A 62,767-nucleotide genomic window follows, 5' to 3' on the forward strand; every position below is an offset into this window, starting at 1 on the left:
AAGAGCATCTCGCGATTTTCCGTGGAAATGATCCTTTCCCATGCCTGCCGAGTCCAGCGTTCCCCCTCTCAGTCCCCCTTTCCTTCCGGGAGGGGCCGGCCGCGTTCGGGCCGTGCCGTGCCGTGCCGTGCCTCCCCCGTGCTCCGCATCCCTCCGCGCAGAACCCGCCCGGCCGCCGTCGCTGCCGGGCCAGGCCGCTCCCCCCGGTGCTCCCCGTTATTTCCGGCCGCTCCCGGGGCGATAACGGAGCGGCGGCGGGGGCGGCCCCGGGGGGGAGCCGCGCTCATCGCGTTGCGCCAGCGCCGAGCGCGCAGCGGCCGGGACAGGCTCCGGGCCCCGGCCATGGACCAGTCGGTGGCCATCCAGGAGAGCCTGGCGGCGGGGGCGACCTGCCGGATCGTATCCTTCCATCGGCGCCGCGGTGGCGGTGCCGCCGCGCTTACTGCTCCGGGCTGGCCCCATCGCTCCCAGCTCCGTCGGGTCCCCATGGCTTCCTCCCGTTTGCTGCCGCTGCTCCCTCCCGCTGTCCCCGTTACTCCCAGCTCCGGCCTGTCCTCCCCGTGGTTTCCTCCGGGCTGCCCCCATCGTTCCCAGCTCCGTCCGGTCCCCGTCCCCTCCCTCCCGTTTGCTGCCGCTGCTTCCTCCCGCTGTCCCCATCGCTCCCAGCTCCGGGCTGTCCCCATCGCTCCCTCCGGTTCGTCCCCGTCCCCTCCCTCCCGTTTGCTGCCGCTGCTCCCTCCCGCCGTTCCCGTTGCCCCCAGTTCCAGGCTGTCCCCGCGGCTCCCTCCGGGCTGTCTCCATCGCTCCCAGCTCCGGGCTGTCTCCATTCCCTCCCTTCTGTTTGCTGCCGCTGCTCCCTCCCGCAGTCCCCGTAGTTCCCCCCGCTCCCTCCCCGCTCCCTCCGTTCCCTCCCCGCTCCCTCCGGTCCGTCCCCGCTCCCTCCGGTCCGTCCCCGCTCCCTCCGGTCCATCCCCGTTCCCTCCCCGCTCCATCCCCGCTCCCTCCCGCCGATCCCCGCTTCTTCTGTTCCATCCCTGTTCCCCCCGCTCCATCCCCGCTCCCTCCGCTCCCTCCGCTCCCTCCGCTCCATCCCCGCTCCCTCCCGCCCGTCCCCGCCCCGATCTCCGCTCTCCCCGCCGCGTCCCCGCTCCCGTTGCTGCCCCACGGTTCCTTGACCCGCGGCCCAGGCGGTGCAGGCGCTGCTGCCCTCGGGGGACAGCGTGGAGAGCCGGCTGCTGGGCCTGGTGGAGTGCCGCGGGCACCACGCGTGGGTACCGGAGCGCGGGGCGGGCAGGGAAAGCACCCCGAGAGCTCAGGGGAGCCTCCTGAGATCCCCTTCCCTTCCCAAGGGCTGCAGTCCAGTTTGAGCATGGTGCCTTGATGCTATGGGTGCTCAGTGAGAAGCCCCATGAGCTGCTCTGCCCTGCCCGTTATGTGAACGCATCATTTAAGCCATGGGGGAGCGGATGGGTGGGAACTCGGTGTAGGAGTCGGTTTGGGATTCGCATGGGGCTGTGTGAGCCGGTGCTGCTGGGTGGGATGGGGTGTGGGTTTGTCTTTGCCAGACACGCAGAGCTGAGGAGGCTTTGCCCCCTGTGCCTGCAGGATCTATGTGTACACCCACCGGCGGATGGCCATCACAGCTGAGGACGTCTGGCTGGAGAGGGTGATCCCCATCACTGATGAGTTTGCCGTGGAAGAAGGTACTGATGCACTGTCAGTCCCAAAGACTGGGATGAAAGGGTTTGGTGTCCATATTCTGCTCTCCTGCTTCCTGAAATTTGCAATTTATTCTGCTCTCCTGCTGCCTGAAATTTGCAACCTATCCTGCCTTCACATTTTTCAAGTTTGTTATCTTTGGTGAAACTGGTGCACGACATGGCATTTCTGGCAGGGCCCTGTGAGGAGCAGAGTGCCTCTGTCCCACCAGGCCCCAGCCACAGCCCCTGCCCCCAGGTTTGTTCTGCCTGCCTCTGTTCCTGCAGGGAATATTTGGAGTTTGGAGGAGGATCAGTGTGGTTGGCAAATCTGTTGTTTTAGCTTTCAACTGAACTTTGTCTTACTTTTGCAGTTGTACTGGACAGTGACCTTCACGTCATTGGTGAGTTCTGTGGTTGCTTTGGTCTTGCGTTACAGGTGCTCTGGGGCCTGGGCCAGCACTGGGGCAGGACTGGGGGGTTCTTGGCCCCAGAGGAGCTGTCTGGGGAGGGGTTGTGCCCTGCTGGGGCAGTTTCCATGCTGTTGGCCATTCTTACCTGCTGCTAATGAGCATTGCCAGCCCCATTCAACAAAGGGAACTAATTTTCCATATGTCTTTAAACTGCTGCTGGAAGATTCATTATTATCCCTGAAAAAGCAGAATAAAAATTTTATAAATTAAATTTTTTATATTTTAAGCGGCATTCTCATGTAAAACTTTGAAAAGGAACATGGTAAGAAGGCATGGGGAGATGTTGCCAAGGGCTGTGTGCATGTGCACAGAGACTGTGGCAGAGCTCAGTTTGGGAAGGTTTGTCAGGAGAGACTCTCTGTGAAGGTTTGTCAGGAGACATGCTCAGTTTGTGAAGGTTTATCAGGAGACACGCTCAGTTTGGGAAGGTTTGTCAGGAGACAAGTTCAGTTTGTAAATGTTTATCAGGAGACACTCAGTTTGGGAAGGTCTGTCAGGAGACACTCTCAGTTTGGGAAGGTTTGTCAGGAGACACGCTCAGTTTGGGAAGGTTTGTCAGGAGACACGCTCAGGTTTGTCAGCACGACCCACCGGAGTTTTCTCTCCCGCTGTCCGCAGGCTCGGACGTGACGGTGCAGATCGGCTCCGCAGATGATCGGCTCACAGTGCAGCTGCCCTTCGGCTCCCACACGCGCACCTTCCTGCAGGAGCTCAGCAGGTGCAGTGCAGGTACGAGCTCTCTCCGTGTCCTTCGGGTGCAGCTGCGGCGTCTGTCCGTCCGTCCGTCCGTCCCTGCCGCGTGTGGAGGAGCGGCTCTGGCCTCTCCCTGCTGGAACTCGTTCAGCACTGCCGTGGCTCTCCATTCCCGGCCGTGAGCACCCCGGCAGCGACGCTCGGTGTTCCGGGGGCAGAGGCAGCGGCCGCTCCGCGGGCCCGAGCCCGGGCGGGCGCGGCTGCGGCTGCCGGGGGCGGATCGGGGCGGGCTGGGGCGGGCGCTGGGGCCGGGCCGGGGCACCGAGCTGCGGCGATGTCCGCGGGCGGGCGGCCCCGCCGAGGTGAGCGCGGGGGCCCGCCGGGGTGGGTCTGTCTGTCCGTCTGTCCGTCTGTCTGTCTGGGCGGGGAGGTGCGGCCGGGGCAGGGCTCAGTGCCCGCCCGGCGCTGCCGGAGCTCCGAGGCGCGGCCGGGGCCGGGAGGCGGCGGAGCAGCTCCGGGGCAGCGCCGGAGCCGCTCTGGGGCCGCTCCGGGACCGCTCCGAGGCAACTCCGCGGCAGCTCTGGGGCAGCTGCCGGGCCGCTCCGGGGTCGCTCCGGGGCCGCTCCGGGACCGCTCTGGAGCAGCTCCGGGGCAGCTCCGGGGCCGCTCCGGGGCAGCTCCGGGGCAGCTCCGCCGCGGGCAGCGGGCTCGGAGCTGCTGCCGGGCTCTGCCCCCCGGGGCTCCGCTGGTTTCGCCGCCCGGTGCCCGCCCCGTGCGCCCGGCTCGGCTCCGCCGGCTCTTCCGGCGCCTCCTCCGCTGGCCCCGCCGCTCCCCGGGCTCGGTGGTTTCCCGCTTTGCGAAGGTTCAGAGCTAAGGCAGTTCCTGGAAGTCAGTGTGGGGTTCAGAACCCGAATGTTGGCGTTTTGTTGTGCCCTGCTGCTCTGGTTGCATGAAAGGCTAATTTAATTCCCCCCTTTGGATGCTAAGCATGAATCCTGTTTATCCAGGAGATATGATACGTTTTCCTGCTGTTCTGTAATATCACTGCACATTTTTAGCATGAATGCCTTTATTACTGCTTGGATCTCGTTTAACTGCAAATCCTGTGCAATTGAGGCCTCCTGTAATCTCTGCATATTGCTCTGTATTTCTGTGCTCAGTTCAATTATTGAACAAGGTCATTCCACTTCAGAGTGCTAACATATAGATCCCTCTGGCTACAGAAATCTGTGGCTAGGTATAAACATACTTAAGGAAACAGCCTTTTTCCAAAGCTAATCTCTTTCTTAGGACAATCCTACCTAAAGCTGATTTCTGCCCATGAGGTTAGAATGTGAGGTGTGATCTTTGGATCAGGTAGGAGTTGTGACAGCAGCAGGGTCACACACCTTTCCATTCTGCAGTAATGCCTTCTGCACACTGGCTAGTGGCATGGACCCATGTAGGTAATAAAGTCTGGGAATCTGCTCTTTTCTTGGCACAAAAGTGACCACTGTCCATTGAGGTGAAGGTTCAGGTTGGCTCCTGTCACTGACTCTCAAGGGATGTTGCATGGCTGTTAGTGGGAGAGCCTGCAGAGGTCCAAAGAGCAGTAACTGAGCTCTCAACACCCATGGAGAAACTGCTGTGTCCCTGGGCCCACATTTCCAGTGCGTCTCTGTGTGTCCTGCTCAGTTCTGCTTGACTTGAGCTGTGTGATCTGCAGTGAGGTTTCAGTCACGTGCTCTGCTGCGTCCAGGCTCTGATAAATCCTCTTACACAGTCTATTCTCAGAAGGCTCCTGGGCAGAGGAGGTTATCCAGGCTGAGAATTTGGCCACTTCTTGTCATCTGGTTTGTGTCCCGAGGGCCTGGGTGAAGTACTGCAAGTTCTATTTCTGTTGTGTGCTCGTGTTCTGCAGAATGTTCTGTGACAGCAATAACATCTTAATTTTTCTGAGTTGTGTTCACTGGAGGAGAAGCTCAGCTGAATGCCTAGAACCCAACAGTCTTAACAATTTCTACATCAGCATTAGATTTGTATGCTGAGGAGCATGATTGTAAGATTGCTGGTTTTGCATCTCACAGAGACCTCCCCCAGAACCCTCTTTTTTAACTGTTATTTTGCAACTTGTAGGAGCAGAACATTGTAACTGAAACAAAGTGCTGAAAGACTGGTCAGATTTTGCTAAGGTAGTGTGATGTGTTTGGTGTCAAACTGCTGTGGTTAGTTCGATTTGTGTGGTAGCAGCCCTGTGACTGTTTTAGGAACGTGCAGTTTGCTTTGGGGCAGATGTTTCTGCTGAGGTTCAGTGGCTCCCTGGTGTGACTCTTTGTGGCCTTCGAGGTGTCTTGACACCTGTCCCTTGCTGGGTATTTGCAGATATACCCAGCAAGATAGGCAGAAACCCTTTAAATGGAACTCTGGGTTTGTTTTTTTCCCCTTTCCCCCCTTTCTTTGTACTTCCTGCCTTGCTTCAGAAAGGAAAAATCTGCTATTAACGTAAATTTTTCAGATTCCTGGGGGTAAAGCCCTGGATTTTGTGCTGCTAGTTCTGCTTCAGCTTAGCTGTAAAGGAGAGGCAGCAGCAAGTGCTCCCACAGAGGACAGTGCTGCTCTCTGTGGCTCCTGTAGCTCCTTCCTCTGCTGCATCATCACACAACACTTGGGTCAGAGTAAGCTAAATCTGTCAGATAGCTGAAAGAGAGACTGTGGGGTACTTTGTTTTTCCACACACAAATCTAAATTATTTTCTGCCCACAGATTTTTTGCCAGTGTTTACATAAGCATGTTGATAAATGGAAGAACACTTTGTGTTTAAAGTGAAACTTTTTGTTCGTTTGTTTTTTGTTCTTTTCTCCTCTAGAAGTGGTTGGCTCTGAAGGTGTCAAACAAAATGGGAAAAAAGCTGCAGGCAGTCAGAGCTGCAGCCATGACAGCACTGATAGAAGCTCTCCCAGGTCAGTGCACAGAGGTGGGGGACTCTATATAAGCTGTCAGCTTTTTAAAATGAGAATTTGCAGGTTTTAGTTAAAAGAGAAAAAAAAAATTCAGCATAAGCTTGCTGTCAAAACATTAGTGGAAATTTCATTCCACTCCCTCTCCCTACAATCCTCCCTGTTTGGGCCTATTTTGGTTGTTTAGTGGGACAGGACCTGCTAGCATTGTTTATTTTTAATTCAGAGAGCTTTGGCTTAGAGCCACTGTGTCTCATAGATACACTCTTAAAATGTTACAGTTTGATTTTCCAGTTCCCAGGACTTTGTGGACCCTGATGCAAATCATTCAGAGTCTGTCCGTGTGCTGTCCTTGGCACTGGTATGCTGCCCTTACATTTATACCATCCCATTGCTGCTGGGAATTCCCAGGCTGGGGCATTATTCCTTTGCAAAAGGAGTTTGCAGAGCCAGGAGACACAAAATAAAACCACCTCTGCCTCCACCCACTCTGGGCAGAGTTGGAATATTTCCAGCAGAAGGTTTTATAAACAAACACAGCTCTTCATTCCTGCCTGAGGCAGAGGGAGATGAGATTTGCCTCTCCTTGCTGCAGTAAGCAGGGAAGATGTTCAGTTTTTGTATCATTTTCCAGGTGTGAGTAAGGCCTGCTCTGCATCAGCAGGCTGCACCAGGATGGTGAAAACCATTTGTTATTTTACTTAATTAAACTGGTTTTGTCTGGAGATCTCAACCCTGCTAAGAAATGCTCTTTTCAGTCTTCTTGGCTTATCCCAAATGTTACCTGCCTTTAGTGAACAGACAGAAAAATGTGAGTTAAGGCCTCAGTGGCAGAAATATGCTGGTTAGGGTGTGGGGATAGCCTGGGCTTCACCTGTGGCTTTGCTTTCATTTGCAGGCAAAACAAAGCCAAGCCTGAAGTGAGAACGGAGCAGGTCCGGGCCTCGCGTGTCATGGCTTCGAACAAGGCCTCAATCTTATCAGAGCCAAAGTTTGGGCTCAGAGATACTATTGTTAAATCCCAGCTTTTACAAATGCAGGACTCCTACACACACATCCAGAACTACAGGTAATGAGCATTCCTGAGAAGAACTTATTTTGTGGGCTGTAACTGAGCACAGACTGTTGGAATAACTCATCTGCTGTTTCATCCTGTGTCCCCACAAACAGAAAATTCTGTAGAAAAGTATAATTCATGCTTTCCAGAACAGTTTTCTTTCCACCTTTAGGTGTGAGCAGAGCAGAATTTTATTCATGTCTCTGTCAAGACTTAACTTATGGTTCTTGGTGGAGGAAATGCCCTTTTTGAAATCACTTTATTTTGGTGCTTTTTTTAGACAGTGTCTGGAAATGCATCCAGCCTTTTCCCTCTCCATTTCTGTCCACTGCTTATCCATGTAGTTCTTCCAACAAGCTCATAAGAAACAGCTTGAATGAAATACATAATTAGGACCAAAACTTTACTGTGTTTGAAATCATTTTATGCATCTCATTCTGTGAATTTATCATTTCAAGCTGCTACTTCACAGAAATTTATCATTTTAAGCTGCACCCTCCTACAGCCTTATTTCTGTTTTTTTTTTCTTTAACACTTTGTGTATAACAACATGTCCTTCTGTTAAAAATGCATCTGTAAACGTGCAGCTGTAGTTAAATAATTTTAGGGATTTAAGCTTTGTCACCTTTCTTAATTTTCCCTGGCAACACATTAGTTATATAGAACTATATTAGTTATATAGTTATATATATATATATGGTTGTGTATATATATATATAAAACAATAAATATGGTTATTTATGGTTAAATATAATATGGTTATATTTATTAAACATAATATGGTTAATAAGCAAACTGGTTAAGAGCAGTGCTGTTTCCTGGGATAATAATTTTAGAGATTTAAACTTTGTCACCTTTCTTAATTTTCCCTGGCAACACATTGGTTATATAGAACATTATTTATGGTTAATAAACATAATATGGTGAATAAGTTATATATTAGTTATATATAACTATATTAGTTTTTTATATATATATATATATATATATATATAACCATAAATATGGTTATTTATGGTTAAATATAATATGGTTATATTTATTAAACATAATATGGTGAATAAACTAACTGGTTAACAGCAGTGCTGTTTGCTGGGCTCTGCAGGGAGTTTGCTGTCCAGTTTTCAGCTCTGGGGTGCTGTCACTGTCTTTGCAGGGTTTTTGTGGGCACATACAACGTGAATGGGCAGTCACCCACGGAGAGCCTGCAGCCCTGGCTGAGGTGTGATGCTGAGCCTCCAGACATTTACTGTGTGGGGTGAGTGTCTGTCCCTGGCCACCCTCGCTGACCTGGGCTGTGCAGGAGGGTCTGTCACCCACAGGAGCTCAGCCAGGACACCACAGGAATGTTTGCACTGGTGTGGTGCATGCACAGCTCCAGGGTGGATGTGTCACAGCCTGTGAGGGTTGTTGGTCTGGTAGGGTTTGGCTTCTCAGTGTTGCAAAACCCTTAATGCCATCTGATGTAATAATGACAGCAATTGAGCTTTACATTTGGCATACATCTACAATCAGCAAAACTAAATTTGAGTTTTCAGTTTTGAATTTAGTGAGTATAAGCTGATTTAGTTCTTTCCCAGAGAAGGGGTTGGAGAGCTATAAATGAGTGCATGCATCCATGGGTTCCTTCCTCTAACACAGTTTCCAGGAGCTTGATCTGACTAAAGAAGCCTTCTTTTTCAATGACACACCGAAGGAAGAAGAATGGTTTAAAGCTGTAACTGATAGTCTTCACCCAGATGCCAAATACGCAAAGGTAAATGTGGCTTTTGGGGAGGTTTGAGTGTGGAATCATTTCCCACTTTTCCCACTCTTTTCCCTTTGCTTTCTCTTGTTCCCAATGCTGTGTTTTCAGAGGCTGTGCAGGTTTCTTTAGGTGGTGAGGCAGGGGCAGGATGGGAAACAGAGCCAGGCTTCCCTACTTAAAGGGAGATCCTGCTGTCTTGGGGAAGGAGAATAGGGAGTTCTGTACCTTCTTCCATGTCTGCCTACAGTGTGTGGTGGAATGAATTGTGAAGTTATTTTGGTAGGAATACTGTTTTTGTTTTAGCTCCTGCTCCATAGGTCTGCTTCATCTCTTGTCTCTGTTGTTGACGGGAATTTCCTCCCATGAGCTTGTGTCTGTGCTGTAGCTCTTGCTTTGGGCTTCAACTTCCTTCACTGATGTTGCTCCCAGCTCCTTCCTGTTGCTCCCAGCTCCTTCCAAATGTGCTGTTGGGGGCCTGTGCCCTGGATGATCCTGAAACTTCCTCTTTGGTGACCCATGTTGTGGATGGATGTGCCTTCTCCCAGCACACCTCTTCCACTGCAGCATGGAATGGACTGGGTGTGTTTTTCAGGTGAAGCTTGTGAGGCTGGTGGGGATCATGCTCCTGCTGTATGTGAAGGCAGAACTGGCTCTGAACATCTCCGAGGTGGAAGTTGAGACTGTGGGGACTGGAATCATGGGGAGGATGGTAAGAACGGCAAATGAGAAGGGGTGAGATTTGGAAGAGCCCCTCTCCTTGGATGCATGGTTATTCCTCCAGATAAGGGCTGATTCTAGAAGCAGAGAGTCCTATCCCCATGCCAGCTCAGAGCACTGCCAGCTGTGCACCAATGATCAAAGCAATCACTAATTAGCATTTTCAGCCTATTCCTTCCTCTGGTATTAAACACTCTGTCTCAAAATCTTCTGGCTTGTTCACTGCTAGTAACTCATCTGCTGTGTAGAAGCTTCTGATTAATATCTTTATCTTTGTCTTTCAGGGTAACAAAGGTGGTGTTGCCATCAGGTTTAAATTCCACAACACCAGCGTGTGCATTGTGAACTCTCACCTGGCAGCTCACACAGAGGAATACGAGCGGAGGAACCAGGACTTCAAGGACATCTGCTCCAGGATGCAGTTCTGCCAGTCTGACCCAAACCTGCCCCCTCTCACTATTGGCAAGCACGAGTATGCTTCCCCTGTGGCTGTGGGAGTGATGGCATGTGCAAGGGAGCACTCTGAGAATGTGCTGGGGGGTGAGGAGGGGGCCCAGAGCCATAAATGTCAGCTGGAGGGGCATAAACCCAGCCCAGTGCCATAAATGTCAGCTGGAGGGGTCAGAAAAGCTTTACCTGGTTTGGACAGGTCACTTGTCACCGTGTGCTCTCCCAAACCTTGTTTTATTCTCAAGCCTGGAGTGGGGATGGGGCAGGAATAAGCACTGACTTCCCCAGCTGTGAGATTCAGTCCTGTGGAGCAATAACAGCACCAGTCATGAAGGGATATGACAAAATGCAGAACAGTGATAAATAATAGCAAAACCAGAAAAGATAGCTTTTCTCTTAAGTTTCCAGTGTTGTTATTCCTGATGAGAGCAGCTCAGCAGAGGGGTGTCACTTGTCACCTTGTGCTCTCCCAAGCATCGTTTTATTCTCAAGCCTGGAGTAGGAATAAGCACTGACTTCCCCAGCTGTGAAATTCAGTCACTGTGGGATAATAACAACACCAGTTATGAAGGGATAGTGACAAACATGCAGAACAGTGAATAATAACAGCAAAAATAGAAAAGGTAGCTTCTCTTTCTTTTAAATTTCCACTGTTATTATTCCTGATGAGAGCAGCTCAGCAGAGGGGTGTCACTTGTCACCTTATGCTCTCCCAAGCCTTGTTTCATTCTCAAACTGGAGTGGGGATGGGGCAGGAATAAGCACTGACTTCCCCAGCTGTGGGATTCAGTCACTGTGGAGCAATAACAGCACCACAGTGATTAATAATGGCAAAAATAGAAAAGGTAGCTTCTCTTTTAAATTTCCACTATTGTTATTCTTCATGAGAGGAGCTCAGCAGAGGGGTTGTGATGGGGAGAGCTGCAGAGTGGAGCTGCTGTCCGTGGTTGAGCTCTGGGGCAGCTTCAGGCCTCTGCACATTGTGGTTTATGTTCTCTTTCAGTGTCATCCTGTGGCTGGGGGACCTCAACTACCGTCTGGAGGAGCTGGATGTGGCAAAAGTGAAGCAGCTTGTAGAGGAGAAAGCATTTCCAGAGCTTTGCCAGTATGACCAGGTACTGCTGTCCCACCTGCACATGGTGCTGAGGGTGCTCAGTACAAACCACACAACTCCTTGGCCTTTTCTGGGCTCATTGTCTCCCTTTTACTCTATATGGAAATTGTGCTTGAAATTATCTAAAATTAAAATTTTCATCTTTTCTTCTTTTGTAGCTGAAGAGGCAAATGAAGGCAAATGCAGCCTTTGAAGGCTTCACAGAAGGAGAGATCTCTTTCCAGCCAACATACAAGTATGATGCTGGCTGTGATGACTGGGACACAAGGTACAGTGATTGTCTCAGATGTGATGCTACAAATGGCTGATGTTATCATTGAGGGAAATAAAAACAAGGCTAAAAAATATTGCAGGTCTAATGGCTGTAAATAGGAACAGTTGTGAGATTATTTCTGGTTCTCTCCCTTCACTCCAAAATTCATCTCCTGTTTACATCTATTTACCCTGTTTTTCTCCCACAGCTATTTGTCAGATACTCCTAATATTTTTTCCCAGTAAAAATCCTGTTTGGTTTCCTCTTAGAGGTGATATATTAACAAAGTTAATGAATCCTTTTAGCTAGTTTAATTCTTTTTTAGTTTGTTGGGTTTTTCCTCAAGCAAAATATTTAGGATCTCATTTTTTGCTGCTCTCTGCTGTACCTGCTCAGGTGAGACCAGCCAGGGCTGATGTGAAATCAACTGTGCTGCTCTTCAAAAGCCTGTGAGAACCATCATTCCTGTAATGCTCTATACACAGAGCAGCTCCTAAGCAAACCAGGAACTTCAGCTGCAAGTGCAGAAATTAAATCTGTGCAGCTGTCAGTGAAAACAATAAATGCAAACTTTAAATGCAGAGCCTGAGTTCTTATTTTTCATGGCTCTCATGGTCAAAAATACCTGGGTATTGCTTTGTATGTTAATTGTATCTTGCAGATTTGAAGAAGTGGGAAGTAAAGCATGAGCTAGAGATACCTTAGTAGACACTCAGAGGTAGAGTGTCTACTTATACTGTACACTCAAAACTTTTTCTGTCTATGTGAAGAAATGGTTAAAAATGCCACTTTGATAGAGAGTGAGCTCCAGCCATGGGAGGAAAGCTCTGGGTGAGCAGAGTTCTGCCCAGTGTTGTTACTGTGCCTGAAAATGGTGATTTTCCCCCTGTTTTAGTGAGAAGTGTCGTGTTCCAGCCTGGTGTGACCGGATCCTCTGGAAAGGGCAGAACATTGCCCAGCTGAGCTATCGCAGCCACATGGCTCTGAAGCTCAGTGACCACAAGCCAGTGAGCTCAGTGTTTGACATTGGGGTAAGTTTGTCAGTGCTGGATGAGGTAACTCTGCTGGCCTCATTCCCTGCGTGCTGATTTCGCTCTCCTGCTTTTGTGGCATCCGCAGGGAACAATGGCTTGAAAGGTGGGCTGGATCAGATATGGAGATGGGATTGTTGACCACACTGAGCAAGGGTTGTGTAAATGATACTGCAGTTAAGCCTGAATATTTGCCAGTGTTCTTTGGGAACACAGTAGTGTCTTATCAAACTTCTTATTTTTTCTGAGGAAAAAAAAAGGTTGATCTAGTAGTGACTGAGTGACTCTTGTTAGTTATGGCAAGATTCTTTACTGTTGGATCATGAGAAGATCTTGGAGATTAGTGCTCCAAACAGCTCTGCCCATTCCCTGTGTCTTACACCCCAGAGTGCTGCTAAAATCAAATGATTTCCCATGTTTGCAGCTGTGTTCCAGCTGTCCTGCAGAGGCACAGTCAGTGCTGGCTGGTGCAGTGTGTGTCCTTTGCAGGTGAAGGTTGTGAACGAGGAGCTGTACAGAAAAGCCTTTGAGGAAATCGTGCGCTCCCTGGACAAGCTGGAGAATGCCAACATTCCCTCGGTGACACTGTCCCGCAGAGAGGTAGGGCATGGCCATGTGCCAGCACTCCCTGAGGGAACTGAGCAACCCCAGACCCCAGCAGATCCTAAACCCCTGGGTCTGGCTCCAAAAAGTGGATTATTTTGACTTCCAGCTGCTCTCTGTTTGCAAGCCCTAGGAATCTTTGCTCCTGTTTAGATGCTGGTGAATTCCATTCACAGTCCAGGGGCTGAAACACAAGGTGTGTCATTCCCTGAGGTGGGAAGAGAGAAAGTAAAAAGGTGGTTTGTGACCCTTGCTCTGACTTGTGCTTTCAAACATAAAATGTAAAATTGTAAGGGTCTGGAGAAGGTCACAAACCAGCATTTGCTTTGTGTGTTGGGACTATAAAGATAAGCCCAGGAGACTTTTGAGGCCACAGCTATCTCATTCTCAATTTTATTGTAGTTATTTGAGGGCAGCATTTGTTTCAAAGGGCCCCCTGATGGAGAGGACTTTGGCATTCAGAGTATGCACGTGTGATCCTTTGCAGTCCTGGAGGAGATGGGGTGGGAGCAAGGGGTTAATCTGCTTGTTTCACTGCTTAATAATTAAACCACAGAACAGGAATTGCTGCTCCAGCAAGGTAGAATTGGCTGATGATGCTGACTGACATTTGTTTCTAGATCCATTTTAAGGATGTTAAATACATGAAGCTGCAGGTAGAGAGGTTTACAATCCGCAATGGCCAAGTGCCCTGCCAGTTTGAATTTATCAGCAAACCAGATGAGAACACCTACTGCAAGGAGTGGCTGACTGCTAATCCCTGCAAGGGCTTCTTGCTCTCAGGTGAGCTGCTCCTTTTGTCTCATGTTCATGAGCTGATGTTGTCCTCTTCTGGCTTAATTCCCTCCACACTTCTGAGAGTGCTGTGCCTCTTTGCAGGCTGTTGGTTTCATGCTGCTTGTAACTGAGTCTGGGCTTTTTATCATCTGGCAGATGCTGAGATCACAGTTGAGCTGGAGGTGTTTGTTAATAAATCAACAGCTACTCGCTTGAACTCTGGAGAGGAAAAACTTGAAGATATCTTAGTCTTGCATCTTGTCAGAGGGAAGGATTATTTTCTATCCGTAACAGGCAACTATTTGCCAAGTTGCTTTGGCTCTCCCATCCATACACTGTGTTACATGAGGGAACCAATCCAGGACATGTCAGCAGAATCCATTCGGAGACTTGTGAGTTAAAGACAAGATTCCCTTCCAAACACACCAGAGCATTAAAACTAGATGCTAAGGCCTGTCTGTTTTTATTAAGAAGTCTCAATTCTCAGGTGTAAGCTTTGTGAAGTATTTTTGCCGAGTTGAATCAGAGCTTGGCTAGCTACCTTTTGTTTGTCTCCCTCCTGCCCACACTGCCCTCCCTCAGACCCTGATGCCAGTAGACATGAGTGATGATCCTGTCGAGGATGAAAGGCCCATGGACATCCCAAAAGAGCTGTGGATGATGGTGGATCACTTGAACCGCAACGCTTCCCAGCAGGTTGGCACTGGAAACACAAAATGAGATGTTTGCATTGGGTTAAGCTTTGAAGAAGATACTGGTCATAGCAATCACCACGAGCTGGGTGTGTTTGGCCAAAGGCCGTGGGAGATAAGGGGTCCTGATGCCCCAGGTTGTAATGTTTGGTGCTAGTGACCATGTCTGTGTGTTCAGGTATCAGTGAATTGGGGGTAACCACCAATTTAGAGAGTCTTTCCAGGCAGATTATAAGATATTGTTTTATATACCCACAATTCTTCTATTTTCCTTGGACTGACACAGGGTTGTCTTTGCAGGAGGACCTGTTTCAGCAGCCAGGCCTCAGATCTGAATTTGAGCAAATCCGAGACTGTTTGGACACGGGAATGTATGATACTTTCTGTATCCTTTTACACTCATGTCCAGGAGGGCTCACCGTGCCAGAATGCCAAAACTGAGAGAGATTTTTAAGCTGCTGTCTCTCCTCCTGGGGTCCCTGAGCTCTGCATTTCCTCAGGGCGCTGTGTCATCTTCTGCTGAGTGCTGGCAATGTCAATAAGTGACACAAGTGCCCAACTGCCAACAGCAACAACTTATGTGGAAGCCAGGGGGTCAACCCAAAGCTGTGAGCTGTGGGCAGAGTTCTAGGACACCTAACCCAAAGTTCATTCATGTTTCAGCAGAAATAGGACCAGCCCAGGTCGTGCTGTGCTCTTCCTTAACCACTGGGTCAGTGGGCAGCAACCACTCGGTGGCAGAGGCCCTGCTGCTGTTCCTGGAGAGCCTCCCTGAGCCTGTCATCTGCTGCAGGTTCTACAGCTCCTGCCTCGAGAGCGCCAGCAACTACAGCCAGAGCTGCCAGGTACTGCTGGCTGCCCCAGGGACCTGCTCCAGTGCAGAGGGAGGGCAGCAAAGTGGGCTCTGATGACACCAATTCCATGGGGAGGGCAGCAAAGTGGCCTCAGTGACACCAGTCCCAAAGGGAGGGCAGCAAAGTAGCCTTTGGTGACACCAATTCCATGGGGATGGCAGCAAAGTGGCCTCAGTGACACCAGTTCAATCGGGAGGGCAGCAAAGTGGCCTCTGGTGACACCAGTCCCTGAGGGAGGGCAGCAAACTGGCCTTTGGTGACACCAATTCCATGGGGAGGGCAGCAATGTGGCCTCTGGTGACACCAGCCACCCATTTTTACTTTCAGTAACTTAATCCTCTCTTAATAAAAATGATCTGGAATTGGTGATTTTAGTTTATAAAGAGCTGTTGGTGCCTGCAGCCAAGGGGGTTTTGGGGGCTGGTGCAGCTGGAAGGCATTGCTGTGCCTGCAATATAAATGTTGGAGTTTTTCCCTCCTCAGATTATCTCTGACCTACCAGTGTCCCATAAAAATGTGGAGTTTTTTTTCCCCTCCTCAGATTATCGCTGACCTGCCAGTGTTCCACAGAAATGTGTTTGAGTATCTGATGGCGTTTCTACGAGAGCTACTGAAGAACTCAGGGAAAAACCATTTGGATGTGAATATTCTTGGTAAGGCCTGCAAAATAACCCTCTGTTCAGAGGGGCTGCACAAAACACTTCATTTCTGGGTGCAGTGGTGGCTTGTAGTGCTTTGAACCTTTTATTATAACAAATAGTTCACAGAAAAGCAGGAATCTAGGGAAGCAACCCAGAGATGTGAGGTGTGAAAAATGCCAATCGCTTGTTTTTAAAATTTTAAAAGTTTAATAGTAATAAAATGGTTATAAAAATAGTAATACAATTAGAGTAATAATAATTTGGACAATTAGGATTTAGGACAATATGAGACAATAGAAACAAAGAGTTATGGATGTCCAGATACATTTTCTGGGCAGCATAAGCCCAAAAAAGGACCCACGTTAACAGAGGATTAACCCTTAAAAACAATAACCTGTTGCATATTCATACACCTCATACATGATGCATAAATTCCATTCATACACAGGATTCTGTCTGGTCAATGTCAACTTCTTCCTCTGAATCCTGACTGGGTCTTCAGGGCTGATCAGGGCGGGAAGAAGTTAGTTTGTGCTGATAATGGAGCAATAAATTCTTTTTCTCTGACAGATTTAGGTGTCCTGTGGCTGCTATCTTGCTGCCAGTCCTTTCTTTAGAAAAAAAGTATCCCACATACATAGTTTCTATTGTAACATTTTGTTATAACCTAAAACTATATTTAACACACTACTTAAGAGAATTAATCCAGCATAACTTTCTAACACAACACATATAATATTCATTTGGATATTTGCAAAAGCCAATCATAAAATACGTATTTTTCACATTTAAAACTATATTTAACATGCTACTTAAGAGAATAAATACAGCATTACTTTCTAACACAACACATATAATATTCATTTGGATATTTGCAAAAAGCCAATCATAAAATACAAATTTTTCACACTGGGAAGAGAGCCTGGCTTGGGAGCAAGGCAGGATAAAGCTGATAATCCCCATGTGAAAAGTGCATGTTAAATAGCTCTACACAGATATTTTCTATATGTGTTGTGTTGTATGGATTAGTAGTGCTGTATTAACATTTTAATAGGATGGTAAATGTAGTTTTGTAGTTAAAAGGTAACTTTTGTAGTTAAAATAGGAACTATGTAAAGGGGAAGCCTCGCGGACACACAGTGAGAGCAGGACATCCAGGGATCCTGGTGTGAAAAACACCAATCAATCACTTGTTTTTAAAATTTTAAAAGTTTAATAGTAATAAAATGGTTATAAAAATAGTAATACAGTTAGAGTAATAATAATCTGGACAATTAGGATTTAGGACAGTATGAGACAATAGAAACAAAGAGTTACGGACGTCTGTAACATGCTATTTAAGAGAATTAACACAGCATAACTTTCTAACACAACACATACAATATTCACTTGAATATTTGCCAAAAGCCAATGACAAAATATGCATTTTTTTTTCACATTTCTGTGCTCTCCCCACAGCCAGCGTGTTCGGGGGGTTGTTACTGCGGCCTCCTCCCGGCCACCCCACGCCCGACATCGCCGAGAAGAGGAAAGCTCAGCAATTTATCCAACAATTCCTCGTCAGGGAAGAGGATTTGCCATGACACAGTTATATCTGACTTGTAGACACTGAATTACTGTAAAAAAAAATATTTTTTTGTACATTATACCGGCACTTTTTTTTTTTTTTATATCACGGTGTTTTATACAATCTGTTGCTTTCAAAGATCAGGCAGTTTGACACCTGATTACACTGTAAAGTACATAAAGCTTCCCAATAAGCTGTATGTAGACGAGATAAAAAAAAAAAAAAACCACGAGAGGCGATATTTACACTGTATTTTATTTAACTTGTTAAAACGACGAGAGTTTTTAAATCATTGTATTTAAATAAAAAGATCTTTGCGCGGTGCTCGGTGTCGCTGAGGGCCGTGAGGGGGCGCCGCGCTGCCCGGCCCTCCGCGTTCCCGTCAGCCCCCGCGGCGGGCGCGGCGCTCCCGGCGTGCGGCGGGGCCGGAAGCGGAAGCGGGGTCGCGGCGATCATGGTGCCGCTGGGGCGGGGAAGGAGCCGCCGCCGGCACCCGGTGAGCGGCCGGGAGGGAGCGGGACGGGGGAGCGGAGCGGGGACGGGCTGAGCCCAGCGCAGCGCTGCGGTTTGCACAGGCACCGGCAGTGCGCCGCGTGAGGGAGCGCCGCGCTCAGGGCGGCACCGCCGCGCTCGGCCCGGCCCGGCCCCGCCGCCACCGGCCGCGCTGGGGCCGTGCGTGAGGGCGGAACGGGGCTCGGGCCGGGCCGGCAGAGCCGCCTGACCCGCTCTCTGCCCATGGTTGTGTTGTAGATGAGCCGTTGCGGCCGGAGCTCGCGGTGAGAGGCGCGGAGCCATGGGCGAGAACAGCCCCGAGGGCAACGCCGTCTACTATGAAGGGGAGGAAGACGATTTAGCCCAGGATGAAAATATGATGAGGTTCGCTGACAAAAACGGGCTGGTGTCCTCCTCGTCCGGGACGGTGTATGACAGGACAACCGTGCTCATCGAGCAGGACCACAGCGTGCTGGAGGATGAGGAGGATGAAGGACAGTGCGGTGACCACTTGCCTTTTTTACCCGAGGGTCACGAAGAAGGATTTCATTTAATAGCAGATCATGAAGGGATGTCACAGGGTTACGTGCAACACATTATTTCTCCAGATCAGATCCACTTGACAATAAATCCTGGTTCAACTCCCATGCCGAGGAACATCGAAGGAGCAACTCTCACTTTGCAGTCTGAGTGCCCAGAAACCAAGAGGAAGGAAGTGAGTACCTGAATGTGACTCTGGGCTTTGTACACCTTAAAGGCTTTGAAATGGGCTGGTTTTCAGGAGAGGGGCAGCAGTTTTGCTGTTTTTCATGAGAGGAGCAGTAGTTTTGCTGTTTTTTCATGAGAGGAGCAGTAGTTTTGCTGTTTTTCATGAGAGGGGCAGAAGTTTTGCTGTTTTTTCATGAGAGGAGCAGCGGTTTTGCTGTTTTTCAGAGGTTTTGTGTAAATCTGCTCTGGTTGTGATCCCCAGCTTTGCAGGGTGTGTGTCCCAGCACAGCTGCCAGGGCCATCCCTGTTCCCTCTGACACCAGCTGCTGCCCCAGGAACCTGCCAGAAGGCACTTGGTGGCACTGGATGGCAGGAGGGTGTGGCTCTGGCACACCTTTGTGTCAGTGGTGTGTGATATTTTAGTGATCCTCAGGTTTTCTTCTGCTCTGGCCTTTTTTTGTGAGTTCAGAGGCAGCTGAAACAGCCTGAGCTGTTACTCTGGGCTTGGCCACATTCTCACATTCAGGTCACACTTAAGGGCCAGGCCATTGCTGGGAGCTGGAGTACCACGTGTGAGAGGCCAAATTTTAAATTATTTGTAGTTTTATTGTGTCACAGGGATGCTGTGAGAAGAAGAAGAAGAAGGAAGCTTTAAGCTGATGTGTTTTGAAAGCTCAGGCCAGGCTGCTTGGTTAAAATGGAGTTTGCTCTTAATTCTGTTTCCCTAATGAATTCTTTATGGATGCACAGTGGGGATTGTCCTGGGACTCTTTTTGAGTTTGCCCTTAGAATTCAGTAGGGAAACTGAATTTTCTGGATGCACAGTGGGGAGGGCTTGTCCTGGGACTCTTCTTTTTGAGTTTGCTCTTAATTCTGTTTCCCTAATGATTTCTACCTGGATGCACAGTGGGGATTGTCCTGGGACTCAAAAAGAAGAGTTTGCTCTTAGAATTCACTGGGGAAACAGAATTATTTGGATGCACAGTGAGGAGGGCTTGTCCTGGGACTGTTTTCTTTTGAGTTTGCTCTTAATTCTGTTTCTCTAATGAGTTCTACCTGGATGCACAGTGGAGATTGTCCTGGGGCTCTTCTTTTTGAGTTTCCTCTTAGAATTCAGTAGGGAAACAGAATTATTTGGATGGACAGTGAGGAGGGCTTGTCCTGGGACTGTTTTTTTTGAGTTTGCTCTTAGAATTCAGTAGGGAAACAGAATTATCTGGATGCACAGTGGGGAGGGCTTGACCTGGGGCTCTTCTTTTTGAGTTTGCTCTTAATTCTGTTTCCCTAATGAATTCTATCTGGATGCACAGTGGGGATTGTCCTGGGGCTCTTCTTTTTGAGTTTCCTCTTAGAATTCAGTAGGGAAACAGAATTATCTGGATGCACAGTGGGGAGGGCTTGTCTTGGGACTCTTCTTTTTGGGTGCAAGAGCAAATGGAATTTGGCTGTGACACAAGCTCAGGGATGGTTTAGTGCTCCTTCTGTGGCCTGCCTGAGTTGCGTGAGGGGTGATGAGTGCAGGTGGCACAGTGACACTCAGCACAGAGCTGTCACTGTGGGGCTGAGAGCTGGGAAATGGGGCTGGGGGGCTCAGATCTGCAGCTGGGGAGTCTCAGTCCCCTTCTGGGCTGAGATGTGTTCAGTGAGCCTGTTTGAGTCTCCTGCTGTCAGTTATTCACCTTAGCAGCTGCTGAAATAATTCACTTTTTCTCCTCTTTGTGGGATCCTGAGCTGCTCCCAGAGCAGGGGGTGGGAGCTAAACAGGGTCAGTGGCTGCATGTGCAATTTAACTGACTGCATTTTTCACCTTTACTTTTTAGAAAATGCATGTAGGATGTGAAATTTCCTAGTGAAATGCTTTGTATGAATTTATTTTCCATTTCTGGAATTAATTTCCCAAAGCAGATACCATAATGATTTCCCACTGATACCACCATGTGAAAGCAGTGGCCCTGAGCACGTGTGAAAGGCTTTTTTGGCTGCTGTTTCAAAGGTCTGATAAGTTGTCTGGAGGTGAGGAAAGGAAAGCTCTAAAGGTCCCAAATATCTTGAGTCATCTCTGAAAATCAACAGCTCTGTTCTTTGGTACTTGCGAAATGTCTGCAACAGTTTTAACACTTGAAATAATTGTTTTAAAGTCTTAGATTTTCAGGTCAGCCTTAGACATTTATGAAGCTAAAAAGGGATTTTGTACTTTAGTACCTTTGGCTTTTTAAATTCTGTTATACATCTCACTGTAATTGTGTCGGTAAGAACAAACACGATTACAGTTTCTTATTTCAAACCCAGTTACTTGCTCACTGAAAATGTAGCCATTTGTGGGGAACGTGGTAACCTCAGGAAGAGTTAAAGGCAAACAGAGCAGTTAGTGTAGACTTTGAACCAGGGTGTGAGGCTCTGCTTTCTCCAGCCCTGTTGCCTATTGCACAACGAGTTTTCTGAGGTGAATGCTGGATCGTGTCTCTGCCAGCAGCACCTCACTGTCCCTGGCCTAAAGCCACAGCCTCAGAGTCCCTGGGCCCTGTGCTGCCTGCCCAGGGCTTGGCCTCTGCTGCTTTGTTTGTTTTGTGTTGTGCCCTGGTGCTGGGGCAGCCTGGAGCTCCTGCTGCTCTCCCTGTGAGGCTTTCAGATCATCTCTGATGGTTCTGTGTGTATGAGCAGTGAGCAGTGTTGATGTGCTGATGTGGAAAGAGAATTAAATGCTCTGGAGCTCCACAGAAAGGTTTGTTTTGCTCACAAGGTGAGGGTGATGTTGCTGCTTGGAAGGATTTGTGAAATAAAGATTTGGCCTTTAAACTGATACTGCCACCTTCCCTTACACATGGGCAGGGACAGCTGGGAACCAACCAGCTTAATCTGTAATTAATACTGTCCTTTTTCTTCTAAACCTAAAGGTAAACACCTGGAAAGCTTAACAGAACCCTCCCTTGATTTTCAGGTAGTTCTGCCTGTGTCAGATCCTTGTGTACCGTGGGAAATGTTGTGTAAAGTGTTAATTTCCAGCTGAAATGTTGTGTAAAGTGTTAATTTCCAGCTGCCTTAACAAGGAACATTTATTTCAGCACTGATACACAAATTGTACTGGATCTGGTGATCCTGGGGGAGGATCATGCACCCTCCTCATGCAATAAAATGTGTTTTCTGTGCTGGTGTGTTACTGCTCTGTGCTCTCATGTTGTGGCTGCCTCAGCACAGCCAGGCTTCCTAACTGCACTGGAACCATGCTGCAGTTCTGGGGTGTTTAGTGGTAATAAATGGCCAAGGATTTCTGCCTGATTTGAACTGTAAATTAAGGGCAGATTGTTTAGAGTGAAATTACTGTTTGATTTGAACTGTAAATTACAGGCAGATTGCTTAGGGTGAAATTACTGTTCCCTTCTCTGAGAATGCTGAGTGAGCAGTTGAAAATGTGAAGGATGAATTCCTTGTTTCCCCTGGCAGGTGGAAGCTCAGCCTAACACACACACACCTAACAGAGACTGGGGACCACAAAATGTTTCCCCTTCCTCCTCCTTGCCCAACTTTCTCTACTGAACATGACATCCCCTGGTCTGGGGTGTCCCTGGTCACTCAGGGTCAGCTGTCCTGGCTGTGTCCCCTCCCCACTCCCATTCTGGTGGGGCAGAATGAGAAACACTAAAAAAATCCATCTCTGTATTATCCAGCTCTGTGTTGAGCACAAATCCAGAACATTCTCTATACAGGTGAAGAAAATGAGCTCTATCCCAGCCAAACCCAGCACATTATGGTATTTCTGTGCCCTGTGTGTCTCACAGGAGGGTTTAGCATTTTCCAAACAGGAAAATGAATAGGAATAAATGAATAGGAAAAAAAAGTGTTTTACTGAGGCAAGGTGAAGGTGAATGCCATCCTGTTGTGGGAGCAACAAGAAATCATGGATTGAGATACACAAAAGATCACTCAGCTTTATAGAATTTTCCTAAAGGAGTCCTGCTGGCAGTTTTGTCCCCTATAAAACAGCTTGGAAGTGACCAAGAAGCTATTTCTGTTTTGTTATGGAGAACTGTCCAGAGCTTGATTTATAGCTGGTGTGACTTGCCAAGTCCTCTCTTGGGCTCCTCAATCACTATGAGGTGTTGAGGTTTCTGAACTTTGACAGTCAAATGAAAGCCATCAGTCTGGTAATTAATGGTGGAGGAATAACTTTATCCAGGGTTGTATTCCTTGTGCTTCACAAGAGAGGATGAGATTTCCTGAGGTGTCACCACTTGCACAAATGATCCCTTGTGCCTGTACCAAATGGAGTTCCTTGAGAAGCTGTCCTGGGGATCTCAGTGGCTTACTGAGAAATCTGTGACAGCTGTATGTGGGTGTCCCTGTGACCTGGTGTGATCCATTACACTTCAGGCACTGCCTGTTTCAGTAGCCACAGAAGGCAAGAACAAGGCTCACTGAATTTGGGATAGAGTGAAGTAATGAATGGACTGGTGGTTAGACCATGGGAGATGGGAAAACTGTTTTGCTCAAGGTGTTGATGAGAATTCAGCACACAGGGCAGTGGGTTTGAGCATTGCCACAGTGCATTTTCCTTTGTCTCCCTGCTCCACCAATGAGTAGCTCTGCAGGAAGCACCAAATTAAAATTCAGGTGCTACACATGTGGGTAGTGGGCAGGTGTGATGGCTCCTCCATGCTCTTTCCAACTGTTTTATCAGATTTTTGGCTAGAAAAATTTTGTGATTTTCCTTTTTTTCCCCTTATTTTGGATTCCTGTTCTGCAAGCCCAGCTGCTTCCCCCTGTGCCACTCCTTCCTCGCAGAGCACAGCAGAAATGTTCTTGTCAGAGAATTAAGCAGCAATAAGTTTTTTGAGGGGGCCTTGGGGTCAAAATCTGTTATCTGACTGCATCAAAGGACTCCATCCATGTGTGGATTCCAGAAATTATTAAAAATGATTGATCATGCAGCATTTTGTCCTGCAGGTGAAGCGCTACCAGTGCACCTTTGAGGGCTGTCCCCGCACCTACAGCACCGCTGGCAACCTGCGCACGCACCAGAAAACGCACCGGGGGGAGTACACCTTTGTGTGCAACCAGGAGGGCTGTGGCAAGGCCTTCCTCACCTCCTACAGCCTCAAAATCCACGTCAGGGTGCACACCAAGGAGAAACCCTTCGAGTGTGACGTGCAGGGCTGTGAGAAGGCGTTCAACACACTGTACAGGTGAGCTGGTGTTCAGCACTGTACAGGTGAGAGGGTGTTCAACACACTGTACAGGTGAGGGGGTGTTCAACACACTGTACAGGTGAGAGGGTGTTCAGTGCTGTGCAGGTGAGGGGGTGTTCAACACACTGTGCAGGTGAGAGGGTGTTCAACACTGTACAGGTGAGGGGGTGTTCAACACCCTGTACAGGTGAGGGGGTGTTTAACACACTGTACAGGTGAGGGGGTGTTCAACACTGTACAGATGAGGGGGTGTTCAGTGCTGTGCAGGTGAGAGGGTGTTCAACATTGTGCAGGTGAGAGGGTGTTTATCACACTGTACAGGTGAGGGGGTGTTCAACACTGTACAGGTGAGAGGGTGTTTAACACACTATGCAGGTGAGAGGGTGTTCAACACACTGTGCAGGTGAGGAGGAGTTCAGTGCTGTGCAGGTGAGAGGGTGTTCAACACACTGTACAGGTGAGGGGGTGTTCAGCACTGTGCAGGTGAGAGGGTGTTCAATATTGTACAGTGAGAGGGTGTTCAACACACTGTACAGGTGAGGGAGTGTTTATCACACTGTGCAGGTGAGAGGGTGTTCAACACTGTACAGTGAGAGGGTGTTCAACACTGTACAGTGAGAGGGTGTTTATCACACTGTACAGGTGAGAGGGTGTTCAACATTGTACAGGTGAGCTGGTGTTCAACATTGTACAGGTGAGCTGGTGTTCAGCACACTGTACAGGTGAGGGGGTGTTCAACACACTCTGCTGTCCAGCACTGTGTAGGTGAGGGAGTGTTCAGCACTACAGGTGCGAAAGTGTTCCAACACTGTACAGGTGAGGGGTTTTTTATCACACTACAGGTGAGAGGGTGTTCAGTGCTGTACGGGTGAGAGGGTGTTTATCACACTGTACAGGTGAGAAAGTGTTCCAGCACTGTGCAGATGAGCTGCTGTTCAGCACTGTGCAGGTGAGTGTGGTGTTTATCACACTGTGCAGGTGAGCTGGTGTTCAGCACTGTGCAGGTGAGAGGGTGTTCAGCACTGTGCAGATGTTCAACACTGTGCAGGTGAGAGGGTTTTTATCACACGGTACAGGTAGAAAGTATTGCAACACTGTGCAGGTGAGCTGCTGTTCAGCACTGTGCAGGTGAGTGTGGTGTTTATCACACTGTACAGGTGAGCTGCTGTTCAGCGCTGTACAGGTGAGTGTGGTGTTTATCACACTGTACAGGTGAGCTGCTGTTCAGCGCTGTACAGGTGAGTGTGGTGTTTATCACACCGTACAGGTGAGCTGCTGTTCAGCACTCCAGGTGAGAAGGCTCTGGTGAATTTTCTTGTAGGTGTGGCTGTTGCTGTTCTGCAGGTTCCATTTGCTTTGTGTTGATGTTTGAATACAATTGTTTTGCCTCTTCCACGTACAGGTACAAATAAACACCTCATATAAACCCCTCAAGTGTGGCATTGCTGTCCAAAAGGTAGAATGACATAATTGTGGTGTCTTCTTTATATTCCAATAGCATTAAAGGTGGTGGATGAACACAAGGGTGTCTCAGCTTTGTTGGAGGACCTTGGAACTGATAGCAGTCACTGCCGTGGGCTCATTACCTCCTGTCAGAATATTCTGTCTTTGATCCTGTCCTACACATCTGAAAGAATGCCCTGCTTGCCTCAGGCCAAGTCTGTCTTATCCTACCAGCCCTAAGATGGATTTTTTTGACATGTTTTTTAGGTTGAAAGCACATCAAAGGCTTCACACAGGGAAAACATTTAACTGTGAATCAGAAGGCTGCAGCAAATACTTCACAACGCACAGTGACCTGAGGAAGCACATCAGAACACACACAGGAGAAAAGCCATTTCGGTGAGTTCCTGACTGCTGTGCTGGCTCCTGTGGCTCAGGTAATGAGGCACCTGTGCCAAAAAGCAGCTGGTACTGCTCTGAACGGAGTGGTGATCTCCTGAGAAATAAGTGAAGGTGCCTGGCTGGCACTGGAGCCTCGAGCTCCCCCAGTTTCCTTTAGCAGTGGGTGCAGTGATTGTCCTAAAAGGCAAGAACAGTTAAGGTAATTTTTTAAACAAACCTATGCCATGGTGAGCATCTTTTAAAACACATTGCTGCTCTCTGCTGGGATGTATTCCATGTATATTCCATGGAGGAGACACCCCAAATGCTGCCTTTGTGCTTGGATTTTAAAGTCCTGCTCAGAGCCCTGCTATGATGTGTGCAGCATGCACAGCAGCTGCTGTTAGCTAACAGAGCTTAGCTTTGGGCTTGCTTTTTAGAGTCTGGGACTGTTGCAAAGCATGATTTAATGTTGTAGCTAAAGCATTGAAGGGGCTGATGCTGACTCTCCTGTGATGCCTCATTCAGGTGTGAGCATGATGGCTGTGGGAAGGCTTTTGCTGCAAGCCACCACCTCAAAACACACGTTAGAACACATACTGGTAAGTTCTATGAGGTTTTTTTCATTTTCTTTAATTAAGCTTATTAAGTTTATATTAACTCTCAGAATCCTAATATGAATTTATAGTTGAGAGTGACCCTGAGTTGAGTGGCTCAGGTGACAGGTGTGAGGGAGGGGGTAGCATCCAGAGAGACCTTTGCAGGCTGGAGGAGTGTGCCCATGTGAACCTCATGAGTTTAAAAAAGGCCAAATGCAAACTCCTGCACCAGGCCAATCCAAGTTTTCCAGTTATATTTATGCTTGACAGGTCTTGAATTCAATGAACATGTTATCACAAAGGTACGAGTAATGATGCATAACAATTAAATATTGTGTTGTGTGTCAGTTCCCATGGTGAGATGGAAAGCACTCACCTGCAGGACTCCCAGGAATGCTGAATGTGTGAAGGGACATTAAACATCTTGTTTGTATGAAATACTGCTCTGAAAGGTGCTTTAAAAGTGTGTAGGATGTTTTTAAGTTTGTTATACGTGTTCTGTGCTGCCTCTAGGAGAGAAACCCTTCTTCTGTCCCAGCAATGGTTGTGAGAAGACTTTCAGCACCCAGTACAGTCTCAAGAGTCACATGAAAGGTCATGAGAAGGGACAAACCTATAATGCACTTCCCAATAACAATGTGTCTGAGGTTAGTAGCACTTCTGCTTCATGTTTCTGTGTTTGGATATAAACTATACCTTGGGGAGGAAATAATTTGATCTGCAGCTTGTTCTTAAGGTGTAACATTTAAGACTGGGATTTTCAAATACTAACTGGGAAGTTTTAATTTTTTTTATTTTCTAAAAGTTGATTTGTTCCTATGCTAATTTAAAATTCTGGGTTATATGGCTTTTTGACAGAGATATTAAGAATCCTTGATAGCTGCTAAATATCCTTTGCTTAAAAATCTTTTTCCTTTGATTTTAGAACTGAGACTTAGGTCTCATATAAGCAAAGCATGGACTCTCAAAAGTAATTTAAAACATTTCTGACATTATTCTTTTAATATATAATTCAAATTATTGTTCTTTTTTCACAGGATACAAGTCACTCACTGTGTCTGAGCGATTTAAGCCTCATATCAACAGATTCAGAATTGCGGGAGAACTCTAATCCAGTAAGTCCTGAAATTGCCTCATCCTCATTTGAATTTTGGTTTTGTCCTCCAAAATGTGCTGGGCTTAATTCAACCTGCTATAGGAAGCTCTGCATCTGATTTTACCATAACAGTGTTCTTGCTTCTTGATAAGTCTTGACTGAGTTGGATTTTACATAGAGGAAAATGAGATGCTGAGGAGGCTGTGTTGTTCTTTGTGCTGTGGGAGCAGGGTGCAGCTCCTGTGTGCATTCTGCTCCTGTGGATGGCCAGAATTGCATAGTCCAGGATATAAAATGGAGCTATTTATCCTGCTCCAGAAAAGGTTCTGCAAGCAGCCAATTAATGTCTGTTTCTGATGGAGTACTGCAAGAAATAAGGGTTAAACAAAGAGTGGATGCAGAGGAATATATTTTACTTTTGAAGAAGTTACTTATTTTTGTAGGGGTTGCTGATTATGTTGGTAAATTTGATTACAGGTAGTAAGAACTAGGTGTAAATTTACAGCATGTAAGTAATAGGTGTTGCCATTGCTGAGGGTGACTGATTCTTTGAAGGAGTGTTACTGACATGCTCACACTGCTTGACTGGGGTTTGTGGAGACCTGAGATACAACATTGTGTGATGTTTTCCTCTTTGTTTTTGTTTGTCAGACACATGGACAGGACCTCAGCACAATCTCACCAGCAAGCATCTTTGAGTCTATGTTTCAGAGCCCAGACCACACTGCAAATCAGGATGACTCTCAGCAGACAGGTACCTGTTGTATCACTGCTGTCAAAGGGAACTTTTTGCCAGCTCTGCATGCATGTGCTGAATTCAGCATTTCAGACTGAAGCTTAATGCTCAGCATAACTCTAAGAAGGAAAAATAACTTTAACTGCAGGGTTGAAATTCAGGGTGTTGGGATGAATGGTGTGCAGAGGCTGTGGGACACTCAGTGATGGGGAGGTGATGGAGAACACTGTCCTGCAGTACTGGCACAGGAGCTCTCAAGCTGTCCATGTCATCCTGTTTTCAGGGTTCCCTCTTGAAGTTGCTGCTGATAAAAGGCTTATTAGGGAGAGCTGATCGGGCTCAGTGTAGAGCCCAGTGTTACCAACTTCCTGAATTTGCAGCTACTTTAAGATTTCACTGCTAGGGTTATTTTTGAGCACTTAATGAAGTTAGGAACGTGCTAATGCTTTACTTGGCAAAAATCCATCAGCTAGCTGCTGAGTTCATTAAAAAATCAGTTCATTCAGACTTGATGAGAGCAGATGCATTTATATTTTTTCTGTTTCTCTTCCAGCAGCTCCGTTGATTGAAGGGTTTAACGGCGACGCCGACTCGGTGGCTGCGGTCCCGCCCCCAGCAGCAGACGCGGCCTCCTTGTCCCTCCCCCTGGTGCTGCAGCTCGGCCTCCCCGAGCCGGCTCAGGCGGCGCTGCAGGGCTCGGCAAACCCTGCTGCTCCCTCCTCCATCGCCCCCAGCTCACAGCCAGCTGCGTTTGGGAATCCTGCTACTGTTTTACAATCCCCAGAAGTGCCTGTTCCTCACAGCACACCGTTTGCAGCCAGTCACCAAGACTTCCTGCAGCACAGCCAGCCTCCACCACAGCCCATCGTTCAGGGACTGTCAGTGGTTGCTGGGGCTCCTGCCCCCACAGCCCCCAGTGGCACTGAGCCCCTGCCAGCTGTAGTTCAGACTGTGCCTGTTGGTGCAAACCCTGTTCTGACCAGTAACCCCACTATAACCATTACTCCTTCTCCAAGCACCGCCATTCTGCAGCCCAGCATTGTCATGGGAGAGCAGAACTTACAATGGATCTTAAATGGTGCCACTGGTTCCCCACAAAGCCAAGAACAAATGGTCAGTACATCCAGCAGGGCTTTGGAACCTTTGCTTTTGAAAGGGGAGGGGGTCAAACCTGTAAGATAATCCCCAGGATGCATATGGTGTAATGTTTGTCATGTTAATGTGTATACACATCACCAATGCAGCCCCTGGAATAGGCAGGGAAATAATTAGAGCACAGAAAAATCCAGGGTGCAGAAAGATCTTTTTTTTCTTCTTTCCTTTCTTTCCTTTTTATCCTTTCTCTCCGTTCTCTCCGTTCTCTCTGTTCTCTCTGTTCTCTCCGTTCTCTCCGTTCTCTCCTTTCTCTCCTTTCTCTCCTTTCTCTCCTTTCTCTCCTTTTTTTTCTTCTTTCCTTCTGCCAGCAGGTGTCAGTGTGTTTATCTAGGACAGGGATACACATGGGCCTTAATGTATTGCTTTTAATGCAAAGAAGCACAAAAGACTCTGTAAAGGTTGTGTTTAGGCATTTTGTAATCTCTGTCTCTGCCTAATTTTGACTGATAATGAAAAGAGATTTTCTGGAAAGAGAATGTTTGTGGTTTTCCAGTAAATCTGGGTAGCTGAAACTTCAGGAGTTTTCTCTTTGACAATATTGGTGCCACTTTAGGCTCTCAGCTGTAGGTGGACTGGAGTGAGTGGTTGCAGGTACAGGCAGTGGGAGCACACAGGGCAGTGTTTAAGAATTCAGTCATTGAATTGTCAAAATCCACAGCCTGAATTTGCCAGCAGATAATGCAGGGGATGTTATGCCAAATCTTTAGGGTCGTTGAAACGATTCTTCGAGTTGTTTTCCTGCATGTGTCTTTGGAATATGTATATTGCTGTTAAAAATTTGAACAACAGAAATTTAATTTGAGTCAATTCACACTTTTTTCTTGTTTGTTTTTTTCTTTAAAGCCACAAGTTCCAAAAGTAGTAGAAAAGGTGTTTTTTACCACTGCATTACCAGTAGCTGGTAACACAGGTAAGCGTGACACTGAACTAATTGATTGAACAAAGCTGATTTCTCTCTCCCTGCTGTGAAATGATGTGGTTCCATTGTGTTTTTTCTGTTTCACCTTCAGGAAACCCTGTTCAGCAGATTGGTCTCAGCGTTCCTGTTATCATTATCAAGCAGGAGGAGGCCTGCCAGTGCCAGTGTGCCTGCCGAGACTCTGCCAAGGACAAAGCCACCTCCACCGTGAAGAAGGAATGTTCCTCACCTGATTCAAAAGCTTTGGAGCAGCCAGCTTCCCAGCTGCAGCCTCAGACCTTTCCTTCCTCCTCTGCTCCTGCTTCTTGTGGGCAGAGCAGTCAGATAGTTAACCCTTCAGACTCCCAGACTGAAACATTAAGTGCCATGGATGTATCGGACTTCCTGTCCCTCCAAAGCCCTGAAACCCCGTCTAATATAATTCCAATTGAAGCACTACTGCAGGGTGAGGAAGAAATTGGTTTGAATAGCAACTTCTCTAAGTGAAGATGTTCCAGATTTTCCTTTGCACCTGGAGGGTAAAACCCTTCTCCTTTAGAAGCAGAAACTGAAGGATCCATTCTTATTCCTTCCTCTTTGGAAGTTTTGTGGCTTATTTCTGCTTCACGGATGTCATCTTAGTCACGTCCCAGGTACATCCACCTTTGAGATTCTATCTAAAAAAAGAAAAGGTAAAAAAATGAAAAAAAAAAAAAGAAATAGCTAAGTTATATATGAACTGTTTTGGCTGCACTGTCTGTCACTTTTGCTTGTCATATGTGAACACAGAAGTTAAGGTTACTCGTGTGCAAAAAGATTTTTAAAAGGAAATGGGGGGTTACTTTGTCTCCAATTGCACATCACTTATGTTTGGGATTAAGGTACTGGCAGCAAGTGGGTCTTTGTTACAACTTCTTGGGTCTCTAATCTTCTCCTGTCTCTCATGTCTCTACTAACCATGCACTAAGGGGAGCCCAGGAAAGGAGGCTGTGGGGGAGGAAATGCCACAGCTGGGGAGAGGATTTATCTGCAGTGTGATTGGAATGTGATGGTCACATACCTGGTGGGGAGCTGGTGCCTGGTTTTGCTGTGTACTGCTGCTCTTACTGAAGCCTTCAGGAGCTTTGAGGGAGTTTATTCAGAATAGATCTGTTCATTTAATTCCACTAGGACTCAAGTATGTTGCAGACACTGTGTCACAACGTGGAAGCAGCTGGAGCTGCTGCTGGCTCTGGCTCCAGAGTCTTTTCTTGGCCTCTCTAAAGGGTGCAGTGAGTGCCAGGTGTGGTCAGGTTGGTGCCTGCTGCTCTTTTGATTTCTTAGGCTCTGTTCAGCAACAAGTCATCATCCTAACCCTGGGACTGTTGAATCAGGAGCACGGTGCCTTTGCTGGTTACTCTCATCTTTTGTGAAGAACAACCCTTAAGAAAATTTTGAGAAAGATTCAACATAAATTCAGTTGGAATTCAGTGAGTCTGTCCTTCAGTTGTCCATACATGCTTCTTTTTTTTTTTCCAGTGAGCTATATAATTTCTGCCTGACTCTGCCTCCAGCCTGCTGCAATGCCAGCTTTTTGTGCACGGGGCTATTTCTTGACTAAAAGATGTTACTCAACAGAATAGTTTTTCATATCAAACTGAGAGTCTATATTCTAACCTACTCAGGGTAAATCAAATCCAAACCCCCCCTTCCACCAAAAAGCCTGTAATGTTGCAATAAATGCAGTCTCATTCTAAATGGTTTATTTATGCTGCATTATTTTAAAATATGTAATTTTATAGTTTTTATCCATCTTTCTGGCTTTGGCTGTCAGTTTTCTTGTGTTAAAAGAAAAGAATATTAAATAGTCTTTATTCAGTTTACAGTGTTGTCGTTAGTGAGATACAAAGATAATGACTGTAAGCCAATTAGCAGGGAGTGCCCCTGCACTCAATTTAGGAATACAAATAGTGGATAGAGATCTTTCACTCTTTGTGTTTGATCAGAGCTGCTCTCTGTACCTCTGGGGAGGGAGAACCCTGGTGTTTGATCCTCCTGTGACATGCTCAGTGTAGCCTGGCCAGCATGACAGTGGCATCAGCCACTCTTGTGCTGTTCCCTGAGAATGCACTGCCCAGGCAGGCTGAAAGGGCTGAAGGGAGCTGGCATTTCCCTCCTGCACAGCTTCTGTGAGGTGCAGAGGGGAAAGAGCTGCGTCCTGTGTGTGCCAGGAACATTCCATGCCTGGGGCATGCCAGGGCACAGAGCTCAGGGCTGGCAGGGATGAACTCAAGGGCATCACCCATGCTGGTGGTGTTTCCTCTGGGTGTGTGTGTGCAGCAACATCCACACAACAGGTGAACAAAGCATTTCTTGTTTTGTTCCTGTCGTGGCAATCCTTGTGGTGGCTCCTTTGCTTTTCTCCTCCAGCTTCATTTTGTGCTGCAGTTGAGCTGCATGGCAGCAAGAGCTGATTTGAGCACAAAGTACAAATCCTTTGTAGAGGAGTCTCTGCCAGCTGCTCTGCCCAGAGCTCAGCCTGGGAGTGCACTGAGCACTGCCTGGGGCTCCCTCTGGTGCCTCTCACCGTGGCCTCAGGCATTTCCTTTGGCCAAGTGCAGCTGTGGTGTTTGAGGGTGGTGTGGGTGTGTGCCTGATGCAGGAGTGTGTAGATCCCCCAGGAGTTGTGGGGTTACCTCTGATGGGTCCCAGATGTGGCCTGCACTGTGACAGCTGGGCAATTTAGCAACCCCTTGTGAGCCTTCACAGCCTTCAGGGAGGCTTTTTTACTTTTGCTACTTAGGAATTAGTCAACCTAAAACCCTCTTCTGGTTGGACCAGAGAGCATCTTCAGAAACTCTTTTGTGGCTGAAATGAGTAGAAGAAACTACCAAAGTCTCTGAACTGGGAAGCTCAATGTGAAGCTGCAGTGATGGGCACCAGTGCCCAGGGTCAATCAATCTCTGCTGTTTCTCTTCACAGCTGCTGGGTTTTTTTTTTTTGTTGTTGTGTTCCAGGAAAAGCACTATGTCCTGCTGATTCTTTGGTGCATTGGGTTTGCCATTTCCCTCTTATCCATGCATCAGGCAGGCTGCAATTCAGGTGGAAGTGGTTAGAGCTTGTACTGAGGCAGGAGCAAGTGATGCTGTGAGCACACAGGCTGTGCATCCACTGTATTTTACAGGTGTGTGTGCTTTTGTTGTTTGTTGTCCCTCTGCTTTCCAGAGTGTTTGTGCTGCGTGTGTCTGAGGTGTTTCCACATTTGCATCATCCCCAGTTCTGTGTGAGATCAGACTGTGCTCCAGGGCAGTCTGTGCCATGCTGGGATGGAGGGAGATGCAAGGGCAGCTGCAGCAAAGCCCTGAGATTCTGCAAGGCCAGAGATTTTCCTGTCCTCTCCTTGCTGCCCCAGCATTTAGCATATTCACTATTCATGGTTAATCAAAGGGGGAATTTCTGCCCTGGGTTCCCAGAAAAGGGTTAATGTGCTGGAGTCTCTGGGAACAGCATGCCTGCCTCTGTAAAGTCTGCATGAACCCCTTTAATTATCAGTCAGAGAGCAAAAGTCACCTGTTTTGTGCTAGTGGGGTTTACTTGGTCACTCATAATTTCTAGATGGGTGTAGAAGCTCAAATATGTAGAGAGGGTCGAGTTACTGACTTTGGTAGCTTTGGTCACCAAGCAAGGACCCAAATGAGCAGGCTGAAGGTTGGAGAAATTGCTTTTTATGTTTCTAGGTGGGGGGTGGGAGGGTGGGGTAGAAAATCAGCACTGATTGAATGCTGGTACTGAATTACAATGGAACAAAGTACGAGTTGGACACTTGTGTGATGCTGAGTGTCCCCAGGAAGACAAGTTTGCAGAACCTCATACTGGTATCTAAAAATGCACTTTAGGTTATTTTATCTTTAACCCAATTGCTGCAATTTCTTTTGTATATACTTTCACAAAGTTTATTTTTGCTCTGAGTAAAAGTTGACAGGGGTGTGCAAAGATGAGCACTTAACTTGGTGCAATACCTGTAGCTAAAGATCCTTGTGCTGTGTGGTCTGTGTGTCTGTCTGACAGAACAGCTGTGCTGGGTGCTGTGCTGCCCTTCCCCATGCCCCAGACAAATTATGCATCGTTAGCAAACGTCCAATCTATGCAAATAACCCTCTGAGAGCACTGTGCTTCTGCAGCCTTTTCTCTCAATGCTTTCTGGGGGCTGCTTGTCACTCCTGTCGGACATGCTGTGTCCCCTGGTGTGTGTCCTCCTTCCCCTGTCCTTCTGTCACCCACGTGGGAACACAAGTGACAAGCTGCTTTCAAACAGGCAATGTTGCACCTTTGAAATTTGTCCTCAAGATGGTTTCTGCTGTCCTGTTACTGCCTTATTTCTTGGGGGGGTGGCGTGGCTGGAGCCATGCACGTTGTCCTTGATCTGCAGCTGTTTCCAGCTCGGAGATAAGCTGGGCTCCTGGCATGGAGCTGTCCTTGGGGTGGTTGGAGATGAGCAGCAGCTGCTGGGCTGTGCTGAGGTGAGGAGCTGGGTCAGTGGGGCAGAGCAGGGGAGCTCTGGTGTCACAAAATCACTTCCACACCAGGCAGGGCTCAGAGCCTCAGATCCTCCCCACAGAACCAGGCCAGGGAGTTGTCTCCATGAAATTATTTGAGATCTGTGGGTGAAAAGTTCTGGGCAGGAGTTACCTGAGCTAGCTGGGCAGAACTGATGGAGTCAGTTTGGACTGTAAGGCAAAAAAGAAGAGCATGTCTTTAATGAACCCTATGAATTTCTGACTGCAGAGTTTTTAATTGTATACTATTTTTTCCGTAACATATTTTGGAAGCAATGTCGAGTTTTTATAAATGTTATCTGTAGTCAATTCTCATGGACAGGGCTGAACTTTTAACTTTTTTGTGTCTTGTCTTGATATCTATCACATGTTCTAGAAGTTGGATTCTGTGTCTGCACTGAGAAATGCAAATTAAACTGGATATTTATGTAGTAGTGTACATAGTCTAAGTGTGTGTTTTTGGAACTAGGTGAAACCCCACACCATGCTGCAGTGGTGTGCAAGCTGGCCAAAATTTGGTTCATTATGCAGTGTACACTTTCTCAAATAAATGCAGTTTCTACTTTTTTCTTAAAGAAAGATTTTTTTTCACATGACCTTTTCCAGCAGACTCGAGGGTGTGTTTGCAGTGCTGTAGTTGCAGTGGCTGGTGTTCCTGGTTTGTGACTCTCCTGTCCCCCTGCTGCTCGGGCTGACCCTGCTCTGTTCTGCCTCACCCAGCCTGGCCCCACACCGGGGGCAGCTCCAGCTCTTGGGGCTGGGGGGCTGCACTGCCTGGGGCTTTGGAGACAGCTGAACTAAACCCCAGCTTCTCGAGATTGTGTGTGTGGTGATAAAGGAATTTATTTAACTCTGAAACATGGGAACAAATGTGCTTACATTGAGCAATGTGAAGATGTTAGTTACAGGTACAGTACTTCCAAAGGAAGAGCATCTCCAAAACCCAAAAGAGTAAATATGAATTTGTATTTTTTGAAGAATGTGAAATAATGGTGTTTGCTTAATTGCTCATTTTGTATGAAGTTAATATTGTACTTTGAAATATCTGCAAAGAAGTGGAAATTAACCTTTTTGGAATTGAAAGCAATATTAATACTAATGGAATCCTAATTAAATGCTTATTTAAACATTGTGTTATAATAGTTTTTCCTGAGAGTATTCTGTGGGAGAGGAGTGTGAGCATCCCGCCCTGTCCCATTAGGAATTCCAACTCTGAAAGAGGCAGCGTTTGCCTTTTCCCAGCACTGGCCCAGCTTGGCCGCTCAGGTGCGGGAGGGAGTTGAAACCCAGAGCTGGGGATTCTCCCATCGCAGCCCTTCTTCTATCCCCGGTTCTTGCTCGGCTCTCTCGGCTTCTCTGCCTGCGGGCCGGGCTCGGCAGGGGCAGAGCGGGGGCCCTGAACAGCGCAGGGTTCGTGCCGAGCTCCGCGGGGTCTGTGCCGAGCTCCGCACGGTTTGTGCCGAGCTCCGTGCGGTTTGTGCCGAGCTCCGTGCGGTTTGTGCCGAGCTCCGTGCCGGGCTCCGCGGGGTTCGTACAGAGCTCCGCACGGTTTGTGCCGAGCTCCGTGCGGTTTGTGCCGGGCTCCGCACCGAGCTCCGCGGGGTTCACATCGAGCTCCACAGGGTTCGTACCGAGCTCCGCAGCTCTCCGAATGACCAGTCAAGAACCGTCCCTGGGGACAAACGGGCGCTTGGGGCTGTGCCTCCTCCTCAGGAGCACACGGGGTGTGGGAAGATACAGACCGAGTCCGTCTCGCTTTATTGTGAAATGTAAATAAATTTATTGCGATAAGGCACGAGCGCGGCGGCACCGAGCGAGCTCCAAGGCCACCACCGCTCCCTGCGCTCCCCCGCACCGCCCGGGCGTTCCCGGAGCCCCAAAGCCCTCGGTCCCACCGGGGCTCCTCAGGGCCCCGCGCCGCTGGCCGGGCCGGCTCCCACGGTCGCCTGCACCGCGGCCAGCTCCGCCAGCAGCTCCTCGCAGACGGCGATGCGGGAGCGCAGCCGCTGCTGGAAGATCTGCAGGAGGTCCAGCAGCGCCCGCACCATCCTCAGGCAGTCCAGGATCTGCGGGGAGACGGCGGGGACAGCGCTCACTCCCGGAGCCCCGGGACCCTCCCGTTCCCTCCCCTGCCCCTCCGAGGCCCCTGGCCGCTCCCGTTCCTTCCTTTCCCCCTCTGTCCCGCCGTCCCCTCTCCGGAACCCGGAGCCCCTGGCCGCTCCCGTTCCTTCCTTTCCCCCGGTCTCCCTGGCCGCTACCGTTCCCTCTGTTCGCCCCGCGTCCTCTCTCCGATGCCCCTGGCCGGACCCCCCAACCTCCCTGGCCGCTCCCGTTCCCTCCGTTCCCACCGTGTCCCCTCGTCCCCTCTCCTGATCCCTCGATCTCCCCGTCCGCTCCCGTTCCCTCCGTTCCCCCGTCCCCTCTCCGGACCCCCCGATCTCCCCGTCCGCTCCCGTTCCCTCCGTGTTCCCCCGATCCCCCTGGCCGCTCCCGTTCCCTCCCCGTACCCCCGCTCCCCCTGCCCACCCCCGTGTCCCCGTTCCCGCCCGTTCCCTCTCCTCACTTTCCGCTTTCCCTCCGCCTCGCTCGGCTCCCGCGCGCTCCCGGTCCCCATGGCGACAGCGGCCCCGCCCCGCCGGCGCCGTCAGTGCCGCGCGCCGGAAGTGCCGCCGCATGGCGCGGGCGGCGCGGCTGCTGGCGCTGGCGGCGGAGCGAGCGGCGGGGCCGGGCCTGGCCCCGGTACCGGGCCCGGGCCGTGCCCGCCTGGTGCTGCTGCCGCCCGCCCCTCATGGTGCGCAGGGGGAGCCAGCGGAGGGTGCAGGCCGCGGGCGGTGGCGGCAGGAGCCGGGCCCCGCGGAGTGGAGCGAGGCGGTGGCGGCCGCGGCCGGTGCCCTGCAGGCGGGCGGGCTGGTGGCCGTGCCCACGGACACGGTGTACGGCGTGGCCTGCCTGGCCCAGGACTCGGCCGCCGTGCGCAGCATCTACAGCCTGAAGGGGCGGAACGGAGCCAAGCCGCTCGCCATCTGCCTCGGGGACGTGGAGCGGCTCTACCGGTGTGTGGAGACCCCGCGGGACGGGTGGTGAACTAAATACGGCAGGAGATCTCTCTCCTTTTTAATACTTTGTTAAAAATCTGCTCGGCTGGGGAGAACCGACGGGTCGCGCTCACGCTGCTGCTGCTTCCAGGAGTGGCACGGAGGAGGAGGAGGAAAAATGCAGCTTTGTCTGCTGGTCTGCGGGCACAGCTGGGAGTTCCGTCCTCACGAGAGCATCAGGAGATTCCCCCTTTTTTGGTTTGACATTCGAGGTCTTTTTTCCAGCCGACATCTTTTAGGTTAGGGTGAGGGGTAAAAAGAGTCTTAGCGGACACTGGATTCTGTTCCTCACGTCTAGACATCACTTTGATCTCTTAATTCCGTGTTGGCTCATTGTTGTTAGGGGTTTTTGCTAGGTTTGGTGAGGGGTTTCTCCCTTTGCATGCCAGCCCTGGTGTCCCCTCCTCTTCCCCGTCCTCCAGGAAGCAGCAAGGTGTTGTTACTCAACAAAATGGGGAATTCCCAACCATCAACAACAGGTAGTTTCTCGGGTTTTTGGTTGTGAATTGTTGCCCCCAGATGTGCAGGATGTCTCTGCTTCCGCCCATGCAACTGAAGAACGAGTCTGGACTCTTCACTTTTCGGTCTTGAGGTTGTTTATTAATTCTTATCTATAAAATTTTCTTTCTGCCCAGCCAAGGTCAGCTCAGCAGGGCAGCCACAGGCACTCTGTGTTGTCCTTTTATACTACAAACTACGTATAACATATTTACACTTAATTCCCAATACCCATCACCTATGTTAGACAGTGCACTTCTGCTCTAAACCAATCCCAAAGTGCCAACATCACTGCAGAAAATGGAGAACAAGAAGAAGAAAGGCTGGACACGCCCAAGTTCCTCCATCTTGTCCCCATAACCTCCATACCAAAAATCCTAAAATCTTTATTTTCACCTTGTGATCATTTTGTTATTACACTATTCAAACCTGTGTGACTTTCAGGTCCTCATACAAAGCTGGTAACTTGCTCCAATGGTCAAAATCAAATTCCAGGTGTTCTGGGCTGTGTGCCAGGATCTCTGAGCCCCCAGTGGGGTCCTTGGCAACTCTGGACACCGAGAGGGATGTGCTGAGTTCTGACAACAGTTAATGAAAACGACAAGTGATTACAACAACAGAGAGTCAGAACTTCACCCTGGCAGCAACTAGCTCAACCTGTGAACCCTGAAACCTTTTTTAAAAAAATGGGCAGCTTTTCTACTTATAACTAGGAGCTGCCCCAGTGACCTGGCTGCTCCCTGTGCCCCCCTGATCCTGTTTTCTCTATCCCTGCAGGTATTGCCATGTCAATGTCCCCGAGGAGCTGCTGCGGGACCTGCTGCCAGGACCGGTGACCCTGGTGTTGGAGCGTTCAGAGGAGCTCAATAAGGACCTGAACCCCTTCACATCGGTGGGTCCTGGCTGCAGGGTTGGAGCAGGGGGCTGGTTTGGTGCTGCTGCTGCTGTAAATTTTGTGCTTAGCTGTAGGGGGATAGAATATAACAAAATAAAGATGGTGTAGAAAGTAATGTTACCCCTAAGGAGCTGCAGCTGGGGCAATTAGCAAGGATTAGGAACAGGCCTGACTTTAACAGGACACAGCTGTAAGAAATGAGAAAAGGTGCTGGGATGGATGGATGGATGGATGGATGGATGGATGGATGGATGGATGGATGGATGGAAGGAAGGAAGGAAGGAAGGAAATAAATGAAATAGAGATTTTTGGAGTTCACTTGAGTTAGCAATATGAATTAAGCCTTTAAAGTTTAGCCTGTAGAACTGTGTGTTGAATTTTAACCTTTTTACTTAAGAAATCTCTGCCATGGTACAAAGGGTATAGGAAAATGCAAATTTCTGATGTTTCTTGCATAAAGAACAATACCAGAGAAGACCAAGTGATACAAAAAGCCTGGATGGATGTGGGGCAGGGATGGATGGATGGATAGATGGATGTGGGACAGGAATGGATGGTGGGACAGGGATTGATGGTGGAACAGGGATGGATGGAGATGGGACAGGGATCTACAGTGGGACAGGGATGGATGGATGGATGGATGGTGGGGCAGGGATGGACCTGGGATGGAGATGGCTGGTGGGGCAGGGATTGATGGATTGATGATGGAGCAGGGATGGATGGAGGTGGGACATTGACCTGTGGTGGGACAGGGATGGATGGATGGATGGATGGATGGATGGATGGAGGTGGAGCAGGGATTCCTGGTAGGTTGAGAAGAGAACTGGAGTCAGTTCGTCACTTTGTGAAGAAGAGTCAGCGCTCTGAGGAGCTGCCCACAAGAAAACACCAAGAAGGTGTGAAACTTTTGTGATAAGGAGACAACAGTATGGACCCCCTGCAATAAGATGACAACACTCAGCTGTCCCCAGAGGTCCCTGTGTTGTCCTGCCCCTGGGACTGACCTGGACGTGGGGCCTGACTTGAGTCTTGTGTTACCCCAGGTCCAGCAGATGCAGATCTGCCAATTCTCCAGAGTTTCAGCTTCAAGCCAAGAGAGCTTTAGGCAATATTAAAGCTGGTTTCTGTGTGTGTGACTCTCTCCTGTCCCTCCCTCAGCTGGTTGGTGTCCGCATTCCAGACCACCCCTTCATGAGGGACCTGGCACGAGCCTGCCCGGGCCCGCTGGCCCTGACCAGCGCCAACATCAGCTCCCAGGGCAGCACCCTGACTGTGCTGGTGAGGCTCCTTCCCCTCCCTGGCATCTCCCTGGGTCTGGCAGAGCTTTAGCAATAATCCGAGGGCTGCTCTGCTGCTGTGTTTTTATTTTATTTAAATATACAAGCTGCTGTCAGGACTGTTACCCACGGCTCTCCTGCAGGAATTCCAGGACTTGTGGCCTCAGCTGTCCCTGGTCGTTGATGGAGGCCCCATAGGAGACATCCAGAGCCCAGAGTGTCGCCTGGGCTCAACTGTGGTTGACTTGTCTGTGTCAGGGAAATTCTCCATCATCAGGCCTGGCTGGTGAGTGTAGCTGGGGCTGCTCCTTTGCTTTAAACAGAGCAAAGCTTTTGGATAAGGGTGGGGCGTGCATTACCTTGCTTTGTTTGCTTTGCTTTGCTTCACTTCCCACAGCAGCTCCACCTTCCCATTACTGTTAACCTAATTATGAGCACACACAAATCCTCAGGAGCTCTCAAATTCCCCTTTCTCACCGGCTCTGTCAAGCTGTGGTTCCTGTAGTTTGTGCTCTCCTTGGCTTTAAGTACAATCCTTGCTGATTGCTCTTCCCCAGAAAATGCACTTTTAATGCTCCAAACCCTTTGTTCTCATGGTTCTGTTTCTCCCTACAGTGCACTGACACCCACAGTTGAGATCCTGAAGAAGAAGTATGGCTTGGAACCAGAATCCTCCTAACCCTTGGGCCTGGGAGCTGGTGGAGCTGGGCACTGTGTGCCTGTGACTCAGGACTGGGTGATCATGACCTTGTTTAATAAGGTCGATGGGTTATGTCAAGGTAAATTAAAAAAATATTAAAGAAGAAAGACTGGAAAACACTTTTGGACCTTTTTGTGCTGCTGTACTGTTCCCAAATGTCTGTTCTGTTACCCTGGTCAGGCTTTGTGAATACAGTGAAAAGTTAAATTGTTGTCAGGGTGGTGTCCTTGTGCCCCAGAGCTCACCCTGTGCCATCTGCACTGGAAGGAAAGCAGGTATGGAGGGGTTTGGAGCTCTGAGTGTGCTGTTCTTGTTCTAAATGTGATCAAAACCTTCTGGTAAAGCTTTTTCAAATTAAGCAAGTACAGTAACAAAAAGATTAAGGAATTCTGGGTTCAAGAAATGGTATGAGAAAGCATTAGTCATTAAAGGAATAAGTATTTCTCAGGATATGCAAACCTTGAAAAAGCTAAATGCTGGAAGGTCAGCTTTAGGTCAATGTATACTCACTGTCACTTTTAGAAAACTACAAATGTTAGAGTCAGAAAATAAACTCCCCTTTTCTTCACCTTGAGAGCAGCAGTGTGAGCTTGTGTTGTTTTGTGTCCTGTAGTGACAGTGGAGAGGGCAGAGTGGGGCCCTGGGAGTGTCCCTGGGAGTGTCCCTGTGGGCCCTGGGGCTGTCCCAGGGTCCTGGCGGTCAGTGGCTCTGGGCAGGTGCCTCTCCTCATCCCCCAGCTCACAGCAGAGCCAGAGCTGCTGCCCAGAGGTGCCTGCAGGGGTGTCAGGGCTGGTTTTGGGGCTGGCTGTAACCTCACAGTGAGCAATTTCCCTGCTGGATTTGCACGTGAGCAACCCCTGCCTCTTTCCTCAGCTCATCAGGTATTCACTGATCCTTGCTGGGCTCATCCATCACTCTCACCCACATCCACTCTCCAAAGGTTTCCTGTTTTCCCAGGGATGCATTTCCCTGCTCAGACAAGCTGCTCTTGCACCACTGGGTGCAGCTGTGGCCCTGCCCTGCACCAGAGGAGCCGTGGTGACCCACAGAACAGCTCAGGGACCTCCAGGAGCTGCTTCCCTGGCTCTGGGGGCTCTGCTGCAGCAGCTCCTCCTCCTGGGGACTCAAACATGCAGGAGGAGCTGAGCCAGGAGGGGCTCCTGTCCCACACTGGGTGGGGGGTGATGCTCCCCAGGTGAGGCACAGCCCTAAGGCAGAGCTGCCCTGCCTGGATGGGACTGGCTCTGGTGGCTGCTCTGGGGTGCCCAGAGCCTCACCTGGCACAACCTGCAGTGACATTTGTGGGCAGAGAACTGAGGAAACGTGTCACCATCTCAGCTGGTGCCTCTGCTCATGTCCCTGCTGCCAGTGCTCAGTGTCCCTGCACGTGACAGCTTTATTTGTACCAGCACAAGAGGATGAGCCATGCATCAGGCAGGGTGAAAGGGCCAGTGCTGTCACTCCCTTGCAGAAACTTTATTGTTTTATATATTTTCTATTCCCTTGCAGAGGCTTTATTTGTACCAGCAGCACAAGAGGATGAGCCATGCATCAGGCAGGGGTGAAAGGGCCAGTGCTGTCGTTGCCTTGCAGAAACTGCAGGCACAATAAATTCCCTCTTTCCTCTGGCTGGCTGTGGGGCACTGTGCTGTCAGCTTGGCACCAGCTGAGGTGACAAGCCTGTGTGTCAGCACCTCTGGACTGTGCCAGCACAGAGCAAACCCAAGATTTGCTGCTTGTTCAGGTGTCCTTGGTACTTCCCAAATGGGGACCCTGCTGCTGCATCAAGTGACTGTGGTGTGCTGGGAGCAGGGATGTGGTGCTGGGACCTGTGGTGACACCAGGACACAGTGACCTGTGTGGGGACACAGTGAAAATACAGCCCAGCCCAGCTGGGACAGGGGGATCAGACACAGCTGCTGCTGGAATGGGGAGGTACCTCTGGAAATATGCCAGGCAGGACTAAAACACCTTCAGAAACACTCACAGACCAGGGTGACCCTTGTGCTCGCAGCCCTTGAGGAAATCACATTGTTGTGGGCACTCAGAGCAGGAGATACATGGTTTGCATTTTAATTAGCAAACAGAAATGCATCTGAAGGATCTCACTGGCAGGGCCACTTCAAACCCATGGAGCAAACCAGCAGCACCAGGCCTGGCTGCCTGGGCCAGGGCTGGTGTTGGAGGTGGAGCTGCTTGGTGTCTGCCCCTTTCCAGCCCTGCTGGAGCTGCTGGGAATGCTGCTGGCAGTTTTCATTTTGGAGAATGTTCCAGATTGCAAAGCAAGATGTATTTATTACCATCTGTATAACAGTTGTCTTTTGTCAAGAGGGCAGTTTGCCTTATCTCTCTCTGAGTGCTCACACCCACTCCTCCCTCAGGGGAAACACCTGCTGATAACAGCTATTGAATGTCCCTGCATGGCTGATAAGAACTACAGCATCCCATTGGGAGATGGGAGCCCAGAGGGAGGAGCCAAGCATTCCTACCCGGATAGAATCTGGAGATTCTGGAACACCAGCACGGCTTCTGCACTGGATTGCCCAGAGGAACAGCAGCTGCCTCTGCCCCTGGATCTTCAGAGGAAGAGACTGCACCTTTCTCCAGGATCCCTGCTCCAGCAGAAGCAGCCCTGACACTGCAGGAGGGCTGAGCCACAATTCCAATGGGACTGCTGCCAACAGCCTGACCCACAGGGTGTCAGGTTGGGTTCTGACTCTGGCACTGTTGGTTTAGTTCACTGCAGTGTTTATTTTATAATTTTATTTTCTTCCCTATTAACTGTTATTTCCTGCTCCCATATTTTTGCCTGAGAGCCCCTTAATTTAAAATTTATAGCAATTCAGAGGGGTAGGGAGGGTTTACATTCTTCATATCAGGGGAGGCTCCTGCCTTCCTTAGCAGGCACCTGGTTTTCCAAACCAAGAGAGGGAAATCCAGCAAAGTTTGCCAATTTCTAGCTTGGCACCACAAGGTCTGCCACTGTGAGTGGCTGCAAATGGAGGCCATTTTCCATGGGAAAAAGAAGTCATTTCCCAGGGTCTGGGTATCAGATTAAAGGTGGTGTTTGGGGCTCTAAGCACTTGCAGGGTCCTCGTTGCTGGCAGCTTTAGTTTTGGAGAAATGCAGCACAATTTGCTATTTACAAGCTTTGCACCACACAATCTGCCAGGGCAAGTGGCTGCAAATGGAGGCCATTTTCCATGGGAAAAAGAATTAATTTCCTTAGGGTCTGGATATCAGATTAAAGGTGGCCTTTGGGGCTCTAAGAACTTCCTGTCTCATGGTTGCTGGCAGCTTTAATTTTGGAAAAATCCAGCAAATGTCTGAGGCATCCAAGAACCATAAGCAGGGAGAGGTTTTCCTCCCTCACTGCAAACACAGATCTGTGGTGCTGCTGCTGCTACCCCCATTCTGCTTCCCACTACAATGAAAACCAGACTCGTGCTAATTAAGCTGGAAAAACAAAATTGCAATTTGCAGCTGATTAAGTCTTTCAAACAATATTCATGTTAATCTTCTTCTGGTTTATTTTCTTGTAATGCCTTGACTAGGAAATAGCCCACCGCCTGGGGAGATGCTTCCAGATGAGGCCCAGCCTGCTCTGCTGGTTTAAGGAATTAATTAATTAATTATTAATACTGATTTAAGGAATTAATCTGTAAAAGTGTAGATAATACAGGCAGAAGGGAACTTGAGGTCATCTGGAGACTCTGTTTCCTCAGACAGCACTCCCTCTTCCAGGTCACCCCAGGTACATTTGTCAGATTTGCTCTCAGCTCCCTTTTCTGGAGGATGTTCTGCCTGGCTGCTCTTCTTCCTATTTTCCAGCTCCTTAAAAAAATATTTATTTGTGCTGGAATTTTTCAGGGGATTAAAGCTAACATGGTCTGTGTTCATCCACCTCTTCTCTATTTTTCCCTATTTTAGGACAGCTGTGGTTCACCCACCCTGGGGATGGCTGCAGGGAGTCCCTGGGGAGGGAACAGGAGGGAAATGCTGGGGTGCCATGGGATGCCACCACTGCAGGAGCCATAGAAGGGAGAGGAGGAGTGCAGAGGTCAAGGGCTTTTCACTGTGGAATTGTTAAATTAACTATTAATTTAATTTTGATTAAATTAGAGCTTCTTTTTTTTTCTTTTTTTTTTCCTTACCAGCAAATTATTCTCTGCATAATTAATGCTGGCTGAGGCTGCTGATTCCCTTGCTGTTGTGGGACAGAGCATTCCAGAGCATTCCATTGCAGCCCAAGGTGTGCTGGGCTCCAGGGGCACAGCAGGAAAGCCATAGGGAGCACTTTGGTCCCCAGGACAGGGAAACCACTGGATCAGATCCCCCCAGGTAATTAAACCATTCATTTTTACTGATGAGCCCACTCTCCCTAGTTCCTGGGGCGATGCTCCCCATTAATTCTGCTCACAGGGGCTAGGGCTGGGTTGGCTGCAGCTCTGTCAGGTGCAAGTTGTCATCAGCCACCGTTTGGTTGGAAGAGATTTTGGGATTTCTGGGGAATGAGGAGTCCTAAGCTTGTGGCAGTTACCTGCCCAATGTGGGCAGAGGGGGATTTTCAGGTTTTCCTCCTTGCTGTGTAGTTGTGTCCTCTGAACACCCTTCAAATGCTTCCCCAGGTGTGCAGAGAGCCCTTCCCTGCCTCCAGGTGTCAGAAAGCAAAATAAATGGTGAGTTCACAGAGATTTGGGGTTTTAGTTATGAAACATCATATTTTAAAACCTGCAGCGAGCAGGACAGTTGGTTTTATTATTCTGAGCATGTTTGGGCAAAATCCTCTGCTGGTTCCCAGACATCCATTGCCCTCTGCAGCTGTGGGGAGATGGGACAGGGATGGATGGATGGATGGACGGATGGATGGATGGACGGATGGACGGATGGATGGATGTGGGACAGGAATGGATGGTGGGGTAGGGATTGATGATGGAGCAGGGATGGATGGAGATGGGACAGGGATCTACAGTGGGGCAGAGATGGAGGTGGGATAGGGATGGATGGAGGTGGGACAGGGATGGATGGTGGGGCAGGGATTGATGATGGAGCAGGGATGGATGGAGGTGGGACAGGGATGGAGGTGGAGCAGGGATGGAGCTGGGATAGAGATAGATGGTGGGGCAGGGATTGATGGATTGATGATGGAGCAGGGATGGATGGAGGTGGGACATTGACCAATGGTGGGGCAGGGACTGATGGAGGTGGGAGATGGATGGATGGATGGATGGATGGATGGATGTGGGACAGGGATGGATGGATGTGGGACAGGGATTCCTGGCAGGGCAGGAACCACCACATCTGGCTGATGTGGGAGCCCCAGGGCTGGCAGAGGGAGTGACCAGTGGGGCTCCGTGGTGCCTGGCTGAGGACTGCAGTAAAACTAAATTGAGCATCCAGGATGTTCCTGAGAGACAGCACCAGGCTGCTCCTGCAGCCAGCTGGGAGTGCTGCTGAGATGAGCATTTGGTGTAGACCATGTTTGCTCTCCTTGTGCCCTCTGTGGTTAACACTCTGCAAATATCTTCTTGGCAATGACTCCAATTAGGCCAGGACATCTCCCTGTAATCTGGATCCCTGTTGTGCTGTCAGACTCAATTCAAATTTAATTTGCTAAAGGTGTGTATCAGGCAGCTTTTTTCCTCCAAACAAAACTGAGGGGAAGATATTGTTGATGGGAAAAATAATACAAGTTCATATTCCTCTTAACTTAAGGAAGGAAAAGAGATGCCAGAAAATAGGGCTAAATTTACATTTTAATGGGAAAGGTTTTGACTGCTCTGAGAAACACAAATTGCTTTCTGGATGGGACCCTCGCTTTGTACTGAAGTGCAGGGAATTAAATCCAGCAGCCCATGATGAGATGAAAGGGAAATCTGGAGCCACAATCCTCACTGCCAGCCAGGGACAAGGACAAGCCAGGTCAAGGGACACAGGGACACAGCTCTTGGCCCAGCAGCTGGAGATGCCATCCAGTGAGCAGAGCTTTGCTGTGTGTTTCAAACCCTGGGTGAGCACAGCCCTGCCCCTTCTGCTGTCCCCCAGTGTAGGAGCATCAGGGGTGGGATGGTGGGGATGGACAGAGAGCAGAGATCTCTGCAGCCAGGGCTGGGAACTTGGGGTTTATTGCAAAGGGCCTGGGTGCAGGGCCCTGCTGGGAGCTGCCAAACACAGCTCAGAGCAGGCTGAGAGAAGAGAGAGAGTAGTAAAGAGGATGAGAGGGTAAAAAAGAGCGTAAGGGAGTAAAAAAGGTAAGAGCGTAAAAGAGTAAGAGAGCAAGGTTCCCCTTACAATACCATAAATCTTCTTCTGTGCTGAATATTCTCATTCTCACCAACCAATCTAGTACAAGATACAAATCCTACAGCATTTCCATACAGCCTGTAAGAATCATTACATTACCACACTGGGTTACATTTTAAACCCTAAAAACTCCTCTTTGGGCCCCTGCTGCCAAGCTGGCAGGGTCTGCTCTGAGCCTTGGGCCTGTCTGCAAGCAGAGGGGATTGTTTGATCCAAAGGGGATCACCTTCAGCTGGCCATGCCATTGTTTTCCAGTTGTTCAGTAACTGAGGGATCTCAAAGCTTGCTTTCATTTCAATCTCCCTTAGAGTTTCCATATTCTCAAAATCTTTTGCCAGGCAATCATATATTTATAAGGCTTTCCTGCTCCATCTTCCCCAACAACACCCCAGCCCATTTTGGAGGTGCTGGCAGAGGCAGGGCTGGCTCAGAGGGGTCTGCCCTCCTTTCTGTGTGACTCAGAGGGGTCTGAGTAGCAGAACTGCTCTGGCACAAATCCCTCTTCAGCCAATCCCACCGGCAGCTGCAGTGGGAGCCTCCCAAGAGCCCAAGGCAGCTCTGCCCTCTGGGCTCTCTCTCTGCCCTCTGGGCTCTCTCTGCTCCTCCTCAGAGCAGCCCAAGCCTGCACACAGCTCCAGCAGCCTCTCTGTGCTGTCTCACACCCCCATGCAGCCAAAAGCTGTGCCCAGGAGAAGCTGCTGTTAATTTCTTTGCATCTTAAAGCGTTTCTGGAGATGAAAGCACAGCACAGTCTTATCTCTGGCAGGGCCTGTCACCTGCAGACGTTTCTGGCACATTCACCAGCACAGCAGAGAGTGGTCCCTGCTGGGACTGAGCTCCTGGAGTGTGTCCCCACCCCATATGGTGCTTTTCCAGTTGTCAGAGCAGTTGCATGCAGTGGATGGGATTTAAATTCAGTGTCATATGGCAAAGGCATCACTCAGACAAGGAGACAAGATGCTTATTGGGGATGCTTCCAATCCAATAAAATAAGCAAAATCATCCCTGCTAGAGGTTCAGTCAGAGCAGATGTGCTGGCACCCACAATGCTGATTCCCTGGGGGAAACAGTGTCACTGTCTGGAAACCAAGGCAGTGATAAATCACAGGTGACATTCAGTAATTTGTTACTGCCTTGTGCAAAACACTGCTGCTCCTCTGGGCATCTGCCTGGGACCACAGAGATTCTGATCTTTGCTATCACAATGGGTTTGTCAGGGGTGAGATAATGACAAAAGGCCCTGGATGCAGGAGAACATGGACAGGGAGCTGCTGGAAATAGAGCAGAGCATGGGCCAGTGGCAGGGACAGCTGCAGGGTCTGCAGGGCTGAGCAGTATTGCAGGCAGGGAGCCCCCAATGTGGGGAATAATTGGCAAATGTAGTAGCAGTCCCTATATTCTCTGGAAGTTTTGCAATATTATAATAATAATAATAATAATAATATTCCCTACATATTGGGAATAATATAGGGAATTATTGGAATTATATTCCAATAATTGGAATAATTCACATTAGAGTGAATAATCACTCCATTGAGTCAGAATGCTGAACAATTGCTTGATTCAACTATATATAAATTATATTTTTATATATATATATGCTTTATATTTATTAATATATATATGCTTTTTAAAACTATATTATATTTATGTAGATGCTTTATTTATATATGTTTTATTAAACAATATTATATTTAATAATTGCTTTATTAAAACTATATATATTAAAGATACTACACTTAAGAGATACTGTACTACACTATACTATACTATACTACACTATACTATAATATACTATACTATACTATAAATACTAAAAGGATACTAAAAAGGTACTAAAGAAAAACCTGTGATTGTCTAAGACAGCTTTGACACAGCTTTGATCCAATTTCCCAAAGGAAACAAAACAATTCTGAGCAGAATCCAACTGACAAATCCCTTCAGGTAAACAATCTCCATAACACATTCCACACATGCAAAACAACAGGAGCAGCAAGTAGAGATAAGAATTGTTTTCTTTTTCTTCTCTGAGGTTTTTTGCTGAGATTCCCAGAAAATATCCTTGGGAAGTTGTTGGGAAAATATCTTTGGGAAGTTGGGAAAATATCCCTGGGAATTTGTTGGGAAAATATCCTTGGGAAGTTGTGCCTGCCTGCTCTCTGTGAGAAGAGCTGTGGCTGCATGTTCCCACTGACAGGCTGGAGGGACCAGAGCATTTCAGGATCACTGCTGAGCATTTCAGGATCATTGTTTATCCATTTGTTGCTTCATTTTGGCTTCACAGAGGAAGTTTTGCATTCAGTGCCTGATTTTAGGACCTTTGCTCACTCCCTGGGACTAGCTAGTATTTTGGTTAAAGCATTACAGAGGGTACAGTGTGATAGAATGTGCAATGTTATCTTCAAGAAGCAACTGTACTTCATAACATGAATTAATTAACACCTTACACTTAAACCAAGTAGCTAATTACAGACCTTTTAGCTTAACAGAGTGCAGGGAGGGGTAATATAAGTGGTAATTACTGAGTTAAGCAGGATGTAATGTGCATGCAGGGCTCAGCTGGGACATCTCAGTCAATACTCAATTATTTCCTTACCCTGTCCCACAGGTTGCCCACTGTGGCTGTGCTTGGATCTCCTTTGCTGGTGATTCTTTAGGTGACCCCAAACCAGTCCTTCATCATACCTGGGATGCTCTGAGAGCCCTTGTGTGGCAATCTGGGGGATGGAGCAGCAGTTCAGAGCCCGTGGGGAGACAAAGGGGGCCCAAGGAGGGGTGGGTGTCCCTCAGGAAGGCACTGGAGCCATCCCAGACCTGCTGGGCTCCTTGCCAGCACCAGGCCTGTGCTGTTATGGGCAGATTACCTGCAGAATGCTTTCTTAATCTTGAGAGAAATAACTTGATTAGTAATTATTGGTGCAGAACACTTGGGGAGTCTCTGCAGAGGGTGAGGACAGGCTGTTTCACTGGAGCTGCCTGTCACTTTTGTCACCTAATTATAAAACTGTTCCGTGCCAAGACTCTGGACAGACAGAGGAAAAAAAATCCTCAGCGTAATTGTACTGGTCATATTTTATAGCCACTAATTACTTGCTTTGCAATTAGCATTTCTCTGGCTGGCTGGCTGGGGAGCTGTCACAGCCCTGGCTCAGGACACACAGCTCAGAGCATCTCTGGCACAGCATCCTGGGGATGGCAAGGGAGGACATCAGGCCATGGGTGGTGATTCTGCAGCCCCACAGCACAGGAGGGCAAGGGGGGCATCACTGAGGGATGTGGTGGTATCCAAATCTGGGACAAGATGGGTTTGATGGCTCCACCTGAGCTCAGCGTGCTAATGAATCAAAATTCTCATGTGAACTTTAGCTGCATCCATAAATTCTTCATTTGTCATTATTTAAGATGTGTCAGCGTTCAAACTGTGGTTTATAGCTGGAAATTTACATTGTGTTGTCTCTGATGCAGTAAATATTCTTGTGCAAAGCCCATCAGGCAGTTTTCTACTTATTAGGAATTAATGGCTCATAAAGCAGAGCCAGAACGGGCTGGTGTGAATGAAGGGAAGGCTGTGCCTAGTGGGGTTCCCCTCCTGAGGAATTCTGAAGGAAATTGGGTCAGTCCACTGAGCTGCACCTCCAGGTGCTCTCCTCTTACATCTCACAATACTTTTGTTAAGCCTCTGGTTGTCTCTGCACTGGCAAATCTTCAAAACCCTTCACCTCCAGGAAAGACCATCTGCTGCTGCAGCAGCATGGAAACCCTTTCAGCAAGAAAAACTTCACTTTATCCTTTTAATTCAGCCCAGTGCCAAAAGTTCAGTGATTTATTGTGCTTTATGCAAGTTTTTTTTCTAAGTCTCTCTATGGCTGGTGTTTGTTGGGAAGTTTTAGGGATTTTGCATTTGTTTGAGTGTCTCAGAGTTGTCATGATATGGTGAGAGAGCTTGTCTGGGCTGAGGTGCTGTGCTGACACTTTTCCATAAACACATCAAGTCCTCAACTAAAACTCTTCTAACAACTAAGTTAGATGGAATCAAAGGTAAACCAGCAGTTAAATGCATTTGTGGTGCTCCAGGTGGCCTGGGGGTGATGCAGGAGCTGCAGCCTGGCCTGTGCTCCTGGGCTCAGAGCAGGAATGGCTCTGAGAGGGGTTGTACTGAATTATTTGTCTATTCGTTGCTTCATTTTTGCTTCACAGAGGAAGTTTTGCATTCAGTGCCTGATTTTAGGACCTTTGCTCACTCCCTGGGACTAGCTTGTATTTTGGTTAAAGCATTACAGAGGGTACAGTGTGATAGAATGTGCAATGTTATCTTCAAGAAGCAACTGTACTTCATAACATGAATTAATTAACACCTTACACTTAAACCAAGTAGCTAATTACAGATCTTTTAGCTTAACAGAGTGCAGGAAGGGGTAATATAAGTGGTAATTACTGAGTTAAGCAGGATGTAATGTGCGTGCAGGGCTCAGCTGGGACATCTCAGTCAATAGTCAATCACTTCCCTGCTCTCTGAAGGCTCAAACTTCCCTGCAGTGACATCTCCAGTGCTCTGATGTGTCTCTGCTCCGGCCCAGTGCCAGGAACACAGAACAGCCTCCTGATGTGGCAATACCAGCTGTGGGTTTCTCTGGGTCTGGATTGAAGGCACTGAGACAGTAGTTCATGTTCAGACTCAGGTGTTTATTATTTCTTATTAAAAACAGTCTCACTGCTGTGAGTTTGGCAGCAAGGCACAAAATGGCCAACAACCTCTGGTTACAAGGTCTTTGATCTAAAGATCTAAACTATCCAATTAAGAACTGACACCTGGATCATTTTCCCTTTTAACCCAATAACTGATCCCAAAGAACCCCCAATGGGGACTTTTCTGTCCAATTACAAAATGCCACCCAAACCTATGAAGAAGAAGGAAGAAGAAACCCAGGACAACACCCTGTGCCCTCCATCTTGCTTCCATCCACAACATACTAAAAATCCCAAAACCTCAATTTCTCACCAAGTGATTCACCTACACTGCCCTCTGTAATCTATTTCACACTTTTGTGGGTTCTGGTCTGTTCTGGAGTTTAGGAAACTTTCTCCATGAATGAGGGTCGAAGTCAGAGTTCCCCTGGTGGTCAGGGCACCCAGAGCAAACAGAGAAATATTCCCAGTGCCCTGGGTTTCCACATCCTGAGGCTGCTGTGCCTTAGCTGCCAGCTCTCAGCCCGTGCCTGCCCTGCCCAGCTCTGCCCTGTGCCATGCCCTGGTCGCCCTGCCATGCCCTGTGCCATGCCCTGGTGGCTCAGCTCTACCTGTGCCATGTCCTGGTGGCCCTTCAAAGGAAAAATGCTAATTCCTGTCTGAACAAGACGAGTTACAAATTGTACATCAGCCCCTTTGTGTGTGTGCTCCGTGCAGCACCTCTGCAAAGGGTTTGAACAGGGATGAGAACCCCCTGGTAAGAAGAGAGGATGAGTATGGTGCTGGTTGGCAGCTGCTTCAGGCCTGTGGTGTCTCAAAGCTGGGGCTGCCATCGAGGGTCCCCAGCCACCTGCAAGGGAAGAGCTTCTTTAGGATTATAACAGTGGCATCCTGTGTCCTCTTTGGTCCAAGCTGATGTTTGCTGAAGGATATTGGAAGAATTAGTAGAGTTATTTCCCTTTAATCCTATCCCAAGTGACAGCAAAATCAAGCTAAAAGGCAGGAGATTGTGTGCTGTTGTTTTAAGCAAGAGCCCAGTGGTGATAACAAAGGTTTTATCTTTATGGGGGTTGTTTGATTTAGAGAATAAAACAACCCAAGGTAACAAAGCTGGATGAATTAAAAGCTTAACAGCATGGAAAGGTTTTCTAGCCCCACAAACTCTTCAGGAACTTGTCTGGGCTGTCCCACTCCTCCTTGAGACCAGTGACACTGCCAGCCAGCACTGTCCTTCCCTCTGGGGCTGTCCATACTTCGGTGCTGGATTTACCCTTTGTAGGAAAGAGGTTTTAGGGCAGGCAGGTGGTGGCTTTTGGCAGGGATGCAGCACTGTGGGGCTGCTGGGGGGTTCAAAGAGCCAGGACATCAATTCTCACTGGTTGTGGTTTGACTTTTATTTGATGAGTCAAGGGATTTCAATAAATGGGCTGTGTTTGCAAGGGTGATGCTTCTGCATCCCTGACTGCCATGAACAAGGGCTGGGAGGGGGGAATAATGGGCAGGGATGTTTCTGAGAATCTTCTTCAGTCTTTGCTCTCCTTTCCTGGCAATATCAGCAAGCACTCCAGCACTGCTGCCCTCTAATCTAATCAGAGCCAGGGAAACAGGATTTGTCTGACCACTTAGATACCCACCAGCAGAGTAAATACCAGACATGTTCTGTGAGAATGGCCAAGAGCTATTCCAGCCCCTTTCAGTGCAGGGACAAGATCTCAGGAACCTGCACCTCTCCCTGCTTTGGGCTGCTGCTCCAAATTCCACCACTGCTGGCCTTGAGCAAGACTCTGCAGGTGGGTTCATCAATACAGGGCAGGATCTGCACATGGGGAACTGCAGCCCCTTCCTTCTCATGAGCATTTATGGGTGTCTTCCAAAGTGTTTTCCTTTATGATTATTGATTAGTAGATAAAAGGCCATTTCTTCTTTTAATGGAAGCTCTGATGTTAATGGATTCCCTCCAATCAGATTAAGGTGTTTTGGCCCATTTTGCTCTAATGGAGGATGATTGAGAAATAAATATCTGGTTCACAGCTGGCTCCTTGCACTCTCACTGTGCTGAGCTGCTGAGACACTGCTGGGAAATAAAAAACCAAAAAAGCTGGAAGAGTTTGAAAGCCTTTACAGAGGGTCCAGCACTCCCTCCCACCAACCCCTTCTGGGCTGTGGGCACATCCTGGGACCATCCCAAGAACACAGATGTTGGGAAATTTAGGAGACTAGAGAATGGAAAAGTACAAGACCGTGGCTAATTCCAAGTCCTGCACCTGTGAGATAGCATGTCCTTGGGCCTAGCTGAGTATGATAACAAATAGTGAAAGAGACATGAGAAAAGAGAGATGTAACCCCTAAGGAATGAGGAAGAGTTCATGGCATAGTTTAACCAATAGATTGCTTGGCTTACAGAATATTCATAAGCTTATTATTTGCTGTATAAGTGTTTGATGCTTTCTTCAATAAATGGGACCTGTGATGAACCAGCTGGTGTCCTGGTCCCCTTCCTACGACACACACAGAGTAGGGGGAGGTTGTGCTGGGGCTGTGCTCATCCCACTAAGCTCCTGGAGCAGCTGGTGCTGCAGCCACTGCCCTGCTCTCATGCAGTGGGAGCTGTGCTGCCCTCCCTGCCTGCTCCTGCCCTCCCTGGCAGCCTCTGCCATGTGCCATGGACAAGGGCAAAGCAAAGCTCTGTTGTCTGCTGGATAATCAGAGCTATTAGATGCACTCGTGTGTGCAAGAGGGTGTGAAATGCAGATGGCTGGAGGGCCCTGGGGAGCAGCAGAGAACAAGTGGGGACGTGCCCATGGCTCTGCTGAGGCCAGGATGGAGCACTGGCTGTGGTTGCTGGTCTGGGGGGTCCTGGGGCCCCTGAGCCCATCTGAGTTGCACAGAGCAGCTCCCCGGGCTGTGGTTGGTCCCATTGTGTTAACAAGGCACCACTTCTGCATTTTCAGTGTGTGCTCCTGCCTCTAAATGATCCTGGAAATGCATTGTCTCCTTAACTACTTTTTAATTAAAAGTCCGGGATATTAGAAAAGAGAAATCAATTCTTGTCACAATTAAGACTTGGTTTGAACAATTGCAGCATGTTTCAGTGAAGGATCCTCTCTGGGCTTATTGATCTGTATTGTCATAATGTCTAGGTTATTGCCATGGCTCAGACAGACTTAAATGAATATTTCAGCTGAATTATGTATGTTATCTGGCAGGCAGAGGAGGCTGCCTGCTGCCACTCAGAGCCTGCAGGGCTCCCCTGGCTCCCACTCCTGCTGAGGCCTGGCTGGGATGAGCACTTTGTCCCCTCTGTGAGCCTGCTGATTGTGCCCAGGGCCTGGTGAGTGGTTGGGCAAGCCAGGTAATCTCGGGGTTTGCAGCCCCAGGAAATTCTCAAAGCTTGGAGGCATCCACAGGGCAGGCAGTGGCACCTGCAATGCTGCATCTCCTCCAACAGGAGCTGAGCACAGGGGCTGAGCCTTCCCCACAGCTGCCTGTGCCTCCCCCAGCCATGGAATTCTCTGTCTTCCTTTGTCTTCCCCTCCTTCTCCCTTTCCCTCTCTTTCTCTCCCTCTGCAGAGAAGGGCTGGTGGGAGGTCTCCAGCACTCTCCACTGTGAAAGTGACAGGAGAGTAGGAGGCTGATTAATCAAAATCTAATATGATGAAGGACCTTTTTAAAGGTAAAAGATGTCCCAGTTATGGTTTCTCTGCCCTTTAAAAGTTCTTGAGAACTAGGGGGTCTTGGAGGGAAAGAAAATTGATTTCTCATGGTTCCTCTCGTACCTTGGGGCAGAAAGCAAATTCAAAGGGGCTCTGCCATGAAAGGTTAGAGTCTGCTGCTGTGGCTGATAATGAGATCTCTCAGAGATAAATCAAAAACACCTGGACTCCACCACGGAGCAGCCACTGGTTTAACCCAAGAGCTGGAATCAGGAAGAAGAGAGGGCACATGCTGAACCTGGCCTGCTGTGGAGGCAGAGGTGGCAGCAGCAATGCTGTAGCTCCTGTTATGTTGGTGCCAGAGCTGTTCCCTCCTGCCTGATGGTGCCTCCCCACAGTTTGTGCAGAGCCCCTGGCCCCCACCAATGCATGTTTCACATCATCACTGCTCCCTTCCATGCAGTGGCACATCTGCAGCTGTGCTCCCCCAGTCCTGTGAGCTGCATCCCCCAGACTTGGGGGCTGGGGAAGGAAAACCCTGATGGCCTTGAGTTAACCCTGGTTAACTCCTTGTTAACCAATGGCCGTGCCTTCCAGGGCTGCAGCCCTCTAGATCCCATTTACTTTGTGATAAATAGGATTCACATAATAACTTCTGGCTCATATTAATGCTTTTAATCTGCAGACCTCAGAAAGAGATGAGCCAGAGAAAACCAGGAGGAAAAAAAAGAAAGGAAGCAGAGAAAAGTGAGTAGGATGAACTCTTTACCTCTCTATCCCATTAGCATGTTCACCATGGATTGCAAATCCTGTTAGGCACAGGCAGCCTGCAGATCTCCAGGCAGAGCAGAGCAGTGTTAGAGGTGGCTTTGGCTCTGCAGCAGTGCCAGGGCTCTCCTCACTGCTGGCTGCCCTCAGGGTGCTGGGGAGGGCTCCAGCACAGCCTACCCTGCACTGGGACTCCCCAGCTCTGAGATTTGGTGCTCTTTGTTTTGGGTTCAGTGACCCTCAGGCTCTGTGTTCGTGCCTTTGCTGTTTGACTAATTGGAGAAGTGTCTAATCCTCTTCTCCACCGATGTCACTGTCATGCAGCCTGTGATTAAACACGCTGTCAGCTGCTGCTGTTTACAGATAACAATGCTGCTTTCTCTCATTCCTACACTATCAGGCTCATTAGGAAGGTTTATGGATAAATTAGTCAGTCTAGGATTGAATAATGTCTGAAATGTCCTCAGTTCCACTGAGGAGCTGCATCTTCCTGCTCTGGGTAGCCAAATGGGACAGTGTGACAGTGACCTGAACCACTGCACGGGGCACAGGGTGACCCCCAGATCTGGAGCCTGATTGCTGTCCCCATGTGGGCTCTCCTCAAGGAGACTCTTCCAGGGCTGAGCCCCCCATTCCTGGTACCAGGCTGGAGACAGCAGTCAGTGCCTGGTTGATAAAATCCTCTCTGATGCTTCATTACAGCAGATTCTGCAATACACATAAAAAGAGGTTCTTTTCCCACTCTTACTGCATGAAACACTCCTACATTTCCAGAGAAGGTTCCTGCTAGGCTTGGTGCCTGGCTGTTCAATACAGCAGCAACAAACTGCAGCTGCAGATGGGAACAGGTTGTTTCTGCCATTTGTTATTTTTCCCCTAATTATCATGCAGATTGGATGCTCTCTCCAGCATTCCCTCCCTTTCTGTTTATTCAAGCAGGATTTTTGTGAACCTATACACCCATTTCTGTCTGGGCCTGGAGTGCCCCATTAGAATGGAGCAGAATTTATTGCTCCCCTGAGCTGCAAGCTCTTTCCCCAGTCCCTTCCACCACTGGCCAGTGCTGAGCTGAGATGGGAGCAGGCTGGCATGTGAGGATCCCCTCTCCATCCTCAGTCTCTTCTCTCTCTCCAGGGCTGTATCTCACCCCTGGCAGGGTGGCAGCAGGAACAGAGGCACCTGCAAACATGGAAAGCTGTCCTGCTCTCTGCTGAGCACTGAGCAATCTGTAATTACTGGAGAGCTTTCAGGGAGCTGGACACACCATGCTGGTGCCTGATTTAGAGTCTGCCCGAGTGCTGAGTCCTGGAGTGTAAAATGCATCTATGAATTAGCCACAGCTGGATTAAATTGCTAATTATAATTTGCAAAGTGCGTTCCCTTCTTCTGTCAGGGACAAATGAGAAAGACTCACTCTGCATGACCTCCCCATCACCCTCACCCTGTGACTGGGGGGGATAATTGGTGAATGTCTTGTGGTGATTGAGTTACCAAGTGAGCCCTGAAGTGTCTTTCCTCATCAGGGTGTCACACAATTGCATTTCTGATTTTCCTGGTGAGTAAGAGCAGAGCAGAATCACTCCAGGGAAATCCACAGCAGTTCAGCGCCCTCGTTGTTAAGGGGCATTTACTGCCATGTTATTGAGGGGCCAGGAAAGTTAGAAATCTTGGTAATGCATTTTAAATGGTGATCAGCACAAAGATATAAATATGACAAAGCTCTTAATAAATAGAGGAAACACCATGAAACTGGGGAATGCAGGCCCAAGGTGCATTGGCACTTTGGGGTCCCCCTTTGGGGTGCACAGGGGTGCTCTCCTCAGGAGCAGTGTGAACCAGACTGGCACACTTTAATCTTCAAATTAGCCAAGGTTTGGGCTGCAGGTTCAATGCAGGGCAGCTCAGAGCTGCTGAGGGAGGTCTGGGAAGCACTCAGGCTGTGGAGGGAACTTGGCACCAGGGCAGGCACTGACCCTTGCTGTGGCCACTCTGGAGCTTCTTCCCTGGCACTGAACCCTGGCACTCACCTCAGAACCACACAAGCAGCAGGACCAGCCTGTGTAAAACACCTCTGACAGTGAGTGATGGCCACATGCTACAGATCCCTCTGTGAAACATAACCAGCCTGCTGCAAAACCATTTCTGATGTGACTGAAAATAAAAATCCTGATGACAGCACTTCAAACAGAACTGCTGCAAAGCTCTGTAAGTGGATTTAATGAAACCAGCCAGGAAGAGAAGAGCAAATCAAAGGTAGGACAACTTCTTTGTTCAGATTACTGTAATTGGTACCAAAATTATGTTGGTGGTTGTTTGCTCCATTATACTTGAGGTACATCCTCATTTCTCCCTCAGTTCTCAGAGGTTCACCCACTCTGCACCTCTGCCTTTCAAACAGAGCAAGTGAAGCCACAGCAGAGGGGCAGGCTGAGGGGAAGAAGCCTGTGGGGTGCTGACATCCTGCAAAGCATCTCTGAGGGGCAGCACCTGCCTGTTGGGAAGGATGAAAGCTTGACAAGAAAGTCTCACAGATATGTGTGCTTAGCAGAAAGATTTTTGAATGTAGAGTTTGATGAAGGAATAGAAAAGAAAGCAAGTTTTGATGTAGAAGAAAAGAATTGCTGAGCCAGTCTTAATGGATAACCAAGGAGGCAAAGGGTGTGTTAGTTAGAAGGGGTTTTTATGACTTAGAGCAAAGGATAAACCCACCCCAAACAAGAAGATGTTTTTACCAAGCAGAAAGATAGCACAGGCAAACAAGCCTGCTGATGTGGCAAGCAGAAAAAAGGTCTCAGAATTTTCTACTGCAAGAAAACTGAAAACCAACTTCTAGCTTAAACTGTAATGCACTGACTTTTAGTGATTGGAGAATAATAACATGAATATGGCAATTATAGTAGTTATGATAGGCTATAGATAAAAGTTAAGGTATAGATTGGTTCTGCTGTATTGAGATGCTCAGCAAAGAAAAGTATATAATGTATTGTAACCAAAAGAAAATTTTAGAATGCATTGTAACAAAAAGAAAAGTATACAATGCATTGTAACCAAAACCAAAGTATATAATGTATTGTAACCAAAAGAAAAGTGTATAATGCATTGTAGCCAATAGAAAAGTCTATAATGCACTGTAACCAAAACCAAAGGGTCTCCAGGCCTCCTGCAGCTGGAGCTGACAGCTGTAGGCACAGCTCTGCCACCCACAGCCCTGGACTGCTGTAACCTCTTGGATGTAATAAATTGCATTTTGGAGAGCAGCCTGGAGTCCCACATCTCATTTTGTCTCTCACACCTGCCTCCTCCATGAGCCTTCCCACTGCTCCCAGGGGAGCAGATCCCACACACAGCTCCTGAGCTCAGGGCTCCTGTGTGCCCTTCAGGCTCTGTCACCAGGCTGCGGCACCTGGATCCCTCCTGTCTGGCTCTAATTAGCAGCATGTGGTAATTTGTCTCTGCTTGAGTTGGAATTTAACACCGGGTGCATCCGTGCCCCAGCCAAAGGCAGGGTTCATGCTGATGATGACAGAACAGGGTATGACTTACATAAGGGTAATGATGTTATGCTGCCTGGAGCTCTGGATTTTCTCAGTATATGATGAATGTGAGGCATTTAAAAAAATTAGAGACTCTATTTTACATTATTTTCTAGAACGTGGATATCTGGGAGCTGTCTGGAAATCCATTAGCAAGAAATGTAAAGATGCTTGAAGGCATTTACCCAGATTAGCTGTGTTTATGCAGTCAAGGGTCTTTTATGTGATTACCTTAAAAGCTAAAGAACTGCTGCAAAACATTTCTAGGGCAGAAGACATTGTGAGGCAAAGAGTACAGACCTGACAGAAAGACAGAGCTGTTAAAAAACAAGTGCTGAGCTCTGGTAGCTTTGTATTTGCAGATAAAGAACCCAGAAGGTAGAAGGGTTTTCCCTTTGTAGCTTTGAGCATGAGATTTTTGGGGAAGTGTGGTGGTGTTTGAGGGGTCTCAGGATGAGGGAAGAGATGAGAATCTTGACTTTATGTTTCAGAAGGCTGATTTATTATTTTATGATATAATATGAAAAGAAAATTATATATTAAAACTACAGTAAAGAATAGAAGAAAAGGATTTCATCAGAAGGTTAGCAAGGAATAGAAAGGAATGAATGATAATAAAATCTTGTGACTGACTAGAGAGTGAGACAGCTGGACTGTGATTGGCCATTAATTAAAAACAACTACATGAGACTAATCAAAGATGCACTTGTTGCATTCCACAGCAGCAGATAATTATTGTTTACATTTTGTTTCTGAGGAGAAAAATCTTATCAAAAGGATTTTTCATAAAATATGTCTGTGACAGGGAAGTTTTACATTAACTTCCATTTTCACTGTGATTTCTGTGATTTTAGCAGGAGGGGATGAGCAGGAATGGAGCATTGTGACACAGGGAAGAAATGTCTGAGCCCTGGGATCTGCTGGAGGTGGCACACTGGTGAGGTGCCACTGGGACAGGATTGTCTGAGCCACTTTCCTCTCTGGGATATTCCCTAATTCCAGGCATGCTTGTGCTGTATTGCTGCTGCTTCCTCTGCTCTGGCTCTGCCCTTGTCACAGCAGAAGTCCTGGAGTGTGTTTGTGTGACATGCCAAAAAACAGTACAAAACTGCAGAAATCCTTTGTTTTTATTGTACAATAATACTTGCAAGTGTGGAAGAGAAAGGAGAGGTGCAAAAGCTTCCATGCAAAAGCTTTTCTGTCTGACCCATCTTTTGTCAAGGATTGCTCCTTCAGCTGTACATTGGGGCCTGCATCCTCATGGCTCCTTTGTCCTTTAACATAAAAAGTAATTTGTCAGCAGAAGAAGTAAAGTTTTGTTTTTCAGAACAGATCTGGCTGTCCTCCCACTGAGACTTTCAACTCTCTTTATCTCAGGAATTGATGGTCTTGGTTTCTGATTCTCTTTCCTTGGTGTTTGTATTGATTTTTTTTTTTTCCAGGAGGGTTATTTTCACCGTGGTGTCGAAACTATCTTTCTGTCTGCACTTACAGCAGGTAATAGCTCAACTTGGCCAATTACACATTTTCTGGGCTAGCCCTGCTCTTTGCACAAGATCCCCTGAAAATCTGGAGCCTGGCTGACCTGATACCTTTGCTTTTCCTTTGCTCTTGTCTCTGCAGGCTTCAGGCAGGAGTGGGGAAGGGCAGCAGCCCCAGAGCTGGATGTGAGCAGCAGAGATTGTGGTGTTTGTCAGAGTCCTCAGGATGAGGTGAGAGATGAGAATCTGACTCCAAGTTCTTAGAAGGCTGATATATTATATTACATTACATTACATTACATTACATTACATTATATTATATTACATTATATTATAACATTGTATTACAATATATTATATTATATTATATTATATTATATTAATCACATATCATATCATATATCATATCATGCTATACTAAAACTATACTAAAGAAAGACAAAGGATACATCAGAAGCTTTAGCAAGAATGAATAATAAAAACTCATGACTGACTCAGAGTCCGACACAGCTGGCTGTGATTGGCCATTAAGTAAAAACAATTCAGATGCTGGATAAACAATCCTCAAATCACTTTCCAAAGCAGCAAAACAAGGAGAAGGTGAAGCTTCTCACCTTCCCAGGAGAAGGAATCCTGGCAAAGGGATTTTTCAGAAAATATCACGGTGACAAAGATGAGCAGACAACCTGGTGTTGCTCTTCCTCCACCTGCAGACACTGGCACCTTGTTGTGGGCTGTGCCATCCTGGGGACAGCATCCCTCCATCCTATCCTTGGTGTGACTTTGTGAAGAAATCCAGTAGAATCCATTAAAGGTTGCTCTGTTTCTCTGTTTTCTTCACACCAGCAATGGCTTTGTCATCTGCTGCTGCTGCAACAAAATTCATGAGATCATTTTTCCCATTTTTCCCAAAGCATGATACTTAAAATCTTAATTAAAATACCTCTGGCTGTTCTACCACCAAGACTTTATAAGTGCTTGGAATAATATTTCAGATAAATGGATAAGCTGTGTGCTTTTAACATGACAGACCCTTCTCCTAGTAAAACATATCTAACATAAAATCTTCCATATACTTCCAAAATCCTCTTCCCTGCTTGGCTCCTCAGTGACAGCAAAGTGTGCATGCCTGTGGAGCTTGGTGGTGAATGGAGCTGTCCCAGGGGTCTGGATTGATTTGCTTCATGACATTGATACCTTCCACTGTCCCAGCAGCAAGACCCAGTGTGTGAATACTAAAAGGAAGCTGCTGTGCCTGGAGGCAGGCAAGTGAAATCCTGTATATTACACTGTGAGAGTTGTGTGTCATATTAGAGCAATCTGCCTTTAAAGGGCATCTTTCAAGCACAA

At 48.2% G+C, this 62,767-nt stretch overlaps 3 protein-coding genes across 6 annotated transcripts; all 3 read left to right on the plus strand.

Annotated features, from left to right (window-relative positions):
* The first annotated feature begins 326 nt into the window (after positions 1–326).
* Positions 327–17,553, plus strand: INPP5B (inositol polyphosphate-5-phosphatase B). 3 transcript variants are annotated; one of them, XM_054292590.1, is made up of 22 exons: positions 327–399; positions 1,188–1,267; positions 1,606–1,703; positions 2,072–2,101; positions 2,789–2,899; positions 5,709–5,802; positions 6,698–6,868; positions 8,013–8,114; positions 8,498–8,612; positions 9,196–9,312; positions 9,605–9,792; positions 10,774–10,885; positions 11,043–11,152; positions 12,033–12,168; positions 12,658–12,768; positions 13,392–13,554; positions 13,705–13,940; positions 14,131–14,244; positions 14,541–14,625; positions 14,958–15,085; positions 15,636–15,747; positions 17,194–17,553. In XM_054292590.1, the coding sequence occupies exons 1-22, from the start codon at positions 343–345 to the stop codon at positions 17,316–17,318; spliced, it is 2,595 nt and encodes an 864-aa protein (XP_054148565.1). In that variant the 5' UTR covers positions 327–342; the 3' UTR covers positions 17,319–17,553. The 3 variants fall into 3 exon arrangements, with proteins under 3 accessions (XP_054148565.1, XP_054148566.1, XP_054148567.1); XM_054292591.1 differs by having other exon boundaries at positions 5,712–5,802; XM_054292592.1 differs by lacking the exons at positions 327–399; positions 1,188–1,267; positions 1,606–1,703; positions 2,072–2,101; positions 2,789–2,899 and adding an exon at positions 3,189–3,225 and having other exon boundaries at positions 5,712–5,802; positions 17,194–17,551.
* Positions 17,554–17,746: 193 nt separating this feature from the next.
* MTF1 (metal regulatory transcription factor 1) lies at positions 17,747–32,311 on the plus strand. Of its 2 annotated transcripts, none has more exons than XM_054292548.1 (11): positions 17,747–17,798; positions 18,053–18,509; positions 23,444–23,682; positions 25,396–25,527; positions 26,038–26,111; positions 26,622–26,755; positions 27,146–27,223; positions 27,856–27,958; positions 28,494–29,053; positions 29,939–30,005; positions 30,106–32,311. In XM_054292548.1, exons 2-11 carry the CDS (start codon positions 18,096–18,098, stop codon positions 30,498–30,500), a joined length of 2,196 nt encoding a protein of 731 aa, XP_054148523.1. In that variant the 5' UTR covers positions 17,747–17,798; positions 18,053–18,095; the 3' UTR covers positions 30,501–32,311. The 2 variants fall into 2 exon arrangements, with proteins under 2 accessions (XP_054148523.1, XP_054148524.1); XM_054292549.1 differs by having other exon boundaries at positions 28,497–29,053.
* Positions 32,312–37,201: 4,890 nt separating this feature from the next.
* YRDC (yrdC N6-threonylcarbamoyltransferase domain containing) lies at positions 37,202–41,287 on the plus strand. Its single transcript, XM_054292580.1, has 5 exons — positions 37,202–37,581; positions 38,899–39,013; positions 40,175–40,294; positions 40,437–40,579; positions 40,909–41,287. Exons 1-5 carry the CDS (start codon positions 37,202–37,204, stop codon positions 40,970–40,972), a joined length of 822 nt encoding a protein of 273 aa, XP_054148555.1. The 3' UTR covers positions 40,973–41,287.
* The last annotated feature ends 21,480 nt before the right edge of the window (positions 41,288–62,767 follow it).

Source organism: Melozone crissalis, unplaced genomic scaffold (genome assembly GCF_028551555.1).
Source record: "Melozone crissalis strain CALT ecotype California unplaced genomic scaffold, PUWL_Pcris_2 ptg000111l_1, whole genome shotgun sequence".
In the NCBI taxonomy this organism is placed as follows: Eukaryota; Metazoa; Chordata; class Aves; order Passeriformes; family Passerellidae; genus Melozone; species Melozone crissalis.

Bases quoted from the DNA above. Each gene is read 5' to 3' on its own strand.
- INPP5B (XM_054292590.1), top strand. From the start codon at position 343: ATGGACCAGTCGGTGGCCATCCAGGAGAGCCTGGCGGCGGGGGCGACC. The intron at 9,313-9,604 runs GTAAGAACGGCA...TTTGTCTTTCAG, and splicing joins CTGGAATCATGGGGAGGATG to GGTAACAAAGGTGGTGTTGC. The intron at 15,086-15,635 runs GTACTGCTGGCT...TCCCCTCCTCAG, and splicing joins ACTACAGCCAGAGCTGCCAG to ATTATCGCTGACCTGCCAGT.
- MTF1 (XM_054292548.1), top strand. From the start codon at position 18,096: ATGGGCGAGAACAGCCCCGAGGGCAACGCCGTCTACTATGAAGGGGAG. The intron at 26,756-27,145 runs GTTAGTAGCACT...CTTTTTTCACAG, and splicing joins CCAATAACAATGTGTCTGAG to GATACAAGTCACTCACTGTG. The intron at 30,006-30,105 runs GTAAGCGTGACA...TTTCACCTTCAG, and splicing joins ACCAGTAGCTGGTAACACAG to GAAACCCTGTTCAGCAGATT.
- YRDC (XM_054292580.1), top strand. From the start codon at position 37,202: ATGGCGCGGGCGGCGCGGCTGCTGGCGCTGGCGGCGGAGCGAGCGGCG. The intron at 37,582-38,898 runs GTGTGTGGAGAC...CTATCCCTGCAG, and splicing joins GACGTGGAGCGGCTCTACCG to GTATTGCCATGTCAATGTCC. The intron at 39,014-40,174 runs GTGGGTCCTGGC...TCCCTCCCTCAG, and splicing joins ACCTGAACCCCTTCACATCG to CTGGTTGGTGTCCGCATTCC.